This window comes from Arachis hypogaea, chromosome 2 (assembly GCF_003086295.3).
Source record: "Arachis hypogaea cultivar Tifrunner chromosome 2, arahy.Tifrunner.gnm2.J5K5, whole genome shotgun sequence".
NCBI classification, from domain to species: Eukaryota; Viridiplantae; Streptophyta; class Magnoliopsida; order Fabales; family Fabaceae; genus Arachis; species Arachis hypogaea.
Window position 1 is genome coordinate 96,344,555 of NC_092037.1, and position 72,089 is coordinate 96,416,643.

Below are 72,089 nucleotides of genomic sequence, written 5' to 3' on the forward strand. Positions count from 1 at the left end.
AAGCGGTTTGTTTATGCACTCAAAACTCAGAATTCTCTCACAAACACAGAGTATGAAAGTGGTAGCAGTTCAGTGAAATATTATTGTAATGTGGTGAATCGGGTGAATGCTTAGATTATTATAATTAGCGAATAATAACATATGTTGACTTCATATGCTTTGTCCCGGTTTGGTCTTCATAACAAAGTTCATGTGAAGCATCTTATTGTCTTGCTCCGAAGCTGTGAGATGCTTTCGGTGCCTTTGGTCTTCATTCTTCCATTTTTTAAATGCTCCCTACAACGGATCTTTAGCTGCAAAATGTTTAACAATATCCACTTGTGCATTTATTTATTAACCCACCTATCATTACTGCTTCTTATACCATAAAAAATTGTTCACCTCTATTTTGTGACATACTACAATTACAATGCACGCGTCTGCTACTTTTTAAAAAACAAAACAAAAAATTAATTTTATTTTAACAAAAAACTGTTTTTTATATTTTATCGGACACCAATTACTTAAATAGTTTGGAGCCGATTAAGAACTTTTTTAATTGTGGAGAGTATCTATAATTATTTTTTAATAATGAAGTCACGATAAACATATTTTGCTTTAATACAGTTGATAAGCATTTATATAGTTAAAAAAAACTTCTAAAGTAATTATCAAAATTAATTTTTGAGAATTTTAATATTTGACATTTTAGTCTCTATTTTAAAATAAATAAAGTAATTCCTAATATTTATCGCCATTAGAAAGGAATAATATTGTCTAACGGAAATAAATATAAAAGAAAAATGATAAAATTAGGAAAAAAAAGTTAATTACGTATCTACTATTAAAAATTTAATGGTAGGAGTAGAATTAAAATTATCAAAAATGTTAAGAATAAAATTAAAACAAATTAAACATTATAGGTATTTTTAAAAATGTTAACGATAAAAAATATATTTTATTTGTCACAAAATTATATTGATATAATCATTTATCCAAGATAATTTTTGTTGAATAATACTATTATGAAAAGTAAAAAATATTCTTTTCTGTAAAAAGAATTTACCAAAAATATTTGATCATATGTAATCCACATTTTTTTCTAAATTTAGTAAAAACATTCACTCATCTTCCAATTTGACCATTTACAAAAAAAAAATTATCTTTTTACTTCAATGATTAAGTAACATTTTCAAATATCTTTCTCACATTTTATTTTTATTAGTTTTTATGTAATTTTTTTGTGACAATGCTTTTATTTTATTTTTAAATTGAATTTTTTTTACGGTATTTTTTAGTCCAATAGACCAATAATTAATTCATTATGGATCAGAGTTCTATTGAAATGGTTACTGCATGTATAAGGCAAGATCGAAACTTTCAACATTTACTTAAACGAACTAATGAGATTGAGAAATGACTTAGATTTCTATAAATTGACTCCATAATATAATCTAGTGTTTCATTATCCCATATATCAACTATCAATCTATCATTAAATAGAATGAAATGATGAAGACATGATGCATCTGCCATCATTTCTTCTGCATTTGGAAGTCTCAATCTTACAGCCACTTGAACTCTTCCAGGAACTTTACACAAGTATGAAATAGAAAAGAAATGTTACAATATCATCATAGCAGAAACCACAGTTAACAATTACCAATATTTGAGGATTTGCATCCAACAATTTAAAATATATATACACACACACACAACATAAGCATAAAAATGCTGCTGAGATTACAGACAAGTGCCAAGTCTACAGTATCTTGTCACAATGAACTGTTCTATATCCTTTTCAACATCAGTTCCAGAATATACTCTACTCCGATGTATAATCTAGGATTACAGAACACATCATAAAACTTCCAAAGAATACTATTTGAATATAAATTAAGAACCTCATTTCTTCAAAATCAGCTAAAGCTTAGAGAACAAATCTAGCACTTTTTCTTAACTAAAAACCTCATCAGCAACTATTCATCTCGAGCTTAGGCAGCATAATTAAGACATGATGATTTAACCAATATCACACATGTTTATTTTCCAGTTCATCATCCACACGTTAAAAAACCAATAATTACTTGAAAATTTGAACACATACAATAAATTTGACCGCTATAAGCCTATAACAGAACACGCGACAAACACTAAAAAGGCTTCTATAACAAAATCAAACGAGTATCTATAAATTTATTAGGTTACTTGAAATCGTAACAATAAAGAAAGAAGCTACTGAAAAATCGGTTAACAAAGTGCTGATTTAGAGATACATTTGCATTCACCTTCATACTCTTACGTTTCTACTACTGCTTACTGTTTCACTATTCAAACACATAAGCACTTGCTCTTTCTCACTCTATTCCGTTATCAGCGTTGCGAGTGAAGAGAGTAACTAAGCCGAAGGGAATCGAATTACTACTCGTACATTTCTATTGTGGAATGAGAACGAGAATTCAAAAGCTGAAATCGGAAGAATAAGAGAGGTGTTAGGAAACCTGCGTCGCCAGCGTGAGATGGCGAACTGCGGCGGGTCCCGGCGGGTGAGAGTTGCGAGGCTTCGTTCTGAGGATGCTGTTGTTGTTGGCGCCTTGGCGATCTAACTTGGCGGTTCCGCGTTGAACGACGCCGTTTCGGTGAATAGTCGACGCCATAGCTTCAAGCTTGTAAAAGCTTCAAAGAAAAATAGGTGAAGGGAGAAGTTACTTTTCTAAAAATTCAAATGAAGTGCGTGTGTTTGCGTTGTTAAGTAGTAACTGTTTTTGTTGTGTCTTGACTCTTAAATCTTAAAGGAAAGGACATATAGGTATGATCTTTTAAATTTTTGATAAATATATTTTTGATAAAATTTAAATATAAAAAATTTCTGACTTTAATAAATAGAAGATAATTTAATTATTTTGTCAATTTGCTTTTCATACACCAAATAAAATTAATATGGTTAAAACATTGTCCAGGTATCCATTGAATCGGAGATAAAATTTAAAAGACAAATAGATCTCTAAACAACGTCGTTTTGCAAACATAGTCAATTCTTATTAAAAATCCTTTGACAAGAGAGAAATTACCATATACTGTCCTAACCTCTTCATGAAGCCAGAGCTTCCTTCCATTCGAAACGAAACTAAAGCGTCATTGAAGAAGGTGGAGTAGGAGAAATAAAGTTCGTATGCTGAAGAAGTTCAATCATCAATAAAAAAAAGTAAAATCTACAACGTTCATGATCACATTCGCGTTAGCGTTTCATTTAGTGTAGGGTGCGATGCATGCAAATGCACTCTGTCATAGTTGTTTTCTGTTTCAGTTTTGTTGAAAAAAGTTATTGTGCCCTCATTTTAAAGTTTTTATGGTTCTGTGCATTGTGAGTTGATTTTATTTTTGTTGAAAAATTACAGATGACTGATAGATATGTGATTCCTATTTTTCACCACGGAGGAAAGTTTGTGAGGAAACTTTGGTGATTTGGTGAAGCTGTAGGAGGGTTTAGAATATCCTAGCTACAAGGTAATATACCCGTTTGATAGTATGGCGAGTAATATTGAATCTGGGCTTCATCTTTTAACAAGAGATAGTGGGATTCGTGAATTGTGTGACAATTTGATTAGGAATGAAGAAAAAGATGAGTTCTATGTTTACTTTGATCATGTTGTCGATAAACCTAAGTATGTAGAGGAAGCAGGAGCCAGAAATGCAGTAACTGGGAATGTTGAGTGCATAGAACTAGGACTGTGTTTATTTTTAGAAACAGAACAATACATGACACTGAAACGGAGATAATAGGACGAAGATACTAAAAATTATCTTTTGTGTATTGTGTTTGGATACGATGGACAAGACACTAATGTAATGTCTAGTATTATGTTTGGATACACATGGACAAGACTAAAATATTATATGAAATGACTAAAATAACTCTGTGATTCCAAATTTTCTACATCAATGTAAATTAATTTAATAAAAAATGAGAGTACATAGGAGTACGGACAGAACTTGAAAAAAATATTTGAAGAGGCAAAAAATTTTAATAAAAAAAATATATTAGTATTTATATTAAAATAAAATTTATAAATATAATTATTTTATTTTAAAATTTATTATTAATGTGTAGGAATACATATGGTTAAGATTAATAAAAAAAAATAAATTTGAGTTTGATTAATAAAAATTTTTGTTTAAGTTAATAAGCCAAATTAATTTTAAATAAAAAATTAATTTTAAAAAAATCCATTTTTACATTAAAAAACAATTAGTTTTTGTATATAAAAATCTATTTTTATTTAAAAAAACTAATTTTTTTATCTAAAAACTTATTTTTCTCTATAAAAAACTAATTTTTCTTAAAATTATATAAAATCAATTACAATTTATAAATTATTTTTTAGCATTTTAAAAGATCAATTTTACTTTTGATAATATTTATCTTTCAAAAGTTTTAAGATTACTTATTTTTGTTATTATTTTTATTACAAATCAAATAATATAATATAAGGTTAAAATGGTATTGAAGTAAAACGATAAAAAGAAAAGAATTATCTACCCCCAATAAAAAATTCTACAGAAAGGAGAGAGTATCTGGAAAAGAAAGACAGAGAAAGAACAAGAAGAAAAAAGTATCTATGAACAACGCAATAAGAAGGGGTAATAGTTGAAAAAAAGAAAAACAAAATTTATAAAATTGTCCGTGTCCACTCTTTCAAATCCCGTGTCCATCATTGTCCTTCGTGAAAGAGTGGACACAAAAGTATAAAAAACTGTCTCGGAGACAATATGTCTACTGTCCATGTCTCTGCTTCCAAACACTTTTTAAACAAGTATTGTCCATGTCTCCGTGTCCTGCCTCCAAAATCAAACGCTACCTAGGTGACAGAAAACCCAATTTAAACCCTAAACTTTGCAAAACGATGTCATTTTGATCAGCAGGGACCTATTTGTCTTTCAAACTTTATCCCCATCCAGCGTGGCACCATAACGGATACCTAGACACCGTTTTAACTACGTCAGTTAGTTCCGTTTGGTGTATGAGAAGCAAATAGACAAAAGGATTATATTGTCCTCCGTTTGTCAATAATTTTTTTGTATTTAAATTTTGTTAAGGATGTATTTGTCAAAAACTTATAAGATTAGAAACTTATCCGTCATTTTTCCTAAATCTTAATAAAGCTTAAGTTCGGTTTATCGGTTCATTTTTTGCACTTTTTAATTCCCATATGGAAGGTGGAATGGAATAGAACGAAGTTACGGGATGTAAGGGTGCTTAACACGGATGTAGTGTCAGTAAAGAAAAAATCAGACGGTCCGAATTGATGGTGAGTTATCAGACGGTCCGATTTAAGCTGCACAAATCAGACCGTCCAATTTGTACCTCCCCACCACGTGTCACACATGTAGGTAATGTAGACAGTGATCCCCTTTAAGCCAACAGAACCCCACCTGAAGCCCCACTCTTCATTTGGTGTGTTCCTTTCTTCATTTCTTCGTTCCTCAAGCCACCATTTTCTTCCTCTTCACCACCTTCTTGAAGCTTTGGAAAAAAATCAATTACAATGTCAAAGAAATAAAAACGTAAAGATATTGATCATCTTAAATTTTATATTATCAATTTCTGTTATTATGATTATGTAAATTTGTTTTTAATTTTTCTATATATCTAAAATATTATAAATAATATTAAGAATGAAGATTGTTAATGATAGTTAGTGTAATAATTTAAAATATATATTTAAATTTAGTTAGTGAATATGTTAGCAGTTAAATCTGTTTAGATTAGACTAATATAGTAGATTAGTAAAAAATATATGTTTAGAAATATTTGTAATAATTTAGGAAATTATAATTAATTATTATTAGAGTTACGTTGGGCATATTATTAGTATTAGTGTATAATGTTTGGGCTACAAAATAAAAATTTAGGAATATATGTTTAAAAAATAATTAGAAATATATATATTTAGATTTAGTTAGTGACTATTTTAATCAATAATAATATTTGAATTAGACTAATATGATTGATTAGTTAAAATATATGTTTATAATTTTTTGTAATAATTTTTAAAATTATATGTTTAGAGTTATGTTAATTGTTGTATAATTATTTGTAATGATTTTAGAAATTATGGTTAATAGCTAGGTTTTATAAAATATAATATATTACATTTTACCGGTAATAATAATTTATTTATTGTTAGATATTTAAATTGATACAAATATATTAATGTAGTTGAGGTTTTACTAAGTAAAACATGATTGGGTAAATAAGAGTTGGATTTATTTAGTTATTAGTTATTATTAATAGTTAGTTAGTAATTATGATTATTTGTGATGATATAGGAATTATTATTATTATCCGTTAAACTGTGAATATATAAATAAATAATTATGTAAGAAATAATTGATAGCAAAATTAGGAAACCGTTAAATTATTAATATTTTGAAATTAAATTATTAGTATTGATATTTAGTTGAATTATTATATTTAGTTATTTTTAATTTATTTATATGCATGCATGCTAGTTATTAAATTAGTATTAGTCTAATAAATTAGTTACTATTATTAGGAAATTATTAATTTTTAGTAGTGAATTAGTAATTATTGTTGATTTAGTAATAGTTTGTTATGTTTTTGTAGAGTTGACAGAATTTGATATGTAACTATCTATTGTTTCTGGATCGGTACAATCATGTTGTAGAGGAGCATTTATGATTCACTAATTTTTATCATGTATTTCAGATTAGAATAATTTAATGCTAGAAATCACTGGTAAATACTCTAGTTGAGAGGTCGCACCCAGACACACACATATTTCACCTTCTTGTTGATGAGTGTGCTGAGCGTTTGCACAATTTTGGAGTTACACCAAGAAAGTCTGACTGTAGAGGAAGCTACATAAAATTGACGTGGCTTCGGAATTTAAAAGAACGTTTACGCATACAAAGACAGTATTCAGAGGTACGTGAAGTGCCACATTATGTTGTTATTTGGTACGATCTTATTTGGAGACAAGTCAGGGGCAGCTGTGCACTGAAAATGTCTGCCTTTACTTCGTGATTTTGGCAGTATAAGATAGTATAGTTGGGGATCGGCATGCCTAGCACACCTGTACAGGTCGTTATGCAGGGCGTCTCGTTTTGATTGCAAGAAAATTGATGATCCATTAACACTTCTGCTGGCTTGGGCTTGGCTTTGTCTACCACATCTTGCGCCGTTCCTAAGGAATCCCGCAGTTTTTCGCTTGTAAACAGGTAATCTATTATTGACTTCATATTTAGCATCCAATTGTGTTAATGAAATAAATTACCTTAGATGGCGTAACTAGGACCATGGAGGTAGATGCTATAGATATCTTAGTCTTGCTCACTTTAGGAAGTCATTCGATGATCTTCAGGAAGGCCAAATTTGTTTTCATTAAAGGAGTATTTGTTTTTATTCTAGTATAATTATTATTTGAGTTGTAATCATTTGTTTCTTTTATTGTGTGCAATTTGTGTGGGAGGCCTATGTTGTTGACCGCATTGAGCCAGACATAATTCCTGCAGAAATCTACATTAACTCAGTTGGGTGGAGTGCTACGGTGCCATTGGTATCATTTGAATGCATTGAGTGGCATACAACCGATTGGTTTAGGCGACAGTTTGATATTATTCAGGGAGTTCATCATCAGAAAAGGAGTTTGGATAAGGCAAATGGGGAAGTCCTGACTGGTCCTAAGAATTTTGACTGGGCCACAGCCTCGACTCATTCATTTTGGGTGATGCAATGGACAAATAGGTATAATCACATTCTTACTGAGATTTTTGCGTGCCTCCACAGCATTCCTTAGAGATTTACATGTATTGGTACTGTATAAAATATGACAACCACTTGAACTTGTCGGATTTTGTGGTGCAAAAAAATGATGAGGGTAGTCCAGCTTCGAATGATTCTGAGAAATTGTGGCTCTGGTACAAGTGTAACTACCATTATACCTTCTTATAACCCAACAATACTTTCTGCGGATCATGCTTACCCTAATCATCCAATCACAACCTGACTCATACTGTGTACACTTGACATAAAATGTCAACGGCTCCGACTCATACACCCGATAGTCTACACCTCTTCGGATGGTATAATCTTTCATCGCCATAATAACAGCTTTTCTAAAACTGAATTCTATTCCCATGGAAAATTCATCATCTGCCACCATAGAAATTTCTACAACGACAACAACTATACCATAAATATTTAATAAGTAAAATTAAAAGTAAAATCTATCTATAACTTACAAATCAATCATACAAAAATTTAATACTAACATAAATAAATATTGATATGTCGAAGAAATATTTACAATATTAATTTATATTTTAATATTAATATAAAAAATTAATACTTACTACATCATATTAATATAAATAAATTTTACATCAAGTAATTATCTCAATTTTAACCGAATGAAAACATAATCACATACATAAATACTAATTAATATCAGGACAATTAATATTTAACTAAATCAGTAACTAACTAAATGATTATTATCTTAAATTTAACCATTTAAACACATAAACAAATATTAATTAAGTATATTTTCATATGTCACGTACTTGCATTTATATATTTAGAAAATTTTGAAGCATGCATGGCCTCCAAATCCAAAACTCGCATGAAAGATAGCTTCTCAAACGGATATTCATTTGCCAATGCATTTGCCACATCTATCACATTTGCCTTCAGAGTGCCATCACCTTGATCTTCGTCTCCATCTGGACTAACAACTTCGTAATTGCTTTCAAACTCTTCTTCACTGTCACTATTGTAATCTTCCCGTTCAATATTTCGGTCGGTTTCAGATTGTTCAAACTCAATATACAACTCAATGAACGGCATCTGAGCACGACTTTTAATATACATTGAAAACATCTCTTGCATGCTCGCTTCATCAATTATATATTTGGTTTGAAATTGAACGAATCCGCCAAATATCGGTATAGGATACCTGTATAAAATACATGATATTTTTTTTGATATTTCAGAATCTATCTTCTCACATACACCTTTTAGTTCTTCGAATGAGATTATGAATGGAATAACATCTAATGAATTTTTACAAACAAATTTCACTCCTTCAGATATTTGTAAGAAAATCTTACCAAAATAATATATTTTTAATAAGACTCTATCATCCATGTTTCTCACTCACATGAATATAAACTCCACTATCAATTTTTTTGCGCTCTAACAAAATAATGGAGAAACATATGTTGGAAGAGCTCAGGAAAAAAGAAGAACAGTACGAAGGAAAAGATGAGATTTGCAAACTCGTAACACATGCAGATATATATACATATAAACATAACAAATCGTACCAACTGATTTTTGTTTGTCCGTTGAAATAATATATTTTACAATCAAATCGGACGGTCCCATTTGAATTTCTCGAAATAAAAAAAAATCCCAACTGAAATCGGACGGTCCGATTTCAATTGCCAAATTTAAAATCTTTTCCTTTACACAAATCGGACTGTCTGATTTGCAACCCTGCTTTTCTCAATAAAAAATCAGACGGTCCGATTTCATCATACTAGTGTTTAGATAAAGTTGTTCTACATTCCTGTATAGCATCCCATGACTTCATAACCAGGCACATCACACACACAGTTTTAATATAAAAAAAATGACCTCATTTTTTGAAAATGAAATTAATTTTAATTAGTCATAATTTATTATTAAGGGCTAAAATTCTATCTAAATCTATCTCATAAATATTAAAAATTAATCATCAATTATCTGTAGAAAATAAATAATTAAACATTCATATTATTAAACATTCATATTATTCATATTACAGTATAAACGAGATATACACGTGTCAGGTTGATGTATCTTATCTCGTTTATAGATAAGCAAGGAACGCAGATTTTGATAATTTTTTTGAAAATTATTTAATCCGGTAATTATTATATTTATTTTATTCATTAAAATAAAAAATCTCCCATATATATAGTTATATACATCATTCTGCTGCCAACCCAACAAAAGATTAAAGTTCCATGCAAAATTTTTATTTTCTTAAAAATATCATTTTTTTAATCTCTGAATTTATTAATTTTTTAATAAATATTTTACATAAACATCTACTTATATTTATTCTTTTAAATAATCTTTTATGTAGTTAATATAAAATATAATTATTTGTATTTACGAGTCATTATGTGTTTAAATACTTGTATAATATTATTTTACACTTATAACGCATCAAAATTAAATTCTTAAAATAATTATATATTATATATACATATTTTGAAAATAAAAGAAAGGTTTAATAATAACTCAAATCAAATAAATAACTATCTACAAATTTTGAATGTTAAATTAGAATTTAGAAGTGAATGAGAATCATAGAAGTAGGGATGGATATAAGGGGGCGAGTGGAGGCCTCGGCTCTCGCAACTTTTTTTAAAATAATTAATAGTAATAAATTATTAAGTATGATTTAATTTTTTTAAAATTTATTTAGTATTTAGTCTAGTATAAATAAAAATCAAGTCCAACTTAAATATTAATAATTTTTAATATCTAAAAAATAAGCAATAAAATTAAAAATACTAATATTTTTTAATTAAATAAGTCCCCATTCAACTACCTCCTTTAGTTTCTGGTGGTATTTCTAGGTGATGCCTTAAATACATGACAATGGTGGTAATTCATGCATTTATTCTTTTTTATTTTTTTTAAATATGTAAAAGAGATGTTTGGTGTATTTATTATTTGTATATGTTAGAGATGATATTAAACTGATATTTAATGGCTCACAAAAATAAGCTATAACTGATTATGGTTGAATAATTTGTTGATAATATTTGTTTTTGTAACTTTAGTTAGAATGATAGAAAAGTTTGTTTTGGTTAGAGGTTAAAACTAGCAATAGTAATAACCTCATAACTATAGTTAATTTATTTACCATATTGTGTTAGGTTTTAGTAAGGTTAATTTTCAAATAGCTATAAATAGTGGATAACAATATGTACTCTATAGTACTGTGATTTTTTTTCAATTTTAGGTTATGTATTTGTTCATATGACAAATTCACTTCTTTTGAGTCTTCTTCTTCCACTTCAATTTTATTTTCTTCAATAAAATCAGATCCAGATCACGATTTTTTCATGGTGCGATGAGCGTGGAGGATCGTAAAAGTAGTGAAACTTTTGGATACAAATAGAACATTGAATTAGCATCAATGGCCAACGCTCCTTCTGACCTAATGTCGGGGGACGGCTCACATGAGAGCTTTCAGCTTCAAAATCTAGCTCGCATTATAAGCCAACTATCGAATTTGCAGCCACAATCGAGTACCAATTTACTTGCAGATCCAGCAAGCGTTTACTTCCTACACTCAACTTTAGGCAACTCAGTTCATAATTTCAACAATAATCCAAACAGCGTTTCTAGAGAAAGAGGACGAGAAACTCGTGAAAGTAGAGGTGGAAAGAATTCAACACCTAAGACCTGTTCTTATTGTCACAAAGTAGGGCATCTTGTGGATACTTGTTATCACAAACATGGATTTTCACCTCATCTACAAAGGTATAAATGGCCACGAGAGACTAGCAATGGAGTTATGGTTAATCATATTGCTACTGGAATTGAAGAGAGCAGCACCCACAATGTTAAGCAGGACAAAAAAGCTGATGGTCAATCCCAATTCAATCAGAGTTTGAGAGAGGCACTGCTTACTTTTTTTCGGCAGGAGTGTACACAGTTTTTTCAAGGAACAAATGTGAGAGATGTCAATCAATCAAATGCAGGGAGTGTAGGTATACCTTTAGAGACTTATAAACTTTGCATGAGCTCTCATATTGCGCGATTTTTGTCAGTAAAAAGTTTTTTCTCAAATTTTTGGGTGCTTGATACAGGAGCTACTGATCATGTATTACACTCATTGCATTTTTTTACAAATTTTAGACATATTAGACCAATTCTAGTAAAATTACTAGATGGAACACACACAACTGTAACTATAAGTGGAACTGTGGTATTTTCAGCTACATTCTATCTCACGGATGTGCTGTACATACCAAGTTTTAACTTTAATCTTTTATCTATTTCCAAACTTACAGAAGGCCTGCATTGCAAATGTATTTTTACTGATAAATTTTGTAAAATACAAAATCGGACCTCTTTAAAGATGATTGGCACAGCTAGAGTAAAGCATGGATTATACATGTTAGATTTTTCTGCATTAGAATTAGCATATAAGGACAACATGAAAAAATAACATATAATAAGAGTACTAGGATTTTAGACATACAAAGTCATAGGGACAAGATTTTACTTTCTTCTAATCTCAGGACAGCAAATTTGGTTACATAAACTTCAAATTTTTTTATTGAGAATTTATGGCATTTTAGATTGGGTCATGTACCCCAAAGCAAATTTGATATTATCAAACAAATATATCATTGTGTGCAGTTTTCTGTATCTACTTGCTCTAAACCATATGATTTTTGCCATTATGCCAAGCAAAAACGATTACCATATACCCTTAGTGAAACAACAAGTTTAAACAGTTTTAATTTAATACATATAGATATCTGGAGACTAATGTCACTTATTTCTCTACAAGGTTATAAATATTTTTTAACTGTGGTAGATGATAAAACCATATTTGTATGGATTTATTTCATGAAATTAAAGTCAAAAGCCAACAGTTTGGTCCAGAATTTTGTTGCCTATGTGAAAACACATTTTAATTCTCAAGTAAAAATTATTCGAACTGACAATGGTCCTGAGTTTAAACTTGATGTTTTTTATAATTCATAGGGTATAGTGCATCAAACATCATGTGTTGAGACACCTCAACAAAATGGTATTGTTGAGCGAAAACACCAACATATTCTTAACATTGCAAGAGCATTAATGTTTCAATGGTCTTTGCTAAAAAATTTTTTAGAATTTGTTATTGGTTTAGCTGTTCATTTAATTAATAAACTTACAACTCCAGTTTTAAAAAATAAAACCCCTTATGTTATCTTATTTGGTAAAGATACAAATATTAGTCATCTTAAAGTGTTTGGATACTTGGCTTTTGCTTCAACGTTAACTCATAAAAAAAAAATTGATAAACGAACAAAAAAGAGTATTTTTCTTGACCAGCTGATATTTTTTTAGTATCAAAGTTCAAAACTCAACTTAAAATTCATGAAATTCTTTGACTATGACCTAGAAACAAGTAACACAAATTTAGTAGTCCCGCTTGCAGAGGTGGAGTTAGACAAAATATATAGGGACTGACATTTACAAATTAAGTTTAAGAAAAATATTTAAAATATTAGGGCATTGATAATTTATTAGTAAAAAGATATATAGTGTTTTAATAATGAATGTATTGATAACTTAATTAAAAAAATTATTTTACCAATAAATTAGTTAGTATACTGTTATTATTTTTAAGTAATACCTATTAACAATAACCAAGTTGAATATTAAAGTACTTTTTATATAGCCTATTAAATTTTATATTTGAACTAATAACTTGTCAATATTTTGATTGTTTAAGGCCAAATTAAATTATTAGATATAATATATAAAAGTAAACAAATACTTTCTGATTACAAATTTAAAAATATATGGATTATGTACATCATATTATTTGCTATACAAATCTATATTTCTTCTAAATATAAATCTTTTTAAACTAATTACATAAAATAATAGCTAATATTATATATACACCAAAAATTACTATAAGCACACTTATTATTCCTAACTAAAAAAATAAATATGGTAAAATAAGAATAAAAATGGCACCTCTAATAATATAAAATATATATTTACTATAATAAAAATAATTTAGAAGGAACGCATATTCAAAAACAAATTAAAGATACTCATAAAGTATAGCATTTGGGAGATATTTCATTATTTCACTTGCAATAATCAATTAGCTTAACTTACACATATAAAGTTCATGAAATGAGTTAGATTTCAATAAGATGGCTCCATAATATAGTTTAGTCTTTCATATATCAACTATCCTTAAATAGAATGAAATGATGAAGAAATGAAAACTCTTAAAGGAAAAAAAAAAAAAAGAATAATTGAAGGTGTTCTTGTTGCATTTTGATTGGTCTATCTATCCTTGCAAAATTCTGTTCTACATCATCCATTTCTTCTTTTGATTTTGTCGAGAATGATGTCTTCCATGAATTCCGCTTACTCCAACTTGATCCAATTTGTTTCTTGCAATCTTGCTGTCCAAAAACAAACTCATTAGAAACTAAACCATAAATGTTTGCTGTCACAAAAAAGTAAGTTTCTTCATTCAACAGAAACTAATACTAAGATAATAAAATGAGGGATGATCTTTGAATGAACAAAATTATAACCTTGTAATAAACATTGCATTTGCACTTAGAATTAGAACAAAGTATGTCTATGCTGCATGTAGTTCATGTATAACATTATGGCCGAAAATGCCTAATCTCTCACTGACCCAAAAAAAAATTCTTGGTTGAGTTGAGCAACATTGTTTTGAGATCATCATATCAGCCACTCAGCCTAGCTTTCAACATTACTTACTCCAGATTAACAAGTTTTTCCATGCTATCAGGGGGTAAGAAAACATCAACAATCTAAGGATTTTGTGAAAAATTGAAAAAAGACACAAGAAAATTCAATGCTTGTGCTTACTTATTTGCTTATGATCCCATTAAAATAGGTCACACCATGTGATGGTTGTACATACTTGATACTTGGATGTAGCAAAAGGAAAATCCTTAATCACAATGGTTATGGTCTTATGGAAAGTGTATGAGAAGGTATATTGTGTAAGATATGTTATGAATCATAAGAGTAATGCAGTGTAGGATTATACCTCTAAGAATGGTCCAGGTTGAAGTTTCTGTTTGCAACAAGAAAGTTCAACTATATACCTAGCTCCTTGTCCATGTACTCAACCAGCAAATAATTACTACATACAAGAATTCCAATATATAAATGGAGTAAACGTGAGAATTTTGAACTCTCCAATGAATTAGAATCAATTTTTTTGTTTGTTCCAAAATATGAAAAAGAATTTCATTACTGTGAATTCTAATTGTTGTCATTCCAAATATATTCTTAAGATCTTTTACATTAAGAAATTTGAAACAAATAACTTAATTACTCTACAAGATCTTTCTTTAAGCGTCACAAAGATTTTCCTATATCTTTATTGCAGATTTCACACGAGACTTTGAAGAGTATAGGATGATAAGAGCATTTTTAATGTCAAACTTGTACTGCAATGGCAATTAATTCTCCAGGAACCCTTTAAGTTTCAACAGGTAAAAAAGCAAAGTACATGACAAACTTAAACATTAAATTCAAATAGAGTTTAGAGAAATAGAAGCATCCTTACAAGAACGGAGGTGCAGCACCCCAATGCAACAAATTCACGAGTCCCAGAAGATAGTGTATCATTGGATGTCCCTATGAAAAAGAAAGAGGAAATAAATAAATGGGTAAAACAGTTAAATGGGGAGGAAAAAAAATCCAAAATTGATAGTGTATCATAAAAAAGCTAACAGTTTTTCGATGGAGTACAAAATTGGAATAAAATAAAGATTATGTAGGAGAGAATGAATATGGTGTTGGAGAAGATGAAGTGGGTTTGGAATAGAGAGAGAAAAACAGTACCAGTTTTAAGATGTTGAGTCATTGCGAATCCATTTCCCATTAACAGAAATGTAGGAGATGTGGGAAATGATTGGCCAAATGTGGGGGTCCTTCTTCTGTATGCGTTCGTCCAACAACGGACATTTATTAATTCTGAGTTGACTTAAAGTGGCAGGCAGCCTTATGTTCTCCAGCTTGGAGCAATCTGAAACTGATAAGTCTTGAAGGGACCGTGACTGTGACACCTCGAGAGATGTCAAATTTTCACATCTTTGGACTCTCATATATTTGAGATTTGGGAATGCTGGCAATGCAAAGGATGTAAGTGAATCGCAGCTGTTGTATATATGTAAGCTCTGTAGTGAGTGATGTTGTTGGTGTTGCATTGGGAATTCAACATTCTTGCAATCTATGATGTACAGAGATAGCAATGAAGGGGGCAAAGAATCCCCTGGAAATGATATGGCTGATGAGCAGTTTGAGATTTTTAGCCATGTGAGAGAGGTTGGTTGGGTGCGGGTCATGGCATTGAACACGTACTCCACCTGTTGCTCTCCACTAATCGATAGTGATTCCAATGTGGAAAGTGGTACGTCCCGCATTCTTGCTTCTTGTATGTCAAATATTCTTAATTGGCGAATGATGGGAGCTCTTGGCAGATAACAACCAAGCTGCTCGCATCGTGCAATGCCGAGATCCTTCAAAGATGGAAGGAAAGTGGGAAAATCTCCTCTTAACTTAGGACAATCCCATATACTGAGCACCTCAAGTTGAGGAAATGGTGCATCATCGTCATCACATTCAAACGACTCCCATTTCTCCCAGCAAGGCATTCCTGAAATAAAAAGAGTTTTAAGGGATCGGAAGGGTATTTCGCAATGATGATCAGTTCCATCATCCTTGTAGAATTCACCACCAATCATCTTCACCTTGTCAAAATCTGAAATTTCCAGCCACTCTAGAGAGGGTAATTGTCCAAGTGAAGGAAGCACCCAACAATTCTCGCATCCACTCAGCACCAACTCAGTTATGTTGTGGTACAAAGACTGCCCTACCCAATCTGGAAACATGGTACCCCTGTAACCCTTCATTCTTAGTTCTTTCAGGCCTTTGTGAGGTTCTAATTTGGCAAGTATATCTTTTTCGATTTGGGAATCAACCATCTCACTATCTTCACCTGATGACCACTCCAAACATAATTCACTCATGTATTTCTTATCAACCATCCTTGCCCTCCAAGCTTCCCTGCTGTTAACCACATTCTCCAATTTCTCAATCCGAAATGACCCTCCAAGATTTACAAGTTCTCCCAATTCCCCAACACCATTCTCTTCATGCTTGCCAACAATATAGTAACGCAGAATCTGCAAGTCTTTTAATTTTCCCATACCTTTTGGCATCTCTTCCAGTTCAGTGCCTTTAATATCAAGATGACGCAAATTCACAAGATTTTGCATGTTGGAGGGAAGCTTTTTAAGTTTCTTACAGTTGCTCAACTTCAAAGTTTGTAAATTGTACAAATCACACAATGAGTCAGGCAATGTTACAACTGATGTGTAAGAAAGATCTAAATAACGCAAATGAATCAATTCACCAATTGAATCGTGCAACAAGTCTTCCTCATGCGAAAAGGATTTAAATGACAATACTCGTAAGCACTTCAGTTCTTCTAGCAGGTGACAAGGATCGATTATTCTCACTGAGAAATCATCACGTCTATCCAAATTGATTTGCATCAATGTCCTCGCATGCTTTAAACTTTCACATACATCCATGATCTTTGAGACTGAATCATTGCGAAGACCATATGACAAATGACGAGTTTTAGTATCATGCTTGAGTACATTTTTGAGTTCAATGGTTCTAAAATAGAACTTTCCACCATAGAATGTTGCCAAATCATGCATCAGGTCGTGCATCACAAATGAATTTTCATAACCATCATTAGAATGTTGAAAAAATGATCTTGAAGCTAAATCATTAAAATATTCATAACCAACTTCTTCTAAAATGCTTCCACTCCTTGGTTGTTGCAAAAAACCTTCTGCCATCCACAATAACATCAATTCATCTCTATCAAACTCATAGTCCTTGGGATACAAAGAACAATAAACAAAACAGCGTTTTAAGTACGAAGGAAGATGGTAATAACTGATCCTCAACGCAGGAAGAATATCACTTTCCTCTTCAGAAAATTCCCAAATTTCATTGTTCAAAATATCATTCCAGTCCCTTTCATCATCTTTGGTACTTAGTAAGCTCCCAAGTGTTTGAACAGCCAAAGGTAATCCTCTACATTTTTTAACGATTTCTCTCCCTACTTTTTCAAAACCTAAACGGTCTTTAGAAAGCAAGGCAAGATTTGCAAACAATGACCAACAATCTTCATCATTCAACACACTCAAATTGTGGGCTTGATGGTGATGACTTTTGACCATATTTGCAATCTTTTCATCACGAGTTGTCACAAGAATCTTACCTCCATGCCTCCCTGCCTCAGTTCCACATTGAAAAGGAGTTAGCAACTTTTTCCAAGCCATATAATTGTTACTCCACATGTCATCCAAAACAACCAAGAAACTCTTTTTTGCTAGCTCATTCTTCAACCAAAGCTGAACTGAATCTAAATCATTCAAGTTACAAGGACCAGAAGTTGCTTTCTCTACCACAGTTTTAGTCACCTTAAGAACATCAAATTCTTCCCCAACACAAACCCATGTTTTAACATCAAATTTTTGCTGCACTCTGTCATCATTGAAAACCCATTGAGCCAAAGTAGTTTTTCCAATCCCACCCATGCCCCAAATGGGGATCACAGATAGTTTACCATCATTACTATCATCCAACAACAATTTGACTATATCCTCCCTCTCTTGGTCCCTACCAACAAAAACATCAGATTTTTGAACAAGAGATGTTGATTCAATTCTCCCTGACATGTTCTTCACTGAAATCTTTTCTAGACCAAGGATATCTTTATGACTTGCAATATCTTGTAGTCTAGCAATGATTTCTTCAATCCTAGTAACCATCTTCCTATCTTGCGAATTGAGAAAGCGGGACAGGAAGTTACCTGCTGGTGGATCCTTCCGAGTGGCAGCTTTGGTGGCGATTTCATCCAACAAGTCATCAGCATCATAGACAGCATCATGGAGATTTTCAAGCCACCTCTTGACAGCAGGGTTAGAAATCTGTTTCTTCTCAGCATCATTCAGCACAGCTTCAACCACATTCAAAATGGTCTCCAGCTTTTGAAGCAGCTTCTGGTCAACCTTCTTTCCTTTCATCATGTTGATGATTGCCGGGTCGGACAGCCGATCAAAAAGAACATTGAGAAAAGAAGAGAGAAAAGCTCCTCCAACAAGTTCAGCAGCCATGTTCACAAGAGCAAGAAGGAAAAGGAAGCGGTTTGTGTATGCACTCAAAACTCAGAATTCTCTCATAAACACAGAGTATGAAAGTGGTAGCAGTTCAGTGAAATATTATTGTAATGTGGTGCATGCTGATATTATTATAATTCTTATTGTCTTGCTCCGAAGCTGTGAGATGCTTTCGGAGCATTTGGTCTTCGTTCTTCCATTTTTTAAACAACGGATCTTTAGCTGCAAAATGTTTAACAATATCCACTTGTACATTTATTTATTAACCCACCTACCATTACTAGTGCTTCTTATACCATAAAAAATTGTTCACTTCTCTTTATTTTGTCACATACTACAATGCACGCATCTGCTACCTTTTTATAAAATAATTTCAACATAAAATTGCTTTTTATATTTTTTGTTGGGACCAATTACTTAAATTATTTAAGATTTGTTAAAAATTTTCGAATTATAGAAAATTATTATAAGTATTTTTTAATAATAAAATCACGATAAGCATATTTTGGTTTAAATACAGTTGATAAGCATTTACATAGTTTAACAAAAAATTCTAAAGTAATTATTCAAATTAATTACTGAAATTTATAATATCTGACACTTCAATGTTTAAGTTTTAAAATACACAAATCAGTCTCTAATATGTATCTTTTTTGTGAAAATAGATATCAGAGACTATTTGTATATTTTAAAATGTAAGGATTAAATTGTCTAATTTTAAAAGTTTTTAAGAATTTATTTGAATAATTATTCAGTGCAATGCATATACTAATTAACTCTTAAGAGATCTTCAATCATATATTTTAATTTAAAAGTATTAAAAAACTATTTCACAGCAAGAAGTAGTTAAAAAGTAATTAATAATTGATAACTAAAAATTTATAGATAACGATATCGTAAACTGTAATTAATAATTTTCAATTTAATTCTGATTGTCGTATTAAAAAACATACGGTTAATTATGCAAATTTGAATGTCAGAAAGAAAAAAAAAGTATTTCTTTTACATCAATTAATTATTTTTATTAGATATATAATATATATCCCCTTGAGTTAAATAGGTTCAGCTTTTATAAATTGTGGATTTCTGAGGGTTACAGTTCTATATATTAGCGAATTACTTTATATCATATATTAGTGTACTAATTGGTGTTAATATGTGTATTCTATTCTATATATTTTATTAAATTTGTGATTTGTAGAAACCTCGATTCAGGGACGGGAAGTGCATGCAGTGAGTGAGGAGAGTAGAGAGAAAAATAGAGCTAAGGGAAGATGCAAAATGAATTCTGAATTATATTGATTCAATTATCCCTGACATGCTCTTCATTGAAATCTTTTCTAGACCAAGAATAACTTTATGACTTGCAATATCTTCTAGTCTAGCAATGATTTCTTCAATTTTAGTAACCATCTTTCTATCTTGCAAATATGTTTTCTTCTAGTCTAGCAATGACTTGCATTTTATGTTTTATTGGAGACTAATTACTTAAATAATTTGGAGCCGATTAAGAATTTTTTAATTATAGAGAGTACCTATAAGTATTTTCTAATAATGAAGTCAAGATAAAAACATATTTTGGTTTAAATACAGTTGATAAGCATTTATATAGTTTAACAAAAAAAATCTAAAGTAATTATCAATATTAGTTTCTCATATTTTTAATATTTGACACTTTAGTATCTATTTTAAAATACACAAAACAATTCTTAATATTTATCTTTATTAGAGGGAAACTATATTGTTTAACGGAGACAAATACAGAGAAAAATTAATAAAATTAGAAGAAAAAAATTGATTACATATTGACTATTAAAAATTTGATGGTAAAAATAAAATTGAAGCTTATCGAAAATATTAAGAATAAAATTAAATAAATTAAACATTATGGCTATTTTTTTAAAATATTAAGGACAAAAACTATATTCTATCCAGAATAAAATTATATTGATATGTTCTTAAGACGCTTTTTATGTTATTGTTACATAGAATCTAACATGTTTTAGTCATTTTTTCAAGATAATTTTGTTGGATAATATTATAGTGAAAAGTGAATAATATTTTTTTCAATAAAAAAATTACAAATTTTTTTTATCATATGCAATTCACTTTTTTTTTCTAAATCTAGTAAAAATATTCACTCATCTTCTAATTTTACTATTTACAAAAAACAGTTTTCTTTTTTGTTCAAATTCAATGATTAAGCAGACATTTCTAAACTTCTTTCTCACAATTTATTTTTTAGTTTTTATGTAATGAATTTTTGTAATGATATTTTTATTTTATTTTTTAAATTGAATTTAGATTTTTCTTAATTTTTTGGTTTCTCACAATATTTTTTAACCCAAAAGGTAAATGACTAATCCATCACAAATTGGAATTATATTTAAATATTTGTCGTTGATCAATGAATTGCTGCATGCACAAGCCCAGATTAGAACCTCCGACAATTACTTAAACGATCTAATGAACAAACTAATAAGTTCATGAAATGACTTAACTTGGCTCCACAATATAGTCTAGTATTTCATTATTCCATATATCAACTATACTTAAAATAGAATGAAATGATGAAGACATGAAATCGTTCTTGTTGCATTTTGATTGGTCTATCTGTCTGTGCGAAATTCTGTTCCACATCATCCATTTCTTTATTCAACAGTTAGTTTCCGCCATTAGAAACTAAACCATAAATGTTTCCGCCGTCACAGTTAGTTTCTTTATTCAACAGAAACTAATACTAAGATAGTATACGGAATCTTTGAATTAACAAAATTATAACCTTCTAATAAACATTGCATTTGTACTTAGAATTAGAACAAAGCATGTCTATGCTGTATGTAGTTTATATATAATATTATGGCCAAAATCTCTAATCTCTCACTCTGACCAAAAAGAATAATAAAAAAAAAAAGATGGCCATTTGTTTCTGCTTATAAGCCATGCCACCTGTTCAGGACTGCATCATGCATAATTATGGGATAAAACAACAACATATAATAAAATAACAGTAATACTACTCAAAACTTAAAACTTACTCAAAGAAATGCCTTAGAATTCATTTCTTCTTCCTTGAGTTGAGCAACATTGTTTTGAGATCATCATATCAGCCACTCAGCCTAGCTTTCAACATTACTTGCTCCAAATTACCAAGTTTTTCCATGCTATCAGGGGGTTAAAAAAAAAGCAACAATCTAAGAATTTTGTGGAAAATTGGAAAAAGACACAAGAAAATTCAATGCCTGTGCTTACTTATTTGCTTGTCTCCCATTAAAATAGGTAACACCATGCTCATGTGATGGTTGTACATACTTGGATGTAGCAGAAGTAAAATCCTTATTCACAATGATTATGAAAGGTGTATGAGAAGGTATATTGTATAAGAAATGTTATGAAATATAAGAGTAATGCAGTGTAGCCTTATACCTCTAAGAGTGGTCCAGGTTGAAGTTTCTGAATGTGCAAGAAAGTTCAACTTTATGCCTAGCTCCTTGTCCATGTACTCATCCAGCAAATAATTACTTCATACAAGAATTCCATTATATAAATGCAGTAAACATGAGAATTCCCAACTCTGGAATGAATTAGAATCAATTTTTTTATTTGTTCCAAAATATGAAAAAGAATTTCATTATTGTGAATTCTAATTGTTGTCATTCCAAACACATTCTTAAGATCTTCTACATTAAGAAATTGGAAACAAATAACTCAATTACTCTACAAGATCTTTCTTTAAGCATGCCCAAAGAGTATAGAATGATAAGAGCATTTTTAAGATGTTGAGTTATTGCGAATCCGTTTCCCATTAACATAAATGTATGGGATGTGGGAAATGGTTGGCCAAATGTAGGGGTACTTCTTCTGTATGCGTTCCTCCAATAACGGACATTTATTGATGATGAGTTGACTTAAAGAGACAGGAAGCCTTATGTTCTCCAGCTTGGAGCAGCCTGAAATTGATAATTGTGGGAAGGACTGTGACACCTCCAGAGAGGTCAAATTTTCACGTCTTTGGATTGTCAGATATTTGAGATTTGGGAACGCTAGCAATGCGAACGATGTCAGTGAATTGCAGCTGTTGTCTATTTCTAAACTCTGTAGCGAGTGATGTTGTTGGTGTTGCATTGGGAATTTTACATTCATGCAATTCTTGATGGACAGATGTTGCAATGAAGGGGGCAAAGAATCCCCTGGAAATGATATGGCTGATGAGCAGTTTGAGATTTCTAGCCATGTGAGAGAGGTTGGTTGAGTGTGAGTCATGGCATTGAACACGTATTCCACCTGTTGCTCTCCATTAACTGAAACTTGTTCCAACGTGGAAAGTGCTATGTCCCGCATTCTTGCTTCTTGTTTGCCAAATATTCTTAATTTGCGTATGATGGGAGCTCTTGGCAGATAACAACCAAGCTGCTTACATCCAAAAATCCAGAGTGCCTTCAAAGATGGAAGGAAAGTGGGCAAATCTCCTCTTAACTTAGGACACTTCTTTATCATGAGCACCTTAAGTTGAGGAAATGGTGCATCATCGTCATCACATTCAAACGACTCCCATTCCTCCCAGCAAGGCATTCTTGAAATATCAAGAGTTTTAAGGGATCGGAAAGGTGTCTCCTGATGATGATCACTTCCATCATCCTTGTAGAATTCACCACCAATCCTCTTCACCATGTCCAAGTTCGAAATTAACAGGCTCTCTAGAGAGGGCAACTGTCCAAGTGAAGGAAGCACCCAACAATTCCCGCATCCACTCAGCTCCAACACAGTCATCTTGTGGTACCAAGACTTCCCTACCCAATCTGGAAACATGGTACCCCTGTAACCCGTGATTGTTAGTTCTTTCAGGTCTTTGTGAGGTTCTAATTTGGCAAGTACATCTTTCTCCATTTGGGAATCAACCATTTCACTATCTTCACCTGCTGACCACTTCAAACATAAAGAACTGATATATTTCTTATCAACCATCCTTGCCTTCCAAGCTTCATTGCTGTTCACCACATTCTCTATCTTCTCAATCCGAAATGACCCTCCAAGATTTACAAGTTCTCCCAAGTCCCCAGCCCCATTCTCTTCATGGTTGCCAACAATATAGCAAGTCAGAGTCTGCAACTCTTTTAATTTTCCCATACCTTTTGGCATCTCTTCCAGTTCAGTGTCTTCAATATCAAGATGTCGCAAATTCACAAGATTTTGCATGTTGGAGGGAAGCTTTTTAAGGTTCTTACAGTTGCTCAACTTCAAAGTTTGTAAATTGTACAAATCACACAATGACTCGGGCAATGCTACGACAAATGTGTTAGAAAGATCTAAATAACGCAAATGAATCAATTCACCAATCGAGTCGTGCAACAAGTCTTCCTCACGGGAGAGGGATTTAAATGACAAAACTCGTAAGCACTTCATTTGTTCTAGAAGGTGACAAGGATCGATTATTCCCTTTGAGAATCCATGATATGTACCCAAATTGATTTTCAGCAATGTCCTTGCATGCTTTAAACTATCACATACTTCCACAATCTTTGAGATTGAATCATTGCTGCAAAGGGCATATGACAAATGACGAGTTTTGGCATCATGCCTGAGTACATTTTTGAGTTCAAAGGTTCTAAAATAGAACTTGCCACCATAGAATGTCGCTAAATCATGCATGAGGTCGTGCATCACAAATGAATTTACATGAGCATTATTAGAAGGTTGAAAAAATGATCTTGAAGCTAAATCATCAAAATATTGATAACCAACTTCTTCTAAAGTGCTTCCGCTCCTTGGTTGTTGCAAAATACCTTCTGCCATCCACAATAACATCAATTCATCTCTATCAAACACATAGTCCTTGGGATACAAAGAACAATAAACAAAACAACGTTTTAAGTACGAAGGAAGGTGGTAATAACTGATCCTCAACGCAGGCAGAATCTCACTTTCCTCTTCAGAAAAATCCCAAATTTCATTGTTCAAAATATCATTCCAATCCCTTTCATCATCTTTGGTACTTAGTAAGCTCCCAAGTGTTTGAACAGCCAGAGGTAATCCTTTACACTTTTTAACGATTTCTCTCCCTACATTTTCAAAACCTAAACAGTCTTTAGAAAGCAAGGTGAGATTTGCCAACAATGACCAACAATCTTCATCATTCAACACACTCAAATTGTGGGCTTGATGGTCATGACTTTTGACCATATTTGCAATCTTTTCATAACGAGTTGTCACAAGAATCTTACCTCCATGCTTCCCTGCCTCAGTTCCACATTGAAAAGGAGTTAGCAACTTTTTCCAAGCCATATAATTGTTACTCCACATGTCATCCAAAACAACCAAGAAACTCTTCCCTGCTAGCTCATTCTTCAACCAAAGCTGAACTGAATCTAAATCATTCAAGTTACAAGGACGAGAAGTTGCTTTCTCTACCACAGTTTTAGTCACCTTAAGAACATCAAATTCTTCCCCAACACAAACCCATGTTTTAACATTAAACCTTTGCTGCACTCTTTCATCATTGAAAACCAATTGAGCCAAAGTAGTTTTTCCGATCCCACCCATGCCCCAGATGGGGATCACAGATAGTTCACCATCATTACTATCATCCAACAACAACTTGACCATACCCTCCCTCTCTTGGTCCCTACCAACAAAAACATCAGACTTTTGAACAAGAGAGGTTGATTCAATTCTCCCTGACATGTGATTATTCTTTATAGCCTTTTCTAGACCAAGGATATCTTTGTGATTTGCAATATCTTGTCGTCTAGCAATGATTTTTTCAATCCTAGTAACCATCTCCCTATCTTGCAAATTAAGAAGGCGAGACAGGAAGTTACCTGGTGGTGGATCCTTCCGAGTGGCAGCTTTGGTGGCGATTTCGTCCAGCAAGTCATCAGCATCATAGACAGCATCTTGGAGATTTTCAAGCCACCCCTTGACAGCAGGGTTAGAAATCTGTTTCCTCTCAGCATCATTCAGCACAGCTTCAACCACACTCAAAATGGTCTCCAGCTTTTGAAGCAGCTTCTGGTCAACCTTCTTTCCTTTCATCATGTTGATGATTGCAGGGTCAGACAGGCGGTCAAAAAGGACATTGAGAAAAGAAGAGAGAAAAGCTCCTCCAACAAGTTCAGCAGCCATCTTCACAAGATCAAGAAAGTATATGAAAGGGTAAGGGAAGTGGGTTGTGGTATACACTCAACACTCAGAATTCTGAAGAACGCAAAGTTTCTACTTTGCAGTGTAGCTTAGCCAAGTACACGCTGTGTTGCTTACTTCAATAATTGAGTTGAAGCAATAATTTCTTTTTCTTAATTTTTTTCTCAAAAAAAATACTTTTATTTTCCTATTGGAAATTTGGAATCTAAGTGTATTGAAATGATAAGTCTTTAACATCGTGGGGACCATCCTCCACCAACTGATGAGAAAAAACAAATGTGAATGGTCCTTAATTGTATTGGAAGATATTATTAGCTATTCATAGTTCATACAGTAACCTGCTTTATATGACTATGACGATTTAATATTGGATTAATGGATTACATAAATATGACTATTTTGATTATAAATTAAAAATTAAATTACAGCATGGGATAATAGTGTCCAAATTTTTACCATCTTTTCGGGGAAAACAATATTGTAGGATGATTTTATCAAAGTAGGACGATTTCAGGTTTTTTGTATGTTTAATTATATTTATATCACACTAATCTTAAAAATTATATTCAAGCTTCTTTTTATCTTAATGGAATTTTAAATGAAATTTTTATTTATTAATTATTTTAGCATGGAATATAAATTTGTCGAAATGAAAGTGAAAGAGTACACAATGATAACTTTGCTGTTTGCAGTTTACATCATTGCCATTGAGCTTTGTTTTCTTATAGTTGCAGGCTCTGCTTTCTTATATAATTTGGATTGATTAAGTGATTAATTTTGTATCTTTTGTTTGTTATTGATTTTCTTATGTAGTACTGTATGAAGCTCAAACACTTAGTTGAATTGTTCGTGTGTGTGTTGCACACAAATACTTATTTACACTCGTTCGATATAGTTGTGTTCAAACTGTGTTTTAATAAATATTAGTATGTTTAATTTTATTCTTAACATATATTTTTAAATAAATTTAAATGTTGTATATATTATTATTTATTATAATAAAAAATATTTTAAATATTTGATATAATTAAAATAAGATATTAAAAATAATTAAAAAATTAATTTATATTTTAATATCAATAAAATATCAAAATATCATTATAATTTATCTAAAAAATACTTTATATTTTATATGTATGCTTATCCCTGTATCTTATAAGATTTTAAAATTAATATGTCGACGTGTCCTATATCGTATCGTGTCCCGTGTCCGTATGAGTGTCCATGCAGAGTGCACGGTGCATAATAGATAGTAGTTATTAATAACATGAAGCAAAGGTGAATACACAATTTGTAGGTTATTCATATAAAGTTCTTTTTCAGATTGCACACAAACTCAAATTTAAACTAATAAAACATCAAATTAACAATAGTAATTGGAATTAATTACAATTTTACTTGAAGATATTCGAAAAAATTTAACTACGTCACATTCTGATAAAATTGTATTTTTATAAAAATAATTATTTAAAAAAATAATTTAATATATTTAATTAAACTATTTAATATAACATATATTCACATTTTAAATAAAATCATTCTAGTAGTGATTATTATATTTTAAAAAATATTACTAAAATTAAAATATTTTTATTATTAAAAAATAATTAAAATATAAAAAAATAACTTTAATTTTAATAATATTTACAAACTACTCTAACATATAGTCACCAAAAAAAACTACTCTAACATAGTCACAGCCGGAGTACGTACTCCTCATCCAGCGCCCTATGAGTTCGTTCACGCTCTACTAGGGTTTCACTGCGCCGCCTCCATGGTTACACCTTTCTTTGTCTTTTCTTCGTCAAAGTCTTTTCTATCTTCCTCTACTTTCTTCTCTTACTTTCTTTTCCACTTAGTTCCCTAATTTTCGTTTTCTCTCCCAATTCATTCTTCTTTTAATTCATTTCGTTTTCTAATTCACCCATTCCATATATCTTATTTCTCTCTGAACTCATTAAATACTAATTCTGTTTTTCTCTACACCATGAGCAACAAATCAGAGACACAGAACCCTCATATAATTGATAGTGATCAGGAGGATGACATGATCGTTTTAGCTTATGAAGATGTTTTCGAAGGAATTTAAGCCTGTACACGGAGCCTGTCTGGAAGAATTTTCTCAGATCGGATCTTTTCCGTAGGTACCATGGAAGGAGCTCTGTATGCAATATGGAATAAACCAGAAGGATTCAGAGTAGTCGAAAAATCCAGGAACCAGTTTTAATTTTTCTTTGAGAATGACTCTGATGTGACTCGAATTAAGAGAGGTTCACCTTGGTTATTCAAGAGTTTTGTTATTCATGTTTGCATATGGAAGCAATCAATAAACATGGAGGATAATCACATCTCTTCTTTTCCTGTATGGGCACAATTTTGGGGATTGCCTGAACAATACAAAACACTTGAGGTTGGACGAAAATTGGGTGGGAGACTTGGTCAAATTGAAGATGTTGCTCTATTTGAAGTTAGAGGCAACGATACACGCATAGTGAAGGCTAAAGTGGAACTGAACAGTGATAAAAGAATGAGGGATACACTGAAACTGCTTGATCCTAATCAGAAAATGCTGGAAATTGGAGTACGCTATGAACGTATAGGTGTGTTTTGTATTTATTGTGCAAAATTGCGACATGAATCTAAGAACTGCCAATGTTTTATTGATGATTCTGCCCAAAACAATATCAAGGAAGATAAAGTTGGTGAATGGCCTTAAGGCAGATCAAGTCGGTAGGCGTTTAACTGAAAAGAGAGCTTCCTTCAATCCTAACCAACCTCGGGATGGTTCTATTCCAGCTCAACCGAAGAAAAAATCTCCACCTGGTTGGCTTTTTGATAGTTTCTAAAAAATGAGTGTGCAAGATGATCAGAAAAAACAGAATAATGAAAAAATTGCTGCTAATTCGGGTTCTAGAGAAGAAAATGAGGGTGAATCAGAAAATACAGGTACGGCTACTAATACTAATTCTTCTTCTAATGCTCTATTGGAGATATCCTATACCATGAATAATGTCCAACACAATAACAACGTCATATCCAAGCTTAAAAAGGAGAACAAAAAGCCAAACCTGAAACAACTTGCCAGAAAGTCTGTGATAGGTTTCAAACGGTGAATAATGTCCAACACAATAACAACGTCATATCCAAGCTTAAAAAGGAGAACAAAAAGCCAAACCTGAAACAACTTGCCAGAAAGTCTGTGATAGGTTTCAAACGGAGGAGTGGAGGTAATGGTACTGAAGAAATTTCAAAAAAAATTTGTCTCAATGATATTGTCTCTGATGCTATGACGGTGGAGGGTGCCAGCCTTCAAGTGGCACCCAAAGAAATATGAAACTACTCTCGTGGAATTGTCGGGGTTTGGGGAGACCCCTGACAATCCACAATCTTAAAGGGATTTGCAAATCCTACTCCCCCGAGGTTGGTTTTATCTGTGAAACAAAAAATCAATCTCGACAAGTTGAAGGAAAATTAAGATCTTGTGGTTTCAAGGAATGGTTTATTGTGGATCCGGATGGATTATCAGGGGGTTTGGCAATGGCATGGAGGGATGGTTGCACTGTTCAGATTTTGCAACATGGTAGATTCTTCATTGCGGCATCAGTTCTGACAGCTGGATCTAATGATCCCTATGGTGTTCTAGGTGTTTATCTCAGTTCAAATGATCAACATAGAATGGCTCAGTTTGCTGAATTAACTTCAGTCACGCAATAATTTGATGGTAAGGTTGTGTTAATGGGTGATTTTAATGCCATTTCTAGTCAATTGGAGAAAGCAGGTGGGGGTGCTAAATCTCCTTCTTCTATCGAAACTTTTAACAGTTTTATTGATGATAATTCTTTGATTGATATTGGTATGGTCGGAAGACCATTCACTTGGTCGAATAGACGGAGGGGTGATGAGTTGATACAGGAAAGACTGGACCGATTCCTGGTAGGAGTTGATTGGCAGCAACTCTATCCCAATGCAACGGTTCTTAGACTGTCAGAATCAGGCTCGGATCACTCCCCTCTTCTCTTAGACTCTAACCCGAGAACTGAGAGATCTAAACGCCGATTCAAATTCCAAGAAAGATGGTGTTCCAATGATAAAATAAGGCAGATTGTTAGAGAGGTTTGGCACGAACAGATTGATGGTTCAGCCATGTATATCCTAGCTCAAAAACTAAAGCGTTGTCGACATAAGATTGTCAGATGGCAGCAAGAATACAGATCTAATTCGAAGGTGGAGATTGATTTACTACAGTCTGAATTAGAGGAACTTCGTTTAGCAGGAATTCATGGAGGCGACATCATTTCAGAAATAGAGGACAAACTTGAAAAAGCATTGCAAAATGAGGAATCTTATTGGAAAGATAAGTCTAGAGTCAAATGGCTCAAATCTGGCGATCAGAATACAACTTTCTTCCATCAGAAATTTAGAAATCGAACCCGAAGGAATATAATTTGGCAACTAACTGGCAATGACGGTGAAGTGGCTGCTTCAAATGCTGGTATTGCTTCTGTGGTTGAATCTTATTTCAAGGACATCTTTTCCTCCAGTTGTCATGAGAACCCTGAACCTCTGTTTACTGATTTTGAACCTAAGGTTACAGCTCACATGAACCGTAGGCTTCAAAGACCAGTGACTATGGAGGAAGTGAAACGTGCGACATTTAGCATTCATCCTCAAAGTGCTCCAGGAGATGATGGTATGACAGCAAAATTTTTTCAAAGCTTTTGGAACATACTTAGTGGTGATGTGTTTCGAGCAGTTAAGAGCTTTTTTTCAGGGGGCAGAATTTTGAAGGGTTTTAATCACACTCAGATCTGTCTTATTCCCAAGATTTCTGATGCTAAAGATATGACTCAGGTAAGACCAATAAGCCTATCTTCAGTCTTTTACAAGATTATCTCCAAAGTATTTGTACATAGACTTCAGGGTATGATGAATAGACTAATTAGCCTTACGCAGAGTGCTTTTATTAAAGGCAGATTAATCTCTGATAATATCCTAATTGCTCACGAGTGTATGCATTACTTGAAGAACAAAAAAAGGGGACTCGAAAATGAAATGGCGCTAAAATTAGATATGAGTAAGGCATATGATAGGGTGGAATGGCACTTTCTTTGGTTTATATTGGAGAAGTTTGGTTTTGACTCCCGGTGGATCATGTGGATTCGAGAATTAGTGACAACTGTTTCTTATTCTGTTATTATGGAAGGACAACCTTATGGTTTCTTCAAACCAAATAGAGGTATTCGACAAGGAGATCCTCTATCTCCCTATCTTTTTCTTTTCTGTGCAGAAGGTCTCTCCTTCTTGCTACACAAGGCAGAACAAAACAGACTAATTCAGGGTCTTCAGATACATAGACGATGTCCCAAGGTCAACCACCTCCTCTTTGCTGATGATTCCATCTTATTCTGTAAGGCTAATTCTGAAGCATGTTCAAATATCCTGCATTTATTGAATTCTTATGAAAGCATCAGTGGCCAGAGGGTAAATCTTAATAAATCTGCTGTATTCTTTAGCCACAACACTCCATCCACTACTCGTACACTACTGGCTAACTCTATGAATATTAATCATATTGGGGATCAGGATAAATACCTTGGTTTGCCTTCTACAGTCTCTAAATCGAAAAAGGCTTCTTTTAGTATGATCAAAGAAAAGGTTCGGAAAAGAATCCAAGGGTGGAAGCGCAATCTTCTATCGTCAGGTGGTAGACACGTATTGCTTAAGGCAGTGGGAGAAGCTATTCCTATTTATACATTGTCTTGCTTCAAATTGCCTGATGGTTTAATCTCAGAAATTCACTCTCTACTTTCTCAGTTCTGGTGGGGACAAAAAGGTTCTGAAAGGCGGATGGCTTGGATTAGCTGGGACACTATGACTCGCCCACGAAAAGAAGGAGGCCTTGGATTTAAAGATCTCAGAATCCAAAATCTAGCGCTTTTAGGCAAACAGTTTTGGCGACTTGTAACACAGCCTACTTCCTTATTATCCAAAATCCTAAGAGGTAAATACTTTAGCAATGGTAATGCTATAACGGCAGAAATTGGAGTCTTACCTTCTTGGGGATGGAGGAGTATACTGGAAGGCCGAAAGATTGTTGAAAAAGGTCTTAATTGGGCTGTGGGTACTAGAGAGAATATCCAAACCTTTGAGGATCCTTGGCTGCCTCCTCCGTATCCTTTAATGATTTCTGACATGCCAAATAGACAAGCTATTGCTGAGTTGGTTCCAAGAGTTAAAGATCTAATTACTGAAGATAGGAATTGGAATTAGAATCTTATTCAAGAATTATTTTCCCAAGACGTTGCAAACAGGATTTTGTCAGTTAAAATTCAGCAGAGTAGGGACAAATTGCAATGGGATTTGAACAAATCCAAACAATATGATACAGCTTCAGGTTACAGAATTGGCTATTTATTTTACCATCCGCCTCTGGAGCTTTGCCCTAATTATATGCAACAGAAAAAACCGTGGATTGATCTATGGAAGTTGAACTTGCCTCACAAAATTAAGCTATTTATCTGGAAAGCTCTCTATGGCCGGCTCCCGGTGCTTGCTCAGATTCATCACCGGATCCCATCTATATCACCATTCACCAATATGCCCCTGCTGTCATGAAGCCACCGAAACAGTCACTCATTGTTTGATCGATTGCTCTAGAATTAAAGATGTATGGTCTCAGAGTTATCTTCGTGACTGTCTTCCCCCTCAGAGTCCTAACGACTTTTGGACATGGTGAATTGCATCAACAGAGATGCTTAACCTGTTGAAGAATGATGACCGTAATCCTCAATTGCTTGCCATCATTTGCTGGAACTGCTGGAAAGCTCGCAACCAGTTGATTTTTAAAGGTTCTACTTCAATGCTGTCTGCCATTCTAGCAAGCTCTGTCAAGTTGCTCCGTGAAATCCAAAGAACTCCCAATTTAGGTCGTCATTTCCATGAGACAAGCTCTTAGTTGCATTCAATTTGATTTATCATTCTTTCTTCTTTAAGATTTTTTTCGTTTTTCGACCTTGCACCGTTGGATGAATACCTTCAGTGTAGTGTTTTTGGGAAATTCCCACCTTTCATTATGCTGTCCTGCTTTTGGACATCTTTGTATTTTATTTTTCAATAATTAATGAAATATAACCTACTATCTTTGGAAAAAAAAAACTACTCTAACATAGTCATACTAAAATTTATTGTTTAAATACTATGTTTAAGATAGTTTTAGAAATTCTGTGTTAAAAAAATAATTATTTTATCTAATTTTTAATTAAATTTTTATATTTTTTAATTAAATCTTTATATCATATCATATCAAAACGGTATGAGTGATGCGTCTGCCTTAATTGCTATCTTTTTTACCTTTCTTTTATTTATATTATATCATTTTTGTCTCTTCTTTAGTTTGTTCAGTTTAATTTTTGGATGGCAAACATTAATATTTAACTAAGTTTATATGTATTTAACTAATTTTGTTCTTCCTTTTCCTTCCATAACTTTTGTATATTTGGTTTCGAGTTTCCTTTAAAATGAGTTTCCTTCCATATATAAATATTAAAAACTCAATGGCACACAGATAATGCAAATGGTTAAAGTCATTACATGCAGTATTTTGTGAATATGCAGCAATAATACTAATAATAGTTCATAAACAACTTCCTTCATAATGAATGTTCCTTTCAATTTTTAGTTTGCATTGCAATTTCTATGAACTCAGTATATACCACTGCTACAGTTCTATGTTATGGTTTGTCGGCAATTTTTTAATCATTGAACCATGTTCTTGACTATTTTCTATAACTATAACAACTTAAAAATGATATAGATTTCCTTTCCTGTATTTTGAGAAGCAAACATTTTTTAGTTAACTAATTGAAATTTGAAAAACAGGTCACTATGTGTAAAACAAACAAATTTTAGTTAACTAATTAATTGTTAGCATTATATTAGAGAAGAGATCATGAACTTGAATTTTATAGTGATTCCATTAGCATGTGTACTAGAGTTCAATTGCATGTTTCTTGTGTGCTCTCGATATGATGAACTTGGATGTAGCTGCTCGATTGTGGTTTAGAAGTACAGAGAAGAATGCAGAGATAATATGAGATATATTCATACTAATTTTGTGCTATTGTTAAAAGTTTTTAATTGCTCTCTCTTGCCTTTTGTGTTGCTCCTCCCCCTTTGATTTGAACTTTTAAGTGTATTCAATTTTCATGATTTTATTTTCAACATAGATAATATTGCTTAATCTGTTCACCATTCGATTTGCACCATTATATTGATCCTTGGAGATGATGTAGTTGTTGTGCTACTAATAACCTCATTTTTAATTAATATATTATTTGTGTTATGTTATTGTTTCAGAAATTGCATAAAAGGCAGAAAAAGCAACAAGCCCCGAGTGAGGCCAATCAAGTGGCACCCTCAGTTGAATTGGTTAGGTAAACATCTTTTGAATAAAATATTGAACATGATGTATTTTGTTTTTATTATCAAATGTCGTCAGTGATGTGTTATTCTCTATGACTTAGTGTTTCGGTTTGATAATCACTTAGTACATAATTATTAGCATAATTTCATAATGATATATATGCAATGGAGGGGAGAAGAGAATAGATATAGATTACACACTAAGAATCACAGTTTTTGGGTATATATAGATGGATGATCATATCAGTTAAAGAATAGATTCATAGACCGAATTCTTTTAATGTATACAAATGATTTTAAGGAAGATTGTATAGTGGTAAATAAATCATTCGGGTCTTTATATGCTTTTAGGATCTTTGAAACTTTATACTAAAGATATTTAAGTAGAGATTATATACTAATTATTAAAATGATTTCTTTTGAAAGCCATGGCTCGACCATGTGATCTTATTTTATAAGATTTGCTGCTGCTATAGTTTGGGTAAAGAATGTATGGTATGGAAATTAAATTATATTCATGTCTCGATCATAATGCTTTGTTAGAGCTTGATCCTGTGACTTTTGCCTCATAATAGAGACCTGTTTAAGATTAGGAAAGGAATATTTGGATACTCACATCTAGATGTGTTTTTGACTTATATGTGATTTGAAGTTGGCTTAATTACTTTTGATATAAGGCATATTGGTGTAAAGCTGAACCCAGAAGAGAAAAAGTAAATGAATGATATTTTTATATGTAGAATTTTCAATTCATCATCATGAATAAGTTTCTGCTTCAAACTGCAAATGCTTCCAATTTTATCTTAGGGACCATATATGGTTAATGGTTTAGTTGCCAATAGCACCATTGCCACTCATATATTGTCTCACTTTGAATTTCAACATGTATTCATGTAGCACTGATAGTTGTTTTAATCGATAAACATGTTAGTCTCTTCCTAAAAATATTGTTTTCCATTATGTGTCTCAAATTGGCTTGCCTAAGGATTATTTCTTGTGAAGTTATGAAGATGTAATGTTCATAACTTTGAATTTGTATGATATTGTACCTTTTTTGTTTTGTTCAATTGTGTTCATTCTCATTTTTTTATACTTTGACTGGTACTATTTGTTCCAATCATCTCATTCCCTAAGGCATTATTATTATTTTTACTGGTGCAAGTTTCTCCTATAACTGATAGATGCAATTGGGAATGAATCAGATCAAAGCTTCCTAAAGTACTCTTGAGAAAACACAAGAAGTTTGAAGGAGATGGTTGTACTTTTAAGATATATCTCTTAGTTTTAATATTACTGTTTTTCAATAGATTCCAAATTCAGATTCTAAATCAATGTAGAATAATTATTGTTGATTTTATTTTATTACTTTGATTTTACTTTGTAAGTTTATGACATTTGTGCAGACGAAAGTGATCGGAAGTATACATAGTTGTTAAAGTGCACAGGTATAAATAGTTGGGTAAAAGACTTACTTCAATTGATATATGTGTGCATATATAAGATTTGATGTACTAATATTGTTTTAATTAGTTCTATTGATTGTAGAATTATTATCTCAATTTTCTAATCTGATTTTATAATATTTTTAATCAAAATACAGAAGTCATTTATCCAAGTTTTAGGTTATTGCGACCAAAATGCATACTTTCTCCATATCATAGTAGTAGAAAATTACTATGGTATGGAGAATGTATTTTTTTTACAACTGACTTGATATCTAAATTCTGTTGTAGGTCTTTTATTTAGTCAATATCTTTGTTTTTGCTTGAATTTATATTTCTATTCTAATTTAATTTTTTGTTGTTGCTTTTGGTTTCTTTTCATTATTTTTCTACCTCTGATTCTTTATTCCTATTTGATTATCATGTAGAAAAAGAAACTGTTAGTATTTAGTATTGTTTAATATTTTTTATTAGCTGATTTGTTATTCAGTTGTACTTTTGGGAGTTTTTGGGTTTTTAATTTGTGATTTGAGTTCTGAAATGATATTATTTTAAGGAATAGGGCATATAGAGAAGACAAGATAATCATATGTTATATTCATTTCATTTTCACTAATTGGATCTAATATTGAAATATATTTATGTGTTCCAGATATGCATTCACCGTTACATTGTTGAAAATCTTTTATCTCATTGATCAAAAAAGAAATTTTCTCATCACTCCCCCTTCACATGCACCTAATAGGCTAATAGATGTTGAGTTGTTAATTTATCAGTTGGGTTTTGTTATTTGTATTCATCAACTCCTGCCTTTACAAATCTTGGATTTGTGTTTTTCTAATAATTTTAAATTTTGTCTGCATGAAACACATGTATAGTAGGGAGTTTGAGTTCAAATAAAGTGTGATTACATTCAAAGGTCCCAAAAGTAAAATGTGGTAAACTTTTGATATTACAAAAGGAACTTTCTCCATTTCAAGAATTAAGTTACATGTGCAGTTGTTGCACGTCAAATATATTGAATTTTGCTTTTAGATATAGCATTTGGTTAGTCTTAAAAAGTTTTTGCTTTTAGTCACTTTTTATGTCATCACTTGATCAAATTGAAAATCTTTTGATTTCTCTTACCTATAAAAAGATAGAGTATTTTTTTTAATAAAAAAACAAAAGTAAAAGATGTTCTTAATTTTTGAAAATTCATTTTAAAAAATCTATTCAAATATGGAATATCTTTTGTCTATTAAAAAAAAGACTTTTAAAAAAAGACAAAAAAATATAAGTTTATTTTTTAAAAGTCAATGCAATCTAATTTTATATAAGTTATGTATAAAATAATGTGTTTACTTTTAAAAAAATGTTAAGGGTTGAATTTCGATTTTAATTTTATATTATGAAATTTTTATAATGAAATTATTACTTATTTAAGAACCTAGCCAAGTTTTGGGATAAATGAAAAATTTTATTGATTATATAACATTGTTCTTGATACTTAGAACATATATGAAATTGTTGATTTCACTTTTATATATCAGTAAATTCATATACATTGAAAAAAAAATTAATTAAAATGTGTTCTATAAGTTAATGATTCCAAATTTTATATTTTAATTTTTATAAGTAGATTAAACGTATGTATAATAAAAAATTTATCATTTTGATCTTAGAGTCGGATAATTATATAATAGAAAGAGATCATTCAAATTTTAAATAAGTATAGTCTATTAATATGTAAAGAAAAATAATCTCGATAGTTAATTTATGAAACAGTATGCGCAAAGGGTGGAAAACATATTAGGAAAATGTTTTGAATAGTTAATTTTTTTAAAAAATTTAGTTAGAATGTATTTTAAAGATTATCATTTAAAAATAATTATTAAAAATATATAAATTAATTTAAACTAAAATATTAAATATCGATATAACAAAAGTGATTAATCACTTAATATTTTTGTATATTAAATAAATAAATTTCTTTTATAAATATATATTAAGTTTTTTGTAAATAAAACATATATAAATAGGATCAACTGGATTAAGTATATGACTTGCGTTTACACTAGGAGTCTAATAATATAATTAAATGTCATTTAGTTAGTATTTATTATTAGTGTAATTAGTAATTACAATATAAACTATTTTTATTAAAATTTTAATTTTTTGGGGTTGTATAATAATAAAAAAGTATAACAACATTTATTTTAATACACATTTATAATATTTTTTATATTTAAGTAAAATTCGCTAATATGTGCTACAAAAATAACAAAATTTTTTTGCTTCTAAAAAATAGAGGATGGAACCGTTTATATACTGTACAATAAATTTGTATACATTAGGACTTTTTCAAGTTAAAAGTAACAACTATTAGTATTAACAGATAAATACAAACAAATTTTTATAATAGATCAATATTTGACCCATAGCTAAAAATAACAAAATTTTTTGGCTTCTGAAAAATAGAAGATGAAATCGTCTTATACATTGTCCAATAAATTTTTATATATTAAGACTTTTTCAAATTAGAAATAATAACTATTAGTATTAATACATAAACACCAACAAATTTATAGAATTGATTAATATTTGGCCCGCGCGTAGCGCGGGTCTTACACTAGTTAAATTTTATAATTAAGTCTTTACCATGATAAAAATATTAAAATTAACGAAATATTCTATTAATCTATATAAAATATTCAATCAAGTATTAGATATATTTATTTTATTTAATAGAATATTTTGTTAACTTTAATATTTTTATTATGATAAATATTTAATTACAAAATTTGATATAACATTGGAGATCAAAATATATGAAAATTTCATTAAACGATAGAAACTGAGAAAGTAATTAAACGGGAAATAAAATGAGTAGCACACTGTGCACAAAGTACCTTAGCTTCGTTATCAGTTTTATTGATTGAAAGAGAGAAACGATCATCACGTGCTTCAATAAAATCCTACCACTCTCCTCTTCACTTCCCCTTCTCCGCCGGAATCTGACGTCATGTTCTACTGTACCTCTGTTGCACATCACCTCTCTCATCTTCTTGTAACCCCTTCTCCGCTTTCTCCACCACCACCACTATTATGACCCCAAATACTACCATTATTATCATCTAAAAATCTCAACCCTCTCTCTCTCTCTCTCTCTCTCTCTCTCTCTCTCTCTCTCTCTCTCTCTCTCTCTCGTCGGATCTCACTCTCATTATCGGATTTTCTCATTGACTGGTCGTAATATTCATCACTTTTTCGTTGAATAGAGATGGCGGCAACGCTGAAGAGCTATAGTAGCACTGCGTGCTTCCCTGCTTCTAGTTTTGCTATTTTTCTCTCCAATAATGCCACCAACACCAATAACAAGATGTTATAATAAAAAATAACAAGTGGGGTTTGTAATGGTTGATGGATTATGTTGTTGAGTATTTTCTTGTCTTGATTTGGGTTTTGTTTTGTTCTATTAGGTTGATAGATACTCTTACTATATGCTGATACATCCGATATTCGATCCGATTCGCAAATATACGGATCGAATTCGGCCTGAAAAATGCGGATATCGTATCCGATCTGATTCGATGAGTACAGTGTGAATTAGATAAAATTTTAGGCTATATCCGATCCGATCCGATTCGTGTGCAGCCCTAGTCAAAGTCTATACCTGCAACATCTGCACAAACAAATTAGTCGTATAAACACCTTCTTTATCAAATTTTCACACCATTCTATCTTGTGTGCCTTCTATCAATTTCACAGGTTGCAAGATATCAAGCATTCAAGCAGTTGGTTCAAACTGTCAACCTCCCATATTGGCGAAGTTCCCTCCTCCACTGAAAGTTCCATACCCACTCTATCCCATCCCAAAACCCACAGTCCCCAACGATGGATCCTTTATTATTTGAAATCAAGTAGAGCCTCGAAAATTAGTCTTTCAACTTTTCCGACTGTAACCATGTATCTTCCCAAAATCTGGTTAATCTATCATCACCTATCTTCATAGCCAGACCGTCAATAATCTTTTGTCTGATATGCTACTCTTTTATTTGCAAGTGGCATATGTCTCTCCACAGACCTCCTTTTACTGGTAAAGCTTGAGTAGATAGTAACTGTTCAGGGTTCAGATTATTGCAGGAGCACACAACCTTCTTCCATAAAGGACAATCTTTCTTAGAAAATTGTCATCACCACTTAAACAATAATGCGGTATTATGAATCATCGCATCTCCCACACCTAACCCTCCTAACTTCTTCGGTGTCTGTATCAACTCCCACTTCACAAGGACCAGCCCAGGTCGTCCATCGTCCTTCCCCCAAAAGAACTTTCTTTGCCATGAGATTATTTTTTTTTGCCACTGTAACCATAATTTTATACAAACTCAAATAGTAAGTAGGCAGACTATTAATCACTGACTTAATGAGAACCAACTTTCTTGTTTTACTAAGCACCTTTGCTTTACACAAGCTAAGTTTCTCCTCTATCTTATCTATTACCCAGGTACTTCACTGGTAGACTCGCCACCTGACACCCTAATAATTGACACATCTGACCAACCCACTCTTGACTACAATTCATCGGTATCAAACTAGACTTGTCGAAGTTAATACTCAATCCATACATCACTTCAAAATACTTCAGAAGTCTCTTGAAATTTCTCAATAACTTGTCTTCCGGTGGACAAAACAATATAGTGTCATCAGCAAACTGAATGTGTGATAACTCTATATTATCCCTACCGACTAAAAGAGAGGTTATTCTCCTATTTCTTACCACCTCTCCGATCATCCTATTCAATACATCTACAACAAGTACGAATATAAATGGTGATAAAGGGTCGCCTTGCCAAAATCCCCTTTCCATCTTGAATGGTTTCGATGGTGTCCCATTAACCATTATGGAAATAGATGCTGATCTAATGTACTGTGGAATCCATTCCCTTCATCTACTACCAAATCCCATCTTTTCTAGCATAATATTAATAAAATTTCATTTGACTCTATCATAAGCTTTCTATAAGTCCAGTTTGATGATTGTTGATGTCTTCTTCTTCAGTTTTAGCCATTGTAAAATTTCACATGCTATTAACGCTCCATCATGTATCCTCCTGCCCTTTACAAATACACTCTGTGATTACCCTACTAACCCTGGCATTACACTCCTCATTCTTTTTGTCAACACTTTTGATATGACCTTATACACGCACCCAACCATATTGATCGGTCTAAGATTCTTTATCTCCTTCGCGGCCACAAACTTCGGAGCCAGCACTACCCAAGTAAAATTGGACTCTGCTGGTAACCTTGCCGTCTCAAAAAAACTCATCACAGCTTTAGTAAATTTCACTCCAATCTCCTCCCAGTACCTTTTTGTAAAGTTCATGTTATACTCATCACTATCCGGAGCCTTAGATGATTTGCATTCTCAAACTGCATCATTTACTTCCTCCTCTGACGGTAATATCTCTAGTGCTTGAGCTTCCTCCATCTCCAACTGATTGACTAACCCATTTTGAAAACTAATGTTTGGCGACTCTTCCTGGTGGTATAATTTCTTGTAAAAATCTCTAGTGGCGACCTTAATTCTTACATAATTCCTTACCAGCCTTCCATTTATCACTAAGGACTTAATCCGATTGTCTAGGTCCTCTTCTTAGACGAGTGTCTAGGTATGCATCTAGTCATTCCAAACCGACTAGGCTTCTATCAATACAACTGCAGGATTGACCTCTAAATCATGTATGCTTGCGATCTTTGAGTGCCAAGTCCACCAACTTCATATCATTGATCCATGCTTTGAATTCTTCAGCAAAAGTTGGCATGGTCGCCCTTTTTCTTTCTTCTATGTGCATAATTTTATTGAAATCTCACATGTAATAAAACGGAACTTGACACAATTCTGCTATGATGCACGAACACTGACACGGGCACGGGACACGCCGACACACAAATTTTAAAATCTTACATGACACGGGGACACGCATACATATAAAATATAAAGTCTTTTTTAGATAAATCGTAATGATATTTTGATATTTTATTGATATTAAAATATAAATTAAATTTTTTAATTATTTTTAATATTTTATTTTAATTATATCAAGTATTTAAAATATTTTTTGTTTTAACAAATAATAATATATGCTATATCTAAATTTATTTTAAAAATATATGTTAAGAATAAGACTGGACACGTTGACACGTGATGGTATTTAGGTGCGGCCAGGCGTGTCCAGAGAAGAAATTTTTATTTTTTATTAAGACACAGTTGGACACAACAGACACGCGTATCGGACAAATGTCGGTTTGTGTCGTGTTCAAAATGTGCCCAAGTGTTGGACACAACAACTTACTTCATAGCAATCCTGTAATATAACTTAATTCCTCCCATATTAAAAAGTTTTTCATCTCTCACAAACTCAAATTTAAACTAATGAAACATGAAATTAACAATGGTAGTTGGATTTAATTACAATTTTACTTGAAAATATTAAAAAAAAATTAACGTGACATTTTGATAAAATTGTATTTTTATAAAAATAGTTATTTTAAAAAATAATTTAATATATTTAATTAAACTATTTAATATAACATATATTCACATTTTAAATAAAATCGCTCTAGTGGTGATTATTATGATATTTTAAAAAATATTACTAAAATTAAAATGTTAAACAATATTTAAAAAAAAATATTACTTAAAATATAAAAAATATAACTTTAAGTTTAATAATATTTACAAACTATTTTAACATAATTATACTAAAATTCATCATTTATATACTATGTTTAAGGGAGTTTTTAAAAATAATATACTAAAATAAAAAGATATAATTATTCTATTGATTATTATAGTTTTATTGAATTTTTAATTAATTTTTTATATTTTTTTAATTAGACTCTTATATTATATCAAATTTTGTAACTAAGTTTTTACCGTAATAAAAAATTAAAATTAATATAATATTTTATTAAATTATATAAAACAATCAATTAAGTATTAGACATATTTATTTAAATTAACAAAATATTTTATTAATTTCAATATTTTTATTATGAAAAAAATTTAGTTACAAAATATAATATAATATAAGAATTCAATAAAAAAATGTATAATAATTTACTTATAAATTTAATGAAATTATAGACACTAACCCAAAAAAAAAAAAAAAAAGCGAGTAGCGGCCAGTGCAGTAGTGCACACAGTACCTTTGTTATCAGTTTTATTGACTGAAAGAGGGAAACGATTATCACGCGGTTCAATAAAACCCTACCACTCTCCTCTTCACTTCCCCTTCTCCGCCGGAATCTGACGTCATGTTCTGCCGTACCTCCGTTGCCCAGCGCCTCTCTCCTCATCTCGTAACCCACTCCTCCGCTTCCACCACCACCATTATAACCCCAATTACTACCATTATTATCATCTAAGAAGCTCAACCTTCCCTATCCCTCTTTCTCTCTCTCTATTTCGACTCGGATCTCACTCTCATTATCGGATTTTCTCATTGACCGGTCGTAATATTCGTCACTTTTTTCGTTGAATAGTGATGGCGGCGATGTTGAAGAGTTATAGTAGCACTGCGTGCTTCCCTGCTTCTGGTTTCACTGTTTTTCGCTCCAACAATGCCACCAACGCCAGTAACAAGAGGTTATAATAAAAAATATCGATTTTTTATTTGCTTAATATGTCATTTCTTTTATAAAAATATCGTTTTTTTGGGTATCTTGTGTTTGTCACTCATATGTGTTCCTTATTCTAGTTCTCATGTCAATTTGTATTTAGATGTTGACTTTATCTTTAGTTAATTGGTGGTTTTATATGTATGACGTAAGGGACTAAGTTGATAGGGAAAAAAGATAAATTTAAATATCTCACATTGGAGCAATTTGAGTATTTGTTTTTTACTTAGTGCTCATGTCGATTGATTAATAGATACTCTTACTATAGTGGGGTTTGTGATGGTCGATGGATTATGTTGTTGAGTATTTCGTTGTTTTGATTTGGGTTTTGTTTTGCTCTATTAGGTGTATCTTTGCATTGCTACCTAGTTTGTAACTTACTTTAAAAATGGGGGTTTGCTAAATAAGTAAATAATATGATTTTGGTTGCTGTGGTTGTATTTATATTTATTTACATGATTTACTAATTTGTATTTTTCATTTTTCAAATCAAATTAACTCCTTGGGGAATTTCTGCATTGAACATTTTATCTCCTTCAACTTATTCACTTTTAGAAACACCATATTTTTGTTTTGGATACTTGTTTCTTTTCAGCATTTAGCTAAAGCCAATCCTAACATTGTAGCCAAATGAGAAATTAAACAGTGTATGGAGCTAAATGAGTTTAGAAGATTTGTGATTATCTTATGTTCCGAGTCTTTTTGCCTTTGTCTTATTGTTTGGATTTAGGATTTTGTCATTACTTGGTTGCCATTTCCCAGTTTTATGATCAAGAATGCCTTTTACTTGCCATAAAACAAGTAAAAATGATTTATTTTGTGAATCATGTGCATTCATCCAGCTACCTCTGTTTTCCTAGGTGAAACTCCTTAATTTGTTGTTAAGATGAACGCATGTTTATGTAAAATGATGTCTTTGTTTCTTGTTTGCAATATTGTTCTGTCAGTGTCCTTTATGGAATTATTTATTAGCAAAAGGTGATTTGCAACTAACAAAAAAAAATGGGGTGTGTAGATAGAGTTTTAAAAGGGCTAAAGTCATAAATAGAACTAAGGATTTTGTGAACCTTGGTCAGCACCCCTGTATGTATGTTTTCCACTTCAGAATTATTAGACTGGTGGTTGGTGCCAATTGCAAATAGACAGATACCAAGTTTTCTTGCCATAATGCCATTGATCTAAATGTCGATTCATTGATCACTTTACATTTTAATGTTTATTTGTATGAACCAGGAGCTCAAACTGGAAGCCTCCACAGGCAGCTATCATACCCAATTTGCATCTCCCAATGCGCAGCTTTGAGGTGAAAAATAGGTGTGTTTGACTAATGAATTGTCAATTTGCTGTTCCAAATAGAATCATTCTCTTGTTAAATTCTATACTTAACATTGGGTTTTCATTTGCAGGTTATTTTATTTATGTATTGTGTACAATTTGTAGATTAAGTAGAAATTTTTTGGTTTTGAATCTTGCCTCGGTAGAATTTTAAAAGGCTGCTGGACTTGATATTTTTACAATAAGTATCATTAAACAATATTCTGTGTCTGATCTTTACAATAAGTATTTTACATGTACTGTATGTACAGGACATCAACTGAGGACATAAAGTGTCTGAGATTGATAACTGCGCTCAAAACTCCGTACCTACCTGATGGCCGATTTGATCTAGAAGCGTATGATGATTTGGTGAACAAGCAAATTGAAAACGGTGTAGAAGGTATTATTGTTGGTGGCACAACTGGTGAAGGCCAATTAATGAGCTGGGACGAACACATCATGCTTATCGGGCACACGGTCAATTGTTTTGGCAGTAAAATCAAGGTTGTTGGTAACACCGGAAGTAACTCCACGAGGGAAGCAATCCATGCCAGTGAGCAGGGTTTTGCAGTTGGAATGCATGCTGCCCTTCATATAAACCCTTACTACGGCAAAACCTCCTTGGACGGTATGATTTCTCACTTCGAAAGCGTGATTTCCATGGGCCCTACAATCATATATAATGTTCCTTCGAGGACTGGTCAAGATATTCCTCCTCATGTGATTCAAACCTTGGCTCAAAGTGCTACCTTGGCCGGTGTCAAGGAATGTGTTGGAAACGATCGGATCAAACAGTACACGGATGATGGCATTGTTGTGTGGAGTGGCAACGATGATCAATGCCATGATGCTAGATGGGGCTATGGTGCCACCGGAGTGATATCTGTCACCAGCAACCTTGTTCCTGGTTTGATGCGAGACATCATGTTTGCAGGGAAGAATCCAACATTGAATTCAAAGCTCCTTCCTCTGATGGACTGGCTTTTCCAGGAGCCAAACCCGATTGGTTTAAACACAGCTCTTGCCCAACTTGGGGTTGTCAGACCGGTTTTCAGGCTGCCGTACGTGCCGCTCCCTGCGGAGAAAAGGATTGAGTTTGTGAACTTGGTGAAGCAAATTGGCCGAGAACATTTTGTTGGAGACAAAGATGTTCAGGTTCTTGATGATGATGATTTTATCTTAGTTGGTCGATATTAGTTTATTGTGTTACCTTTGTTGTAGTTTGCATTTTCAGTTGTTCTTAGTTGAGTTTTGTATCCTTTTCCAGATTTTGCCTAAGTTTTAAACCAATTAATGTACAATAGAGTCGGTTAAAATAAACCAATAATAATACAAGTTGGTGTTTCTTTTCAGTATCTATTTGTAGCTGTCGAGTGTTAACTGGTTCATCCTACTTACATGATAAAATGAACCTTGCTCTTTTTTTCCTTGAGTCATGAACTTTCCTTATACACTTATAGCAGACAAAAGCAAAATGACATAATTACATATTCAGAGCATCAAACAAAGATAGGAGTAGTTGGACCATCAAAGTAATGAAGCATTGAAACGAATAGCACAAACTGATTAACAGACTGAATCTTGGCCCAATACTGAGGGATGAGTTTCAATGCCAGAATTCAGAGAGAGGGCCTGACCAAAAAAAAAAAAAAATTCAGAGAGAGGGATCATGTTTTCCAGTTTTACTGTGTCATACACAGAATCGACTCATAAATAAAATATATTAAATTAAAATAAAAAATAAAAACCTTTTATTAATTTTTTTTTGAAAAAAACCTTTCATTAATTAGTACTTGAAGAAACTAGCACTAAGTACTATTTATTTATTTTTTATTTTATTGGAAAAGTTATAATATTACAATCTCCTGTGTGTATAAACGAATTGTCCTATATTGTTCTTTTGTGGTAGAAGAAGTCCCATAATTTTACTAGCTTTCTTTCAACAATGATTAATTAACCATATTGCAATAAAAGGAATTGACAGATTAAAACTAATTATAGCATTGCTCATTACCATGTAATGGTTTACAATTATACTCTCAAAACTTATTGCAAGAAAAATTAATTTAACCTCAAATAAAATAAAGAAACAAATAAACGGAAAATATGAGAGATCAGATTTTGGGCTCCAAATAGAAGAAATAGAGTAATAACAACAAATACCCTTTAAACATGAACTTGTATTAGGCAAAACCTAATAATTAATCAATTATTCTTGTTACTTTGTTGTGAAAGCTTCTTTTGGAGCTTAGATAAGAGGTCTTGATTCTCTTTGTAAAGAAGCATGGCTTGGTTTCTCAACCTCTCATTCTCATTTAATAAGCTTTGGTTCTCTTTGTAAAGTTTCAAGTTTCTCATCTTAATCTGTGTCTTCACCACAGCCATCTTTCTCCTCTCTCTTGCTTCTTTCAATTGTGCTCTCCTTCTGTATCAATAAAAAAAAAGGGATCAATATCACACACAATTATATACATAAAAGAAATTATTTAGTGATTATTATGATTATGTTTGTAAATATTTCTTTAGTTGTATACTCATCAAACTGCTTTATCCATGTTGATATATATATATATACACGGTGAATTCTAATATGATTATACTATGATGGTTACGTTGATTACACAAATTTTATAAAAATTAGAATCACACTTTTTTAATATTTTGGTAATATTTTTTTTAAACAATATTATTTAAAAAAGGTTGTTTAACAGTGAAAAGCATTATCTTAATTTTAATAATTTTTTAAAACACTATAGTTATCGGAGCCACTGTAATATAGTCTATATATATATATATATATATATATATATATATATATATATATATTAAGAAATTCACGAGATATATAGTATGGAATTCATTAGAGAAATCATTACCATCAATATATAAAAAATAATAATTAAATGACCTTGATAATAGTAAAAATAAAACTAACTTACAAAATTGTTATATTATGTTGAAACTAAAAACGCTTTTTTTTTCATCTTAATACTATATTAGTAGCTCTATTAATAAATATATTTAACAATATATGATAGAATTTAAAGACAAAAAAGAAATCACCTATCTAATAACTGGTTGAACCTAATACTAGTAGAACTAAAGACAAAAAAGAAATCACCTATCTAATAACTAGTAGCAAGTTAATTAAGCTCAATAAAACAAAACATGGTAACATTAACACATGAACACACAAGCATATATAGCTAGTAAGACATACATACACATATACAACACAAAAAGCTTATGAAACTATATATATATTGAAGAGTAGTTAATTAATACCTTCTAAGGAAGCTCAACTGAAGATGTTGTGTCTTTGATGAACATGAAGAAACAAGAGGAACATTTAGGGTATGTTTTGAAGAGGAATAGCACATATCTTTTTCTTCTATAACACACTACTATTATTGTTGTGTTATTCTATCAAAGAAGATATCACAAATTAAAAAGCTTCAATGTGAAAGAAAAGGTTAATAACTATAGTAGTAATACTACATGGGTGAATTTGTATATGTATAGTTGATGAAATATAACTTATATGAGTGAAGAGGGTTTAAGAAATGGAATTGAAGGGTTGGTTTATATAGCCATATATATATAACATATATAATGGTGAGAATCTTGATAAGAAAACACAAGAAAAGTGATATAGCTGTAAGATGTGTTTGTATCTGCCATAAGAGAGAGACTTTTCATAGCAATGATGACACAAAGGAATCATCATTACATTGGGCAGCAATTAGATGAGGAGCAACGGCAGAACAAAGAAGGATTCAAGAAAAAAAAAAAATAATGTTCCTATACCTTGCATTGCTAGCTCTTAATCCTTTGATTTCTTAGCTTGGTCCTTTTTTAATTATTAATTTTTTCTAACTAGTTATTATTACCATTATTATTTTATTGACTTATATAGCCTTTTGCCTTTGTAAAATATGCTGTTTTAATATTTTATCGGGTTATTATAATATTTTGTTGTTGTTTTTTTCGTTAAATAATGATGTAACACATCTCAATTTGTCACACGTTATAATTAGTGTTTTTTAGATTGGGTTTGGAAGAAATATTGAAACTGAGAGATACATATTAAAAAACAAAGATTGAGAAATAGTTATATGGTACAAAATTAAGTTATGTTTTAATATTCTATTTAGTTTAAGATAAATATAAAAAGAGAAGCTCTAACTTATTTTTAAAGAAGAGTAAAATTATAATTTAAAAAATTAAATGATAATATTTTTGAAAAAAAATATTATTAAAGTTTTAATTTTTATCTTCAAAAATTTTATTCTCTTGTATTTTTACTTTTTAAAAGTATTGAAATTATAGTATTGAAATTTTATGTTGCGAGATTACAAATTTAATTTTAATTTATAGTGACAAAATATAATATTAAGTGTCAGTTTTTAATTTTAATTTCTATCTCTGCAAATAAACACAGTTTTTAGAAAAGAAAAATTTAAATTTACAAGGATAAAAATTAAATATTTTTTATAATAAAAATATAAAGCAAAAACATTATTTTATTAGGAAAAAAGAAGCTTATTTAAATGTATTATAATAGTCTATCTTTTGAGTTAGACTCCAACATATAATGATGTAACAATATGCATCACCCACCATAAAAAACATTCAAAGTACTCTATTTAAGATTGTGTTGTTAGTTGTTACAACCTTTTGAAAGTTTAGAACCTTCCCCACTTTAGTTCTCAGTGCCGTTTAAGCCCTCACCACTATTTCACTACTGGTTCTTCAAATTTGAACCTTAAGAATAGTTATAATAATTTGGAAGTAAGAGCTAGCAAAACTAGGTACTAACACATAGTGGATTAATTATTATTATTAATGCATATTACACACACATTAATGCTTAATTATGTTACAAGTCTATTATTTAAAGAGTAATACTAAGTAACCAAAACATTATATATAATAAATAAAAATATATAATCAACAACATTTGTATTTATAAAAAAGTGTGAATTACTCTTTGAATCTAATTGACATAATTAATTTCTTTTTATAATTATCTTTTTTTATTTAATTACGCTAAAAATCAATTCTAAATTTAATATGAATTAAATTTCAAAAAATACTCTTTCATTATTATTATTATTACATTCATAATTCTATAAATTTTTTTCCAAATAAAAATTTTAAATTTTAATATTTTTAATCCTAAAAAATCTCAAATCACCTCAATACATTTTATAAAAAATAAAAGCATCTTATATTTTGATTAGTCTTTATTTATTAAAAACGTTTAAAACTATTAGTTTTTAACCTACAAAATAAAATAATAAATAATAAATTAACACCAATTCATTAATTATAGATATTATGTATTTAAAATTATAGATGTTATACATATAAAATTATAAATATTAAATTAAGAAATTTTAACAACTTTTACTATATAACTCATATTATATATAGACTATTAGAAAATAAAAAATAGGGCAAAAAAACATTAAGGGAGGTCAAAAATTACGTGAATAAGCCAAACCGGAAATAACATCACAAATCAGCCAAAGCACGTTTCTATGTAATTCGAACTAGCTTGATTCGAACTACCCTAACATATAATTCGAACTAACTTAATTCGAATTATGGAGCAGCACGTGTTGAACATAATTCGAACCTATGTGGTTCGAACTACCAGGAGCATAATTCGAGCTCAATTGGTTCGAATTACACTGAAGAAAGACTCACTAAGTAATTCGAACTAGGCTGGTTCGAATTACTCACAATTCGTTCCAAACACTAATTTCTGTTACTAGCATAGTTTCCGCATCATGTCTTAATTTAACTCGTAGATTTTTTATTCCGGTGTGCATTTAACATACATTTCGTTTAAAACTCCGGAAACAAAACATATTCATTAATTAAGATCCCATTCACAGTACATCGCACTAACATTAACAAATTCTATCACTTACAAACTACAAGTAAGAAAACCGATAATAGTGGAATCTAAACACGAAATTGAAATAACAAAATTACCAAAGCTAGCAATACACCTAATCATGTCCCCGTGTGTGCTCTGCTCCTTCGAGCTGCGGGCAACTCCGACGTGTGTGACCGGGCTGCCGACAAAGCCCACATCTCTTTGGCCGGTTCAGACCTGCCTCGTTCATATTGGTCCGTATTCGAGTGGACCTCGGACGACCCTCTCTCACACGCCTCTTATTCGGGTCTGGGATGACAGTCGGCCCGTCATATGGTGGCCAGAAACCCTCCGGAATGGGAGGTGTAAAACCCATCCGATACACACTGAAGACCAAACTAAGACGATACACCTGGTGGACGTAAGGCTCCCATGTAAGCCGTGAGTAGGCACAGCATGCCAGTGCGTGGGGACACGGGAAATGAAGTGCCTGGAAGTATCCGCAGTCACATGTCTGAGATGCAAGTGAGACTCTGTAGCTACCCAGTGAGAAAGACCCAGTCGGAGTTGTCTCTGCGATGGTGAACTCGGAGTTATCCCTGTCGTACAAAGTCATCGTGAAGCACCTAGCCATCTTCAAGTTGGCCTCTATACACTTCACCAAGTGCTGACTAAATTGTTGTCCGGTTTTCAGCTGCGCCTCAGCCTCTCTCCCTTTGCGAACAAATAATTCGGCCAACCTTCCGTATGTTGCCTTCACTAGCGAGCACATAGGAAGATTTCTGACACCCTTGAGGATTGAGTTCACACACTCAGAGATAGGGGTGTAAGTTACCGAACCGGACCGAAAATTATCGCAGAATCGAACCAAATTTTACAATAACTGATTAGAAAACTGAAAAAATTGGTTTTTTTGGTTTTTTTTGAAGTAAACCGATCGGTTTGGTTTGGTTTTCGGTTGGCTCGGCAGAAACCGAACCGAACCAGACCGAACCGAAGAATGAGGGTTCAATGGTGTATTTTTACTAAGTTGCCCTTTAACCTAGGTATAAAAGGGCCACTTGACACACAACCCTAGCTTTCTTCTTCTCTTTTACGCGAACGGCAAATCCAGAACCCTAGCTCTCTTCCACGGTTCCACCTCCGATTCCTCCATGCTCGAGAGAAGGAGACCCTGAGGGAGCCAGAGAGTGCTGTCCAGTGTCCACCGTCAAGGAAGTCGCCAGTCGTTGCTCGAAGGCATTCAGTCATCGCCGTCACAGGGTCGCCGTCGCTGGGTCGCCGTCGCCGAGGAGCAATCCATTCACCGAGCAGCAGTCCTGTCACCGAGTAGTAGTCCAGTCGCCAAGCAAGACTCCAGTGGCCGTCGCAGTCCAACTCGAGCGACGAGCAGCACTCCTGTCACCAAGCCATCTCCTGCAAAAAGCAACTCCACAATGTCTTCTTCGGAGGTTAGAAATTCTGAACAATTGTTTTTAGAGATTCTGTTTAGTGATATTGTGCTTGATTTAACTTGAACAATTGTTTTTACAAATTCTGTTTGTGGTTATGTTTTTTAGAAATTCTGTTTGTGCCTTTGTGGTTATGTTTTTTAGAAATTCTATTTTTAGAAATTTTGTTTGTATTGGCTGCATCAAGAACTCACAGGATCATGCATCGCTTTCTTTTTTATTTTCATTTTTTCCTGGATGAAAAATAGAGACATTCATTGAATACATTTCTTGTGAAATAATATGAAGTTTGATGTTTAATTTTTGAAGTAAATTCTAAACCCATATGATCTCTGCTTCACAAGCTGTCAAGCTTTAGAATTCAGCTTTAGTAGTCGATATGGAGATTGTTTGCTTTCTATATGACCAAGAGATTAAATTAGTACCAAGATAAACACAATAATCTGAACACTTGTGTATAATTAAACCACGATCCTTGGTGCCCTGCAAATATCTTACAATACGTTTTACAACTTTCCAATGAGCTAAAAGTGGACTATGCATGAACTGGATAACTTTTGTTACTATTAAACTTCTCTGATCCAGTTGATAGTAATTTTAGGGATGAAATCATTGAAATAGGCATTAGACTAGCTTCACTCATTCCCAATTTTGATAGAAGGTCTATTATATATTTTATTTGGGACAAACTGCACAGAATCTGTTCTATGAACTTCAATTCCAAGAAAATAGATAAGGAACCAAGATCCTTTAATGTAAAGATTTTGTGCAATGGCTGAATCATTAGAGTAATTTGTATAGAGTAATTTTCTGTAATAATAATGTCATATACATAACAAGGTATATATAAAATACAATTGCCTGGATAATGCATCGCTTTATTTTTTTATTTTATTTTTTTTTCTGGATGAAAAATAGAGACATTCATTGAATACATTGCTTGTGAAATAATAACTTGCCTTCTACTTGTTAGAATATGTTGTTTTTAAATCCAATGATGCTTGTTTTGGTGGATTGTTAGAGCTGTTAATGAATTTAAATTCTGTTGATTATATGGCAGTTAGTGAGTATTAAATGATGCAAATAAACTAGCTAGTGGTACTGTTATGAGCTGCTGTGGTTTTGTTCTGCATATATATGGCTACATATAATTAAAAATGCTAATTTTTCATAAGCTGCTTATGAGCTGTTGTGGTTTTGTTGCTGGAAACAAAACTTTTGGTGCTGTTCATGAATTAAAAATGCTAATTTTTCATTGTTCTGTTTATATATATGCAGCCAATAAGCAATGAGGTGCCCAGTGAGCGGACACCTGAAGTTGGGGGTGAAATTGTTGAGTCCGCAGTACGTTCTTCAACGGACAGCGGCGTGCTTACCAAACCCCCGCCCCATCCTAGATCAAAGAAGAGGAATGTTCAATCAACTAATGTGGGTGCAACTCCGGGAGCAACTCCAACAAATCCATCTCCAAGCACTGTGGAAACTGATGAAAAGGATAGCAAGGATGAAGCTAATGAAGGTAACAGAAAACCTTCTAGACCTATATCCTGGACTTGGGAACACTTTACAAAGGATCCTAAGTCCAAGCCATCACATCCTATGACTAAATGTAATTGGTGTGGTGCATCATATGCATGTGACTCTCATAGAAATGGTACAACTAATATGCGTTATCATTTGTTGAACCAATGTAAAAAATTTTCTATGGAGTCGGGTGACCCTAGTCAAACAATCCTTACCTTCCAACAAAAAAAAGGGTGAAGGGATATTTACTGCAGTTACTTTTGATGCTAAAATGTGTAGAAAAGCCCTTACTAGGATGATAATTGTTGATGAGGTACCATTCAAGTTTGTTGAGGGGGAGGGATTTAGATTCTATATGAGTATTGTGCAACCTAGATTTTCACTTCCGGGAAGGATTACTGTTGCTAAGGACTGTTGGAATCTTTATATTAGTGAGAAGAATAGGTTGAAAACTGTGTTCAAGCAACTGAATCAATCTGTTTATTTAACTACTAATTGTTGGACTTCTGTGCAAAATTTGAATTATATGTGTCTCATTGCTCATTACATTGATCATGATTAGAAATTACAAAAGAGGATTATCAATTTTTGTCTTATTAAAAATCACAAGGGAGAAACAATTGGTAGAAAAATTGAGAGATGTCTTTTGGGGTGGGGGATATCTAGAGTGTTCACAATTATTGTTGATAATGCTAGTTCTAATGATACTGCAATATCTTACCTAAGAATTAGAATGGAGGATTGGAATTTACATCCTTTGAAAGGAGAGCATTTGCATGTTAGGTGTTGTGCACATATTCTTAATCTTATTGTTAATGATGAGTTGAAAGAGATGCATGAATCTATTAGCAAGATAAGAAATCCTATTAGATATGTGCGTGCTTCCCCTAGTCGTATGAATAGGTTCAAAAATTTCATTAAGAAAGCTAGGATACAAGACAAGTGTACTGTTAAACTCAATGTTCCCACTAGATGGAACTCTACATACACCATGCTTGAAAGTAGTTTGAAGTTTCAAAAGGCGTTCAAGAGGCTAGGGGAGAGAGATAAAGAATATGCTCTAATGCAAGGTGGTATTCCGAGGAATATTGATTGGGACAATGCAAAACACTTTATGGAATTCTTGAAAATTTTTCATGATGTTACAAAGAGTGTGTCTGGTAGTTTGCTTGTGACTTCTTCTCAATATTTTCATGAGTTTTGTTAGATTTTGCGTGTGTTCAAGGCTTCTTGTGGTAGTCGAGATCCATTACTTGGGAGTATGGCTGAGAGGATGAAGCTTAAGTATGACAAGTACTGGGGTAACATTAAAAATATCAATATGATGATTTTTGTTGCTGTGATTCTTGATCCTAGATACAAGTTGAAGTTTGTGAACTTTAGCTTTGAAAAGCTATATGATAAGGATGATGCTGATTTTTTGGGTGCAAAAGTGAAAGCAACCTTCTCCAAGATGTTTGAATGCTATATGAATGCAAATAATGGGGGAAGATCTTTTACTTCAACAACAATGGATGGTGCATCAGATGTGGGAGTACCTGATGGCGACATGGTTGGTAATTTTTTTAAGGAGGTGCATTTTCATGAGATCATCAACAAGAATGAGGTGGATTTGTATTTGATGGATGGTTTAGAGAAGTCTCGTGATCAAAATACTTTTTACATATTGAATTGGTGGAAGGTAAATTCTAGCAAGTATCCTATCTTATCCCAAATAGCTAGAGATGTCTTAGCAATGCCGGTCTCAACTGTTGTTTCAGAATAAGCTTTTAGCACTGGTGGAAGAGTGCTTAACAACTATAGGAGTTCTTTAACTCCAAAGACAGTTGAGGCATTGATATGCACACAAAATTGGCTTCGTGCTTCTCCAATGACAACTGATTTTGAGGAGCTTATTGAAGAGTTTGAAAAACTTGAATTAGGTATGCAAAAAAGAAATTTGTAGTTCCTTTCATGGTTTATGTTTATAATCTATAATCTATATTATATTTATAATCTATATTGATTTTCTTGTTTTATTTTTGTAGAAATTACACCAACCGGAGAAGATGAGGATGAGTCTGGTGTGGATTCAGATTAAGCATGGTGGTTGACTGACTGTTTGGTTTTTATTTGTTTTAAAGTGACTGTTGCGGTTTAAAATGTGTGTATTTTTGTTGTTTTGCTAGACATTTTTAATTGCCTTTGTTTTATATTTAATTAAGTTGAATTTGTATTAGATTTGGATGTGATATACTCTTGTTATTCTAGTTTATTGAAGGTTTTAAACTTCATTTTATGATATTTTAAATTATGTTTATTAGGTATAAAAAAACCGAAAAAACCGACCGAACCAAACCGCTGTTGATTCGGTTCGGTTGTCCAGAAAGCAGTCAATCGAATGGTTGGTATCAACGTACAACCGATCAGGTCGGTTCGGTTGGTTTTCAGTCCAAAACCGAACCAAACCGAACCGATTACACCCCTACTCAGAGATATTCATCGTCATGTGTCCGAATCTACGCCCCTCATTACAATGCTGTGTTCACAATGAATACTCAATCCGGTTCACCCAATCATACATCGCCGGGTCTTCAGACCTCAGAATATCAAACCAGTAATGGAACTCGACCTCGGTCTTAGCGTACACCGCATTCACAAGTAGCCTCCTTGTGTCTTTGCCCTTGAATGTTAGGGCAAAATTTGCCGCTACATGTCGAATGCAGAATGCCCGATATGCAGACAGAGGTAACCATCCTTCGTCAGGAGTCTCAAGCGCGGCCTTGATGTCGTTATGCCTGTCCGATATAACCAGCAGACCCGGCTGCGGTGTCACATGCTCACGCAGGTGGGAGAGAAAGAAGGACCACGGCTCAGCATTCTCACCCTCGACTAATGCGAGTGCCACAGAGAGTATGTTGGACTTCCCGTCCTGTGCAATCGTGACAAGCAACGTTCCACCATACTTGCCATAGAGATGGGTGCCGTCAATACTAACTAGGGGCTTGCAATGACGGAATGCCTCGATACACTGTGAAAACGTCCAGAATAGTCTGTGAAAAAAAGCTTGAGACTCGTCCAACTGTCCATCGACACGAACAGGACTCGTCCTTAGGACTGCAACAATATCAGGCATCGTCAACTGGACTCCTAACACCCACCTTGGGAGCTCGTTGTATGAATCATTTCAGTCACCATAGATGAGGGCAACAGCCTTCTGCTTGGCCAACCAGACCCTCATGTACGTCGGCTTAAACCCAAAATGTGCGGCGGTAGCATTTAGGAGAACCTTGATAATGACGGATGCGTCAGCCCTAACCATTGGCATAATGAATGCCGATATCACATGGTAATCCAAACTCCTGTGGTCGCTGGAGATGGAGGTGGCGAGACACATATGCGGTCCGTTGTACCGTTTGACATCCCAAAGGCCCTTGCGCTGTCGGAGACTCAGCCGAATCAACCATGTGCACCCATTCTCGAACTCAGAACACTTGCCCACATAATGGCGATAGTCAGACTCCACGACCTTGTATGGTATCCCTCGATAGATGCTGTAAGTCTTCACACTTAACAAGGCCTCTTCTTTATCTTGAAATTGCTGACCAACCTGAAACTCTGACAGACCTGCAGACCCTTCACCATTTCTAGCGCCAAATCCAGCCGGCTGCCCAAGAACCACCTCCTGCCTCATTGCATCCAAGTCCAAAGAGGAAAAATGTGGAGGGTACTGCTGTGTGCCAAAGCTAGAACCACCGCCCGCCCCAACAGGCTCACTTGCTCTGACATCATCGCCACTGTCATCAGCAATCATATCCGGCTCGACATCATCGTCCTCTGGATCATCCAACAATCCATCTCCAACCCCAGACGGTGCAGCACACTGTAAAGAGGTCCGCCGAAATTCTCCTGTTCCGACCTCGTCGCCTACACTGCCGTTGAGATCAACAGCGAACGAAGGGGAGGCGACAGGTTGGACAGGTGGCTCGTACGCAGGGACGGAGAAAGAAACAACAGCAGGTCTGGAGCTAGAACCGGCTACAGTGACTAGAGTGGTGGTATTCCGGTTCGAATCCCCCGAGCTGGATACCACGTCAACCAACTTTGCCAACAGTTCTGGTGTCCTCACCTTTGGAAACTGCCGGCGACAATGAAACATGACCTGCAAGTTCTCATCACTGCCGATCGTGAAACAATCATACTTTACGGTTTCCTGGAGCACCGTGATTGGAATACGTAGAAAAACTTCTTAACCCGTTTCACACCTTCTAGACCAAGTTTCAGCAGTACAGAGCTAACAACGTCCTCATACCTCGTCGTAGGCCTGACGATAATACAGAGAGGATCCTTATCAGTGAACTTCACACCGGAACGAGTTTTCCTCTTAATGAATCCTCTGTGGTGAACAAACACTACGAAACTCTCCTCACTAGCCATCTTACCCCCTCTAATGAGAGCAACTCACGTTCACACCATATATATACATGTCTGGTCCTCACTAATTCGAACCAGCCTGGTTCGAAATACAGTTTGTGTAATTCGAACCTACTTGGTTTGAATTACCTTAAATTACGTGCATGGAGGTAATTCGAACCTCCCTGGTTCGAATTACTTGAGAAGTATAATTCGAACTCCTTTAGTTCGAATTATAAGGTCATAGTTCGAACCAAATCGGTTCGAATTATATGCAAATATAAATCGAACTTTGCTAGTTCGAATTATATATAAATTTCCTTTGGTTGATTGAAGAAACAATTTTCTTATTGGCTGATTCACATAAATTGACTCCTCCCTTGGCTTATTTCTGTTTTTTGCCCTAAAAAATAAAATATAAAATAAAAATTAAGAAATAAATTTTTAAAAGTATTTATTAACTCATTATATTAAAATTAATAAATAATCATACATATGAATATTAAATAAAAAATATTTAAATTATTAAAATTATGATCTATAAGTGCACATATAAGATAATAATTTAAAAAATACAATAAGACACATAGTTTGAAATTTGGTAATATTAATTGTAAAGTTTATTAATTATGAACATCATATGTATGAAATTATGAATGTTATGAGTATGAAATTATAAATGTTATGTGTATTAACTGAGTAAATTTGTCAATTGAATAAATTAATTTAAGTATTTGATATTTTTTTTAAATTCAATTATGATAAAATTTGAAAATATTTGTATTAAAAAATCAGAGTAAATTATCATTCCACTTTGAAAAATATGAAACAAATATTATATAAGTAACACAATAAATTAGTCTTATAAAAAAATTAATTAAAATTAATGATAATTAAAATTTAGATTATTCCAACCTCTATAATATTATGTAGGTGTAGTGAAAAAAAAAATAAATAAATTAGTGATTACAAAGAAAAATCAATTAACATTAATGATATTTAAAATATATTATTATGATTAGTTTTTAATGCAATAGAATATTTAAAAATTAAATTATAAAAAATTTTATTAATATATGATATATTATATCTTAATAATTAGGGATATAATGTAATAAGTTAAATGATAAGAAAGTAAAATAAAAAATCAAAACATAAAAAAGTTATATAAATATTTATATAACTTCTTTACATTTTTGTTTAATGAAATTAAATTAAAATTTTTTTGGTTAATTATGGCTAAATTATTTTATTTCTCAAACTTTTTCTTATTTAAGGATGATATTTTATTGTATGGTTCCTTATAAAGCTTAATTTAGAAGAGCTATTGAAACTAATTTGGAAAATATGGAAATGAAAAAGATAGAATTACTTATAGACAAGGATATCTTCATAGAAATATTCAAAAAACAATGCATAATTTTCTTACTATCTACTCTTTTTATTATTAAAGTAGAGACTTCTTTTATAATATTTTCACAAAGATTCATATATAATTAAGTTTCAATTATTTGAGTTTCAAATAATGCCATTTGATTTGGTGCACGTGTTTCTGATAAATTGTATCTAAGCATCTCAATTGATTCAAATCATGAATGGTACATGCCTTTTTTGTTGTGTATTGTCTTAAATAGACAAATAATAACACCAAAAAAAAAAAAATCATGAAATCTTTTCACATTAGCATCGACACAAAATCATTACACCGAAATTATTATGCTACAATCTAGCATTCCATTTCTATCTTAACCTAAATGGCCAAAGACATAACATTCAACTATATATATAAATTAATTATAATTAACATTAGATGATCGTAAAGTAACAATTTGTTTCAGATAATAAGTTATAAAAGTTTGTTTTAAGAGTTTAATTTTAATATACTAACAGTATAAAAAATTTACACAATCATTTAATTACATTCATTTTTTGAATAATCATTTACGTAATTAATATAAAAAATAGTTATTTTAACTAACGTGTCGTTACGTTATTTGATGCAAATATAAAACGTTCTTATACTTATAATACTTTAAAATTAAATTCTTGTTTTAATACATGTAATTACATAAGGTATATATTGTTTGTTTAAAAAGAAGATGCAAGTTTTCTATGGTGTTATTGTTTTATTTTCGCATTGCGAAAATGTCTTTAATTAATTGTTGGGAATTCTGATCTATCTCTAAATTCAACAAATGAAAAGCCAAAACATTGGCATTATAACTAATCATCATTTGCTTGATTTGAAAATATAACCACAAAACATTGCGTTTATAGATAAATAGTCAACCTGACATTGATAAGCACATATTTTACTCTGTATGTTAGCATTAGTAATGCGTATTAATTAATAAAAGGGTAATTCATTTCACTTCATCCCTATATATGAACTTTATACTATGTATATACTAATATGCATTTTATACATACAAAAAATAAGTTTATTATACTTATTCAAATTTTGGATTACATGCAAATAATTTAATTTCTCTAAATATGTGATGTTACATTGACATTCCAATGTTTGTTAACAATTTATATATGAAAAAAAAAGCATAAAAAGCCAACATTAATTAAGTCATTTAATTTAAATCAGTCAACAATTAAAAATAAATGAATAAAAAATATTTAAAATTAAAAATAATAATAAAAAATCTAAAACTCATCAAGTAAAAAAAAAAACCTTTGAAGATAAAACAAAGACATTTTTCATATTTTTAAGGTACATAAATTAAAGAACATATAACTTATGTTTTTGGAAAGTAATTAAAATATGAGTAATGCTAGGAAAATAATAATCTTAAATTATTTTATTTAATTTAATATTTATAATTTTATGTGTATAACATCCATAATTATACTTATTATATCTAATATTATATATTTATTCTAACAATACTTAATGAATACAACCAAAATAAAAAAGATAAGTTTTAACTATCTAAATATTATTTATAGTTCTCAAACTATGACTTCCAAACAATTTTTGTTAAAACACACAGAATTAGCCCTTCATCAACTTGAGGGGCAAAGCAATCTCAAATTCAAAACTCGCTCAAAAGTAGGTCACATGGATTTGCACGTGAAAATCACGTGGGGATAGTAGGAGTGGAGTATTGGAAGGGTACAAGTAAGTATGATGAGGATAAAACTAAGGGGGCAGTATAGTCAATATAGTTAGGTCCCTTATTTGTCCCTTTTCTTTCATGTAATTGAGTACCAAAGCCATACTCATTTATTTGGAAAATGAAACCCATTTTGGCTTCATCTTCTTCTTCATCATTATCATCACTATGCCCCCCTCCCTTTCTTCCATCCATTCGATGTCTTTTTTGTTTTTTGTATTTTCCAACTTAGGCTAACCCACTTCATCACATGTAAATATATATAATTTCATAATACATAGCTTCATGACCTCAATATTATTTCTCCTTCTCGTAATTTTTGTTGGCCGTTAAATAAATAAGTGAATTATATATATATTACTTTATTTTATTAAAAAATAATGTTAATTAATAGAAAAGTAGTGATTGTGTATGCGATATGTGTAGGAGTGGAAATTAAAAGTGATAAATAATATATAAGTAAATAACTTAAAGTATATTGCTAAACCTCAATTCATTATGATTGAGTATTGTTACACACCTACATTAATAAAGTGAATCATATATAAAGTGGAGTGTATCTACAACTATAAGACTAGATACTAGTTCTAGTGACAAATGTTTTGTGATAATAATCTTATGATTATTTTTTTTTAACAATTATGTTTTATTATTATTATATAATATATTGACAAGTTATAGAAATTTTGTGAATATTAAAAAAAATTTACTTGTGATTATTATAATTACTACTAAATCTTTTTATAAATAATGTATAAAAAGACAAATATATTGTCAATTAATGTGTTAGTGACTATTTTTATTTTGTTGAAAATATAAAAATGCCATTAAAAGGTGGCTTTTTTTTTTTTTGTAGTACAAAGATATAGAGTTGGACGAAGATGGGTGAGAGTGTCTTTTTGCTCTCCATCTCTGGCCTAATCCCTATCTAGGAGAATATTGTATCATATCCTATTTTTCACTCCTATAGAGATTTTTAGTTAAGAAACCTTTTGAAAAAGAATAAAAATAAAAAAAAATACAATGATACAACATTTTATATATATATATATATATACATACGGGTGTGTGTAATATCACAAAATTTAAACAGATATTACAAATAAAAGATAATTTAGATATTTTATATATTTCGTAGATCATACGCAAAAAAATAAGATAGGAATTTCTGTTCGAATTTTCGAACATATTTCACAAATATTTTGTCCCAGCAGATATTAATTTTTGTTTTTGGAATTTTATAATACTACTTATCTCAAAAGTTTAAATTAATAGGAGGATGTAATATAAATAGTTATATTTCTGACATTTTTTTTAAACAAAAACTTTTTTTAGATTTATTTGATTTTTTTGCATAATTTTTTTTATTTTTTTATTTGTTTTATGTTATTATTTTTTTAGAGATTCACTAAGAATCAAATTTTAAACTTTTTAAACATAAAATTTTAACATTATATTATAATACTATTTTTCAAAAAATTTAAATTAATAAAAAAATATAAAATAAATAATTATATTTTTACACAGGAGTCTTATTCAAAGTGTTTTCCGTAAGAAAACCCGGGTGTAGTGGAAAATATTGGCATCCCTAAGCAATATTAGTTATGAGTTGATTGTGATTTGTGGCAGTGATGCAACATAATAGAGCTAAGATGGTATTGCTAGCAGGAAAACGAAATGTCATGCTATAGCGCAAAAAGTTTGTGGGGATTACTTTGACGTTAAATGTTGTCATTTTCAAGTTAGTAGAGAGAAACTAATAAAGGACCTAAGTGATGATTTGAAGAGTACAATAATACATTGCATTATTCATTTCTCTTGAATAAGGTGTACATATATATGCTATTCTATTAGCATTTTTTTATATTGATTTTGCTTTTTATATATTAGTTCAACATCAAATTTTATAAAAATATTAGTAATATGGAATATGATATTATTTCAAGATAATATATTGGACTTTAATTAAGCAATTAAGCTCTCAAACAAAATATTAGTAATAAGGAAAGATAATAATATATTGTGCTCTCACATAAGAGCAATCCTATATGTCCAACATGCAATATTTTTTGTCAACAAAATATTTTTGAATTAAATTTTAAATTTTAATAGTGTAAAAATAAATTAATTTGAGTTGGTCGAGTGATCAACTCACTCATGTACTTAAATAAGTATTGGAAATTTGAATATCATTTTGTATATAAAAAAATTCATTGGCTAATAGCGACAGATTTTTAAATGGAGTTCAGATCTGTGACGACTTAGTTCTTGACCTGTTAGGTTAAAAAATACCATAAACAAAAAAAAGTATAAAAATAAAATATTACTCCAAAGTATTAGTTAATATTAATAAAAGTGTTAGTTGCCAAATATTTTTTCCCATGTAAAATGAATTAATGATGTGTGTATGATTCGTCATGTTAGAGAGTATATATGTAGTATAAATACGTGTACATACATACGTACGTATATGTATTATTATTTATTATTTGACATGTACAAAAGTAGATGGGCATTAAAGATAGGGTTATTGATAGATGAGTCACTCATGATGGGGATTTTGAAGAGGAAAGGTTAGTGAGGACACAAGAACTACTAATAAGCACACTACTATAGGGCATTATTAGGGCTTCACTATCATTTCTTGTACTACTAATAACACCAAACTACATTCATATATATGCACACTACGCCCATTATATATTTCAACATGTTGCAATAGTCAACCTTGGTATCAAAATCCCTCCATATATACATATATATTCAATATGATATTATTGCTTTTGTGGTTTTAGTATATGGTAGTTATATTATAATAATAATTAAAATGGAGTAGGACAATTGCTTATAACATGCATCCATCCATATCTCTTTTCTTCTAATTAAGGAGGAGATTCTTTTGTCGGCTCACCAATATCTTGAAATATATATCTATTTTTTGTTGGTTGGTTTTTAGAATTATTTGAGTGAGTAGGATCGGACTGGTTTTTCAATTTAATTAGGAATATATATCATTATTTTAGGCTTGTCTTCTTTCACAACATTTTTTTTCTACTTTAAATTAGATATTTTAATTTTCTGCACGTTTAACTGGAACTTATTATTATTATTATTATTATTATTATTATTATTATTATTATTATTATTATTATTATCTAAACTGAAAATGATGAGAACTGAATATACATACATATATTAATTCAAAACACAATATTTCGAATTCAAATAAGATATGTAATAAATTTATTTCACGTGTTAAATATCTATACAATTAGTTAATTCTATCATGTAATGTATGAGAGAAAGTAACTTTCTAATTTTCATAAGATAGCGTATATTTTTAATTTTTTATTCATCAATTATTGCATATATAAAATAAGATTCAAACTTTATATATCTATTTAAATAGATTAATAGGTAAATTATGGTTAGTTTGGATTAATTTTTAAAAAGTATTTATTTTATTATTTTAAAAAAATTTAATAAACAAAAATTATTTTATATTTGAATAAATTTTTTAAAAAATTTAAAATATATATTAAAAATATTTTTATTTTTTTAATAAGATGTTGTTAATTTTTAGAAAAAAGATAAATAATTTATTTTTGGGTAAAGTATTATTTTTGTCTCTAACGTTTGGGTTGAATTCTAATTTAGTCTCTAACATTTCAAACATCTTATTTTAGTCTCAAAAACTTTCAAACATCCTATTTCAATCCAAATTTTTTTAAAATGGGTTCAATGTTAGGATTCGATTAATAGCACTAAATTTAGTATGTAAGTAAAATTGATCTGCCAACGATCACTAATATAAAAATTTTTTCTTGATTTTGCAGCATTAATAATTGATTGTTAGGATTTGGAGTTTTGTATAAAAAGAAAATTGAAGAGAATAAGTGTTACATAAAGGTTTTGTTTATGTTTTTCTAATACATGGAAGAATATATGATTTAACTAGTAACATTATTAACATCCACATCACTTATTCGATTAATTATTAGTGTCAAATTTAATTGCAGGACTATATTGAACTTGTTTAAAATTTTTTGAGACAGAAATAACACTACAAGGGAACCGAAAATAGTGGCGTTTTTTTTTTTTTGAATTGCGGTGATTTTAAACTACCGCAAAACGACATGCCAGCGGTTCCATAAACATTGCAGTTTAGGGTGCTGCTATTTGATTGTGAACTGGCACAAACACCGCAAAATTAATATATAGCATGGTTGATTTAATGCAGTTTAAAATTGCTGCTGTATCATTAATTTTGAATTCTTCGAAATTTACCAACGGTTATGAACCGTCGTTATTTAAGGACTGTTATTTTTTTTTTAAATTTATTTGGTGGCGGTTAGAATTTTTAAATTTATTTTTTGGCCGTTTTATAATTGTCGCTAATTCTCTGGCTAAACGGCGACAAATATATTGTATTTTGCACTGCAAATTGATGCTGTTATTAATTCGAGTGTACTAGGTATTACTAAGAGTTGTATAATCAACTTAAAAAAGTGTATATTTAAAAAAATATTTAATCTTAAGATCTACTTTCCACTCTGTCCTTTCAAGGAATTCATCTATGTAGCTATGTCTTGTGGCAGCTCTCCACCTTGCCTTTGAATTAGACATCTCAGAGCACTCTCTATTGCCTGTATATTTATCTTTCCGACTGCTATTTCATCCTTCACTATCTGCCATTTTATGTTCTTGACTGCTACTTCATCTTCCACTGTCTTTCTTTTTAATTTTTCGGCCGTCAGTTTTACTTGTAGTTCAAGTAGTACTCTTTGGGTTTTTTCTTGTTGAGTTCCATTGCTCGATTGATGGGAAGTCATATCGAAGAGTTGACTAGAAATCTGTACAAAATATTGGGGATCAAAATAATATTTTATTTTTTAATAATTTTTTTAAAATGTATTCAAATAAATTTAAAAATTAATAAAATTAATTTTTTATTAAAAACACTTTTTTTTATTTAAATTAAATAGATGATAGTGTGTGTGTGTTTTGAAGTGAAGTTGAATAAAGAGATGGTAATATATTTATGATGGAAAAAAAAGGAAGAATTTTACTACTTCTTACAAAACCATTTGTCAAAAAAAATAATAAATAATAATAATAACAATAACAATAATAATTGCTTACAATCTTTTCATCACCGGCCAATTGATAATAATGAAGGCAGGAAGAAGAATTTTTAGTGTTGTGAAAGAATTATTCAATACAAGCGTGCTGAACTTAGACATTATAACATGTTACGCTTGATAACAGCTTAGCTATATAAGATTAACTTAGCATTTTCTTAAAGAGAGAGAGAGAGAAACAAATTAATCATTAATATATCCAAACACCACTTAATTCAAAAGTTAAATTTATTAGTCAAGTTGTAATAAATGCTAGAATATATATATCCACGTACAGTCAACACTAGAAGTGCTTAAAGAACAGATAAACCTATTAGGGTTTGTCAATATAATTAGTTCGTAATACATCAAGCAAAACAATACATAGTCAAAATGTGATTCCAGATTATAACATCAAAAGCACTACTCAATTAGTAGGGATCTATATATATTCATATTTCTACTAAACTACGGTAATATCGCATTAAATAGTTTCAACTGGATCCAATAAAAGTAATCACACTCTTCATCTACATAACATAAGTTAGGTAACTATCTAAAATCTTACAAGGTTCCTTTTTATTTATTTGCTCTCAGGCTTAATTTGTTTTTTTCAAGTACTATTCATTCATTGAGATTTATCATTTATAGTATAACATTTTCTTTTAAGAATTGATTTTGCGTGGTTTGCGGTATTTTATTTAGTGGCACTTCACTACTTCCTACAAATAGCATCTTTCGAAAAGTAGCGTTTTTCAATATATTAGTTGATTCTAAACGAAAACACCAATATAATGAGTTATTAAATTAAAAAAAAAAAACTTTAACATAAGAACTATACAGTATTGTGAAAGAATCCAAGTACACCTTATAAAACTATTTTTCAGATATTAATTTCAATTAATCAATTTAGGTTGATCGAGTGGTCAGCTCACTGACTCGCTCATAGCCTTAAGTAAATGTCAATCGAAAATTTGAATCATGCTTTGTATATGCAACAATATATTATTCAATAACAAATCCTTAAATGCCAAATTAAAAAAAAATATTGTAAAAAACAAAAAATAAATATTGATTTCAAATTGAAACTGTATTTTAGATATTGACCCATAATATTTATCAATGTGGCGGAAAGATTTTCATGATAAATAAAATTAATAATAAAATATAATATAGATGGATAGGGATGCATGTCAAGAGAGTATATATAAGTTGAATTGAGTTGGAAGAGGGAGCAGTAGTTTCACATGCAATAGTTATAATAAGTATTGACTGCTAGCTGAGTTTACATGCACCTCTCACCATCAAACTAATAACCCTTGTGGTCCACCTCAACATGCATCACACAATTTTTATTCTTCCATTTCCATTATTATTATTCAAATAACTAGAAATCTATATGATCTTTCTATTCTTCTCTCTGCCACTCAATTATCCACTATGCCATTGATTACCCCTCAGCAAAATTGGTAAACATCTTCGTCATCATCATGACTTACATTATTTCTTCTTGTGTTAACATTATCATCATTACGTTTTTAAAACATCTACAATTATTTATATCTATATATGGAATTTTGTACCATATATATAGATGTATATTGATTCGGAATCATGCAATAAAGGAAAGTAGTATAATTCCATTGGAGTATAGTTTGGACTTATATTATTTCAGTGTATGTGTACATTATTTTGAAGAAGAAAAAAAATGAGTAAACTTATTAGTCAAATTATTTATCACTATGAATTATAAAATATATAAGAATAGAATCATAGAAATTGACCCAATGCATGCATGCGTACAGTGATGACATATTTTGTTTTTTGAGTATTTTCTTTCTTATTATAAGGATTTAGGAAATAAGATATAATAATCATATTTGATTAGCTTGTTCTTCCAACTACTATTTTTTTTTTTTTGAATTGATTAGAAATCCTCAATGAACTGATTAATTATTTAATAATCGGATATTAATTATAAAAAAAATGAAGGCTGAGTTGCTAATGAGAATGCTTGCATTGTTGATCTCAAAATTTCTTTGTTACAATAATTTCTAGAATATATATATATATTCCTTATTTATTTACTTCATAAACAATTTCTTTATCGTGAATCCCTACTTATTTCTTTGACTTTTGATATAGCTAAAGCAATGTACGTGTATTAGTTTCAGTTTTCTAATAACTCTTGGCCCGTTAACTTTTACTCCTTTAGTTCCTACACTAGTAGCCTTTGACTTTAGGGTATGTCTTATTATTTTCATAATTTAATCAATCATGCATTCTTTTTTTTTTTTTTAGTCACAGTGTGAGCAATAATGATTAATGAACATTTCAAATGGCATCATTCTATATATATATAAATACCATAATGTTTGAAATCATATATGGAATAATAAAACGTCCTTTAATTTGCTTGTCCGGGTTCATTGAGAATCTTAGTAATTATTATTGCCAGGGTTTGCATTATTCATAATTTTGATTTTTTATTTCCTTCTTGTATGAAAAACTTTGTTACTATCCTTTGACTAATGACTACTCAATTTTGGGTATTGGGAATTTTCTTGCTCAGCCCACACCGACCACCATACATGGTCGGTTTCTACCACCTCCTAGGACTGTGCTTGAGGATCTTCCTTGTTGGGTAGGCTTCATGCAGGTTTTTACTTTTTATGTTACTTTCTTGTTCCATGTGCTTGTGTGAGGAATATTAGATGTTTAATAGTGAACATAACATTTTTGTATAAATTGTACATTGATACAATATCTTGTTTATTATTAAATTTGGTGTAAAATTTATTTTACATAAGTTATAGTATATTCAATAGTGGAGATTATGTATTGATTCAATGTAGGGGATAAAAATAAATAAAAACCAATTCTCTGCTCTAAAATGTCTAAGAAAATTTAAAAAGCATTGTAAAGTTTCTTTGCTATTGTTGCTAATGCTCTTAAGTCTTAACTTGTAAGCTGTTTAATGTGCTGAATTCTAAATAAATGTGGTGAATTGTTGTCGAGTCTTCCAAGTTCCAATTATGAATACCATGTTCAAAGACATTCATATTAACACATTTTCATTGAAATTTGAATGAACATTTGGTACTAAAATTAAGCATGGAGAATGGTAGGAAAACCCTTTTCTTGCCACTGGATCAGTCTGGTGTTTGTTGGAAAAAACCATATGAAGAAAGCTTATATACAATAAAATAGCCTAATGATAATTAGAGAGGAAAAATAGAAGAGATATTGGTGTTAGAAATGCAGAACCCTAAGAAGTAAGAATATACAACTTAGAACAAAATGAAGACTCATTGGATACACCCCATTCCCCACTACTATCCAACAGAATCTTCTTGAGTGGCTTCATCATCTTCATCCATGGAATCAATATCATCCTGCTTTTGATCCTCCTCCTCATCATGCTCACCACCCTGAGTTTCTGCATCAGACATTGATCCATGTTTTGCATCAGCTATGTCATCATCGCCAGTGTCGCTGCAACTCTCAGTTTCCGAGTCAAATAGAGCTATAACATTGTCTCTCCCTTGATTGGCAGAGACTCCAGATTGCCCCCTTGAATCAGTAGCAACAATGCCAATCGTCTTGCTTTGTAGTTTTTGTTCATCATTTCTTCCGGCACCATCAGCATCTGAAGTAGGAGTGATCTGATTCTCGGCCACCATACCATTCGAATCATGCAATGGTCCAGAACTTGCATTGTTGTCTCTGCTTGGAGATTCATTATCTTCATGCACAGATGGAGCTGTGCTGCAAGCCCAACTACCGGCAACTTCGGAAGTTATAAGGTCTGCTGTTTGGATTGTGTCTCTGGCTTGTGTATCCTCGACGGTCTTTTGAGTATCGACATGATTATTTGATTGCGAGTGATGTAAAACTTGCCTAGTAGTTGTTTGAACATGGTCTTCAGTTTCTTGTCCATTAACATCATCATCAAGCTGCATAGTGTCCCCAGCTAAAGCATCATTCCTGTTCAAATCGAAGTTCCGGTCACCACAATTTGCAGGACTCTCAGTCTCAACAACTCGCTCAGTGCATATGGCATCTCCCTCAATCATAGGTGCCGTGCCAACACCATCTATATTCGAACCGAATCCATCTCTAACACCATGGTCATGATCTGCACTGGTGAATTCGGCTTCTTGCGTATTTTGGCATTCTTCACTTCTTAAATCGCAGTCATGCTTCTCGGTGACACTGGCTTCCTCGCTTGATGTTTCAACTTGATCTCTGTTAAGCTTCTGTGCAGAATTAACAGATCCTGCCTTTGCAGCATTTTCTTTTTCTCTGGGTGATGTTCCACCCATGGCTCCATCCATATCAACTGATGTGTTGTCATAATTATCTTCATCTTCTAGAGTTCTCTGCATAGACTTTAGTTGCTCTTGTTGCTTAGCAAAAAGTACTTGTATCTCTGCAGTTGTGGAATAAAACGATCGTAGCTGTGTTTCCCTGCATCACAAATAGTTGTGGTTATTTAGTGATTGAGCTTCAGCCGAAGTGTATCAAATTATCATCACCATGAAGATTGAGGCAGAAGCATACATGTTGCATTAAAAAACAGCTACACCGTCAATCAGCATTTCACACTAAAAAAAAATCTACCATTCAACCCTTAAATACATTATCCTATTGAGACTAGCCATGTCACCCATGATGAATATTAGCAATCATATAAAAACCTTACCGAAGCATAAGCCTTTCTCTGGCACCTTTTAACCTCCGTCTCTCAAAATCAAGATCTCGCATTGCAGCATTTATTTCAAGCTCAAGAACTGAAACTTTAGCCCACGCTTCTTCTCTAGCTACCTGCTAACAACAGCAACAAAGAAAGAAACTTCAGGTGGAAAAGAAATTAATCAGGTGGAATGCTGAAGAAACAGATCTGCTATGGGATTCAGTATTCCTTGAACCATAAGCACTGGTCAGCACAACTCATAGAATAACTTTGCATTCACATAGAAATGACATTAGGAAAAATAAGATAAGAACACAGGAATTACTGCAAAGCAGACATTATTTTCATAAATGGTTTTGTACCAAAAGCTATCTGTATTCTATACCATGAACTTCCTTTTCGTCTATACCTTTTCACTTTCAAGCTCTTTCTTTAAACTTCTTGTCTCCAGCTCAAGTTCTTCTACTCTCTGCTCATCAATCAGCAGAGAATTAGTTATTAGCAGCTAAACCAAAATATGGATAAGTAACATGAAACTCCATATAAAGTTATCTTTGTACCTTTTCACCGTTTGCAGAGGCCAGCTGTTCTTCATGTAATTGTGTTTCCAACTGACGAACTTTATTATCGGAGACAACCAACTTTTGCCTAGTATCCTCCTGCATTAGAAAAGGAATAACATTTGTAGTACATAAAATTTGGCACTAAGGCTTGGCTAACAGCATCAGCATCGTAGTCATACCAGCTTGGATCTCAAGGTTTCAACCAGCGAAGAACTCTCCCTCTCTGACTCCTGCAACAGATCACAAGAAACCACCAGTAGGCAACTTAAACTAGACCCAAAAAGTAATTAAGATTTTTTTATTACTTTTTTCAATATTAGTACCAAAACTTTCAAACCTGGAGCTTA

The 72,089-nt window shown here is 31.7% G+C and overlaps 6 protein-coding genes and 1 long non-coding RNA gene across 18 annotated transcripts in view; 1 reads left to right on the forward strand and 6 right to left on the reverse strand.

Annotated features, from left to right (window-relative positions):
• The window catches only part of LOC112753835 (putative disease resistance RPP13-like protein 1), a 5,589-nt gene extending 5,350 nt beyond the window's left edge, over nucleotides 1–239 (reverse strand). For 3 of the 9 annotated variants that reach the window (XM_025801641.3, XM_025801640.3, XM_072221304.1), the window contains exon 1: nucleotides 1–171. This exon is cut by the window's left edge and continues 3,386 nt beyond it. The gene's annotated coding sequence lies outside the window, so the exon portion shown is untranslated. The other 6 variants (XM_072221308.1, XM_072221311.1, XM_072221313.1 and 3 more) reach the window with 3 other exon arrangements.
• Nucleotides 240–1,365: 1,126 nt separating this feature from the next.
• Nucleotides 1,366–2,697, reverse strand: LOC140180391 (uncharacterized). The gene is made up of 2 exons (XR_011874596.1): nucleotides 2,481–2,697; nucleotides 1,366–1,571 (listed from the first exon to the last, which is right to left on the reverse strand). It is a non-coding gene; the product is annotated as an uncharacterized lncRNA (long non-coding RNA).
• Nucleotides 2,698–13,826: 11,129 nt separating this feature from the next.
• LOC112753799 (putative disease resistance RPP13-like protein 1) lies at nucleotides 13,827–21,910 on the reverse strand. Of its 3 annotated transcripts, none has more exons than XM_072221326.1 (4): nucleotides 15,638–19,371; nucleotides 15,360–15,430; nucleotides 14,835–14,930; nucleotides 13,827–14,207 (listed from the first exon to the last, which is right to left on the reverse strand). In XM_072221326.1, exon 1 carries the CDS (start codon nucleotides 18,991–18,993, stop codon nucleotides 15,643–15,645), a length of 3,351 nt encoding a protein of 1,116 aa, XP_072077427.1. In that variant the 5' UTR covers nucleotides 18,994–19,371; the 3' UTR covers nucleotides 13,827–14,207; nucleotides 14,835–14,930; nucleotides 15,360–15,430; nucleotides 15,638–15,642. The 3 variants fall into 3 exon arrangements, with proteins under 3 accessions (XP_072077427.1, XP_025657420.1, XP_072077431.1); XM_025801635.3 differs by having other exon boundaries at nucleotides 13,827–14,211; XM_072221330.1 differs by lacking the exon at nucleotides 14,835–14,930 and having other exon boundaries at nucleotides 13,827–14,211; nucleotides 15,638–21,910.
• Nucleotides 21,911–22,576: 666 nt separating this feature from the next.
• On the reverse strand, nucleotides 22,577–26,420 carry LOC112754034 (putative disease resistance RPP13-like protein 1). Its single transcript, XM_029293117.2, has one exon. The coding sequence runs from the start codon at nucleotides 26,116–26,118 to the stop codon at nucleotides 22,768–22,770; it is 3,351 nt and encodes a 1,116-aa protein (XP_029148950.1). The 5' UTR covers nucleotides 26,119–26,420; the 3' UTR covers nucleotides 22,577–22,767.
• A 16,727-nt stretch (nucleotides 26,421–43,147) lies between these two features.
• Nucleotides 43,148–46,336, forward strand: LOC112753975 (4-hydroxy-tetrahydrodipicolinate synthase, chloroplastic). Its single transcript, XM_025801650.3, has 3 exons — nucleotides 43,148–43,635; nucleotides 44,901–44,981; nucleotides 45,254–46,336. Exons 1-3 carry the CDS (start codon nucleotides 43,535–43,537, stop codon nucleotides 46,179–46,181), a joined length of 1,110 nt encoding a protein of 369 aa, XP_025657435.1. The 5' UTR covers nucleotides 43,148–43,534; the 3' UTR covers nucleotides 46,182–46,336.
• A 4,668-nt stretch (nucleotides 46,337–51,004) lies between these two features.
• LOC114924806 (uncharacterized) lies at nucleotides 51,005–52,122 on the reverse strand. Its single transcript, XM_029290400.1, has 2 exons — nucleotides 52,045–52,122; nucleotides 51,005–51,661 (listed from the first exon to the last, which is right to left on the reverse strand). The coding sequence occupies exons 1-2, from the start codon at nucleotides 52,120–52,122 to the stop codon at nucleotides 51,005–51,007; spliced, it is 735 nt and encodes a 244-aa protein (XP_029146233.1).
• Nucleotides 52,123–69,605: 17,483 nt separating this feature from the next.
• The window catches only part of LOC112753881 (uncharacterized), a 6,112-nt gene continuing 3,628 nt past the window's right edge, over nucleotides 69,606–72,089 (reverse strand). The window contains exons 8-13 of one of the 2 annotated variants that reach the window (XM_025801643.2): nucleotides 72,080–72,089; nucleotides 71,922–71,972; nucleotides 71,740–71,838; nucleotides 71,589–71,648; nucleotides 71,189–71,313; nucleotides 69,606–70,953 (exon numbers count right to left, since the gene is read on the reverse strand). The exon at nucleotides 72,080–72,089 is cut by the window's right edge and continues 192 nt beyond it. In XM_025801643.2, the coding sequence (XP_025657428.1) occupies nucleotides 69,819–70,953; nucleotides 71,189–71,313; nucleotides 71,589–71,648; nucleotides 71,740–71,838; nucleotides 71,922–71,972; nucleotides 72,080–72,089 (1,480 nt within the window). In that variant the 3' untranslated portion in view covers nucleotides 69,606–69,818. The remainder of the gene's footprint in view (nucleotides 70,954–71,188; nucleotides 71,314–71,588; nucleotides 71,649–71,739; nucleotides 71,839–71,921; nucleotides 71,973–72,079) is intronic. The other variant, XM_025801644.2, reaches the window with a different exon arrangement.

What these genes read in the sequence shown, in the direction of transcription:
- LOC112753799 (XM_072221330.1), bottom strand. Translation starts at nt 18,993, where the DNA reads ATGGCTGCTGAACTTGTTGGAGGAGCTTTTCTCTCTTCTTTTCTCAAT.
- LOC112754034 (XM_029293117.2), bottom strand. Translation starts at nt 26,118, where the DNA reads ATGGCTGCTGAACTTGTTGGAGGAGCTTTTCTCTCTTCTTTTCTCAAT.
- LOC112753975 (XM_025801650.3), top strand. Translation starts at nt 43,535, where the DNA reads ATGGCGGCGATGTTGAAGAGTTATAGTAGCACTGCGTGCTTCCCTGCT. An exon ending in ACCAACGCCAGTAACAAGAG is followed by an intron (nt 43,636 to 44,900) that starts GTTATAATAAAA and finishes TGTATGAACCAG; the next exon opens with GAGCTCAAACTGGAAGCCTC. An exon ending in AGCTTTGAGGTGAAAAATAG is followed by an intron (nt 44,982 to 45,253) that starts GTGTGTTTGACT and finishes CTGTATGTACAG; the next exon opens with GACATCAACTGAGGACATAA.
- LOC114924806 (XM_029290400.1), bottom strand. Translation starts at nt 52,122, where the DNA reads ATGACTGAATGCCTTCGAGCAACGACTGGCGACTTCCTTGACGGTGGA. An exon ending in CACTCTCTGGCTCCCTCAGG is followed by an intron (nt 51,662 to 52,044) that starts GTCTCCTTCTCT and finishes TCAATCCTCAAG; the next exon opens with GGTGTCAGAAATCTTCCTAT.